The sequence below is a fragment of the Bidens hawaiensis genome, unplaced genomic scaffold, assembly GCF_021521415.1.
Source record: "Bidens hawaiensis isolate Kalapana, Puna unplaced genomic scaffold, B.hawaiensis_p1.1 tig00014720_1, whole genome shotgun sequence".
Lineage (NCBI taxonomy): Eukaryota > Viridiplantae > Streptophyta > Magnoliopsida > Asterales > Asteraceae > Bidens > Bidens hawaiensis.
Genome location: NW_027492291.1, coordinates 16 through 72,104, shown reverse-complemented (window position 1 = coordinate 72,104; position 72,089 = coordinate 16). Strand labels below are relative to the sequence as shown.

Below are 72,089 nucleotides of genomic sequence, written 5' to 3'. Positions count from 1 at the left end.
TGTCCTTTCACATTACATAAACATCAAATAAATAGACTTTCTAATACGAAGTGGGCCCAAGAAAGGCCATGGGCCAAACACAAACCCAAAAATAAAAATGTAAAAAATGACGAAAAAACATAAAAATACCCATAACTTTATTTAGAAGTCGTTTTTGGGCTTCAGACAGGGGATAAACCGCCGTAGGCATTTGCCACAACATGCTCCTCGCCTTAAGCTTCGATTTGACTGGTCGTGGGCTCGAAACGGAGCTTCGTAGGCCAAGTTATGTCCGTTTTCATGGGCCACCTTTGGAAGCACGATCATGGGCCTCCAAATATAACATGACACACTCTTCAATACTTGGGCCTACATCACGCGGGCAGTCGTGCAGAGCCCAAAACATTTGAGGTTCAATTTATTTTCCTTGTTTATATATATATAAATAATATACAAACTCAAATTAAAGTCTACGCGGTGATATAATTGTAAATATGAAACAAGTACATCAGTTACAAATTGCTAATTCAGGTAAAAAGGTAAAAATGAGGAGAAGATGCATATTTCACATGTAAAAGCATTATGTAACCTTTTTTTTTCTTTTTTTTTTTATCATAATTCATATGTATTAGAATAATAATTGCAAAACTCTTGTTGCACTTTTCTCACGTTTTCGGTTCCATTTCCATTTGTCATTTTCTCCTCTCTCTTTTTATTTTTCTGCCACACTTTATTCTTCAGTTACAACTTTTAATAATCTCTTTAGCTTAAATTCACATCATTTTACCAAAAAAAAATGGTATCAAATGTGATTGAGATGATGGAGAGAATGCCGCTATGGATCGTCATCCTTGGTGTATTTCTTATGGGTTTGGCATCGGTTGATGCAAATGTAAAGTCGGTTTTCGTGTTTGGAGACTCCCAGTTTGACCCGGGTAACAATCAATACGTAAAGAACTGCCCCCTTCGAGCCAACTTTATTCCTTATGGTTCGAGTTTCTTTCACCATCCCACGGGAAGGTTCACCAATGGTCGAACCGTGGCAGACTTTATTTGTAAGTCGATCTTTTTCTCTTAGGGTGTAAACAAGTCGAGGCGTTCTTGAACACAAAAGGATTAGTTAGTTTAAAGAGACCTTGTGAACGCTGATCGCTTGACTTGATTCGAGCTCTATGTCCAAAACTCGAGCTCAGCTCGCTAAAAAGTTTCAAGATCTAGTACCGAATTCGTCTTGAGTTTAACTAGTTTAATATTTCTTACATATTTGACTATTTTATAATTAAAATCATACACAATAGTTAATTTTTTAGAAATTCATATTAAATAATATCTATTAAGTAAATATTATTTAAAATAAAATTGATGTACATATAAAAATAGTAGGTTCTCGAGCCTAATCACAATAACTCCAACTCATTTAAGCTCAGCTTGATTCAAACTTTAAACTATTTATACATCATCTTCCACTATACCATGGACTCACACTCAAAAACATGTATCTATCATTTTCTTATAAACAAAACAAATAAATATGTTATACAACATAATACATTGCGTTTGTTTTCGACTACTCACCGTATATATTATGTCTTGCAGCACAATTTTTAGGAATTAAATTCCAAAAACCGTATCAAGAGGTATACCGGCTTTTAGCAAAGGACCGCCGGATGAGTTTCCCCTCCAACGGACTCAACTTTGCTAGCGCGGGAAGTGGACTTTTACCGGATACAAATAGAGATTCAGTAAGATAGCCAACCCTCCTAGTTTACAAGCATTTTTAAATGATGATTTAATACAAATTTTGTATAAGGGGTTCATTTAATACAAATTTTGAAAAATACCAAGACAATTAAAGTTTGGATCATATTTGAACTCAATTTTTGGATATTAAGATCACTAGACATGTGAAAACATGAAAAGGTCTCTAAATCAAATAAATATGGACATGTGAAAAACAAATAAATAAATAAAATTCCTATTGATTATTTATTTAATAACTTTAGGGGTAAGAAGACATTATTTTAAATGATTTTCATAAGTACGTATATTCAAGATAAATATAGAGAATTTAATTTAGTAAACCTTTGTTGGAAGACTTTTTCGTATTTTATTTTATATGTTTAGAGACATTAATATGTAAATCTGTGTTCAATAACTTTTGGAAAAAAAAGGAAAAAAAAAACAAACAAACAAAAACAAAAATAAAAGAAAAACGCGTGTTGGTTTTTTATAATACTAACCCGCGAATCATTTATACTTGTTATTAACGGTATGACAACACTTTTTGTGAGTAAAGGATGAAACCAAAGACTTGAAAATATATATATATATATATATATATATATATATATATATATGTGTGTGTGTATAGATGAGATCAATACCCTATCGATATCGAACCGATAGTAAAAATACCAATACCAAACTTTGAAAAAAGTTGGTTCTGAATACCATACGAGTTCTATCGATAGTGTAACAATACTCGGTACGAAATGCTCATCCAACATTATACAAACATAATATTTCAAGTATACAATAATCAATAAAATATAAGGATTTTACATGTCATTTATGGAACTCAAAGGTGCAAGATTGTACATTACTTAGCTGTTGTTTTTAATTTTATTGCTTCATTTTGTTTGCAAAATGTTGGATGGCAGGCTGTGACTTCAATCCAAGTCCAACTACAACAATTTCAATCCCTAATTGGAAAAACTCCATTAACAAGAAATTCAAGTCATAAACATTTACATATACAACAAATTCAAAAATCTATATTTTTCCTCGTATCCGGTGGCAACGACGTGTTTGCATATTTCCTACAACACGGGGCGTCGAAGATGCCATCAAAAAGCTATGTAGATTCCATGTTGAAAGAAGTGGTCCGCTTCACAAGCAAAATCTACAGGTCTGGTGGTCGTAGGATTGTTCTTTTCTCATTAGGCCCAGTATCGTGTATACCTGGAAGAGTCCTCATACCTGGTGCACCTACTAACCGATGCATTGACAAGATGCGTGTTATGGCGAGCCATTTTAATGATGGTTTAAAACGTATTGTGAAAAATATACCCAAAATGTATCCTGGTGTAATCGGTGTTTATGCAGCTGTATATGACACTACAAAGAAGTATCTTGATAATCCAAAACGCTATGGTACTTCTTCTTTCACATACTCTCTTATTAAACATAGTTCATCAAGTATAAATTCTAAAGGTTGAAAAAGGTGAGTTAGACGGGTTGAATAACGTGCTAAAACAAATTACTATTTAGGGGGTGTTTGGGATTCCTTATTTCCACCAACTTATAGCTTATAAACTTTTTGAAAAGTTAATAATATGTAAAAGATGTTTGGCAAACCATAAGGACTTATGGTTTTTAACTTATGGCCAAAGCAAAATAAGAGGGTTTTGAAAAGTTATGATTCTCTAACTTATTAACTTAAAGGGTATAATATTCCCAAACACTCTTTAAAAAACAACTTATTAACATAAGTTAATCCAAACACTTTTATACAAACTCCTTTTCAAAAAGTCATAAGTTTATAATTCCTTTTCACTTAAAGTCCTTTTGGACTTAAATAGGGAATCCCAAACACACGCTTAGTATTAGTGAAGTTAGGCTGTCAGTTGACTTGCAAACACTTTTTTACTATTTTTTTTTCTTAAAAGTACAACCAACAAACGTCTTCATGCATTTCGACGAGTTTTACAAAACTTTGACCCGTTTGACTTCTTCCACTTTAGCCCGTTTGACTCGTACACCTATACGAGTATACTCGTGTATTCCTATAATAACAATTTTTCATCTTTTCTTTTCAAATTGTAACAGGCTTTGCAAATATAACTCATGCATGTTGTGGGGGTGGGCCTTTAAATGGAGCATTACAATGTGGGCTAATGGATTACAAGCTGTGTTTGAAGCCCAATGAGTACTTTTTTTGGGATTATTTTCATCCCACAGAGCATACTTATGGGCTCATCTCCAAGGCCTTTTGGGCCGGAGGCAAAGAAGAAATATGGCCTGTTAATTTAAAGGCTTTGGCGAGTCACAGATATAATATAACCTTCCCTTGAAGCCATTTTATTTTTAAATTATGTGATGGGTCTTGTAAAGAGGCCATGGTTAAATAAAGGAGTTATTATGTGATATTTAGATTTATATTGTCAGAATTGTGTTATCAAAGTAAAACAACTATAAACAACCTGGCATTTCTGTTGAGTTTAATATATAGTTTTTTTATGATGGGAGTAACTATGTTAATTTCGTTACCATACCTGTCTTCGAGATTTTGAATGCTTAAGATGAGTACGGAAAAATGGGCCTTATATAATATATTTTTTCCCAAAACGAGTGTCCCTAGGCTCATGTGCCTCTTTAATTCCCTATTACGATCGTGGATGTTACAAATGGCTTGATCCAGATCATTTGTCACTAAATTGTTAGAACTTCAAATGCTCAAATCCATAAATCCATTATTTTGTTTAGTACTAGACTTTTGGATAATTTTTAGGCTAATTATACAAACACATGCCCTTAGATAAAAATACAAAAAATTACAAAACCTCACAGGAAACGGGTCTGAGACTGCGGTCAAGACCTATGTGAGGTCCGGGTCGGGCCTTTATGTTACTCGGGCGAGTTATATCTTTATGTTAGCGAATCTATTTTTGCCTATTGTTTATAACCAAAAAGAAATTCTCTGATCACCGGTTCTTAATATGTATCCCTATTTTTTTTAATGATATTAGTTTTTAATACTCTCAAATTTCACTCATTGGCTATAACACTTCTAACCTTCGATTTGTTATCCACAACTCCAAAGTTTCACCCTAATTGTTTTGGTCACTCCCTACTAACGGGCGACTAATGTTGCTAGTGGAATCCCGTCAGAAATCATACCAGATTGTTGTATGCACTTCATAACCATCGGAAAGCCCTCGCATCTTATCAAATTGGTCCTCTCTTTGAGTAAATCAGACATTGGAGTTGTCCTAGCTGCCTTCGGTAGATGTCCGAACCATCCTGAATAAGAGATCGTCGTCGGTTATGGCAGGACCCTAACTGTGTAGCCTCCGCCTTCTCTGTTTCTGATCGCCTGCTTTGTCGGAAAATCAAGATTCGCCGAAAACACTAGTCTCGCTTCCCCCCTCTTCTCTATTTATGATCGTCTGCTTCGCTGGAAAATCGAGGTTCGCCGAAAAATCGGGATTCCACTAACGACGTGATTCGTTTGTTAGTGAGTGAGTGAGTGATAAAAACAAATATGGCGAAACTTGAGATTTGGGTTAACAAATCGAAAGTTAGAAATTTTATCAGCCAACAAATGAAAGTTAAAAGCACTAAAAACCAATATCCCTATTTTATGACAACCTAAATTATTGTCACATATATAAATAAAGAAAAATATATAAAACAACTATATTATGTACTTGGTTAAAAAGTTGTTATTTGACAACACTATGGTCCATGGATACCTTATGAGTAATATGCTAAACATGTAAGTCTAAAGCTATAAAAAAAAACCTCAATAATACAATTAATCCGAAGGCAATCATACAACTTTGTTTTGGTGATAAATAATACAGTCATGAGTCACCAAACAAGTCCGTGACCGAAAGGTGAAAAGCACATGAGGAAATCTAGTTCATGAAAATATACACTCAACTCAACCACATATCACACCGTGTTGTGATAAGAGTATTATCATGTTCATACAATGATACAAACAAAATAATATATGTATATATATATACTAGCTTTTGAACCCATGTATTACACGGGATTTGTCCAATAATAAAAATAAAAAAATCCATTATTTTAAAGAAATGAACAAAATTAAAGGTAAAAATAAAATATATAGTACAAACAATAAGAAGTCTAAAATCTCAAATTTACAAAATCGATTTTTTATATACAATATTTACATAAATTGTTTTAACCAATTACCCGTGGATAACTATGATGAATGAGGTGAAAAATTAGAAAATTAGAATGAAAACTATAACCCATTTCTCAAAATTATTTTGTACCATGACCTATGGATTGTTAGAATAAATAAGATAAGAAATTAGATAATTAGAAATGAAATTATAACCCATTTGCCAAAATTATCTTGAACCATGACCCATAGATTGTTAGGTAGAATTAAATGAGAGATTAGAAAGTTAGAAAGGAAATTATAACCCATTTATCAATATGATTTTGCTCCATAACCCATGAATAAGTCAAATGAATGAGAAGAGAGATTAGGCCAAGAATGAATGTAGAATTACCACATCATCTTCATTATTTTCTTTTATTACTATAGTTAGATTAGATTATCTTTTTGTCATACTTGATTTAGTGGAGTGGACGTCATGTGTTAGGATATGTGAATTTTTGTACATGACACCAAGGCATAAGTTTGTTATAAAAATTATAGGGTTAAAACTATTAACGAAAAAGGTTAAAACACCCGTAAATGTTTATAGTCAGTTGTTACTTCAATTTTTATTTTTTTTAAAGATAAACTTCATTCACAAAAAACAAATCACATGCAAGTCCTCAAATCAAGAACTGCATGCAAAACCAAATATTACATCAAAATATAAGGGGTATCGTACCAGTCCTTCCATTCTATACATGTGAATTTAGATCTATTTCTAATCCAAAAAAACAAGCTAGCTTTAATTTTCGCGATAACATCCATCACTTTATAGTTCTTCCTTTGAAAAAGCATCTCATTTCTAGCAATCCAAGTACACCATAAAGTCGTTAACACAATCCCGTGAACCGTCCTCGTCTCATGTTTCCGCAACTTCAAACCTTTTGCTAAAGAGAGTAAATCCCTAACCTCAAACGCATATACAAGAGGTAACCTACACCATCTCGCAACCCGATCCCACACCTCCAAAGCAAAAAAAACAAGCAGTAAATAAATGGGCTGATTATTCCGTAAAATTGCCACACAACGGACAATTTATATCTTGTAAAATAGCACCTCTCTTCGTCAATTCCACCCTAGTTGGGAGTCAATTTTTATTAGTTATCTAAAAACATTTATTATCTTTATCCTTATATTTCGAATCCTTACATTTTCACATCCTCAGCACTACCTTTTTATATTTATTTTTAATTCGTTTGTTAAAATATATCATTTTTTATTCTGTATTGTTAAAAAATGTAATTCAAAACAATATAGTATAATAATAAATAAATAAAATTTGATAATTAAATACTAACGTATATTTTACAAATGGAAGAAATTGATTAATTAAACTTACATATTTAAAGATTAAAGAAAACATAAATATAACTAGTGTCTATTGGACAAGAGAAACAACCACTAAACTGTTTTAGAGTGCTTACTACGTAAACTATCTTATCCATTAAATGTCACATGATCTTCGTACTCCATAATCATATTATGTAGTATAATGCAGGCACAGATTATATACTTGGTACACTAACTAAGAAAATATTCACTATTATAATATAATATTGTTTAATTTACTCGGTATTATTGCGTTGTGATCAAATATACAACGTACGTAGTTGTTAAGTTGTCATCGTAAGAAAAAAACAAGGACCTTTGTAGTTATAAATAAAATGTTGGTCTCGTATAAAAATATAAAATTATGACCTGGACATTTATCCTTGACTATGAGTATTTAATTGCATTTTTTTGGAAATTAAAACATGGAAAGAAAAAACAATTTATACGTTCAAAATGAATTAATATATACATTTTACATTTATATCCAGCAAGTGATTGTAAAATTCTGTGGAAGAAACATGTATAGAAAATTGGTCGACGGCAAAAGTGACAAGTTGTTTGTCGTCAACTATCTAATAATTTGGACTTTTTAGTGGACTTTGACTTTTAGACTAAATGGTGTGGACCAATATCAATGTTTTAGGTTAAGTAATGGTTATGAAACCACACAATAGAGTTAATATTTGGTTATGAATTAAAATTGCATTAATCAAATACCGATGCAAATTAGATGTATGGTTCAGTTTAAATACGAATGTAATTAACGTGTTAAATGTGGAAATCAAGTAGAATAATTATATATACACGTAGAGTAATTATGTAATTACACGATGATAATTACTCTATGATGTAATTACATAATTACTCTACTTGATTCTCACGTTTAGCACATTAATTTCATTTATACGTTAACTTTTCTTATTATAAGTATATAATTCTACACAAATACTAAATATACACCTTTAATAATTTTTTTAACTGAAAATATTTTATTTACTAGAATATAAAGAGCCTAAGAGGTACTATGAAGTATGTACATGAATTTTCATGTACGGAAAATCTCTAAAATGGTCATTTGAACTAACAATGTGTACAATATATAGCTTTTAAAGATAATCAAATTCAAGTTACCAAATCACAACTTCACACTTAAGCTCTTTCGATAGAGAATACTCTATCCTAGCCAACACAACACATGACCAACTTCTTACACGCGAACTAACTCAACTATAGGAGAGCCAACAAGTTTGTAATCCGGTCACAGGGGACTAGAGGAGTCGGGTCTTTTACGCAGGCCCGGCTTCAAGAACGGTTAAAAAATTTTGGACCGAAGGCGAATTTTTTTTTTGCCTTAATAAAAAGGGGTATCTTCATCATCATCATCATCATCATCGTACTCAGTATATCCCACCAATAGCAATGCTATGGTAGGGTCTGAGGAGGGTAAGATGTAGACAGCCTTACCTCTATCCCATAGGGATATAGAGACTGCTTCCGGTGAGACCCCCGGCTCGATAGTAGTTTTGCATCAAGCCTTGGACATAAGGCACATAGCACTCAATCATCGGGACACCGGCTGATTGGTGCATGTGCCCTTGTCTTTCGGCTATCAACGCCACCACATGATGCCTGATTAACCTTCCGCCACTTTTAACGTTATTTTCATGAGATTAGTAAAATAATGTCAAAATTAGTGCAATTTTACTTTTGTCCACCTGAGGGTTCACGCATATATACATTATATGCGCGCACCGCAAGCAGGGCGTAATAAAAAGGGGTATCTTGTTGGGTTTAAACAATTTAATTTTTAAATAAGCCTTAAATTTTTGGGTCTTATGATTTGGTTGTGTAAATTTTTTTTCTTTTGTAAAAATAAGATTAAAATCTCTCAAGTGCGGTTAAAATCCACAACCTTTTGGTTGAATGTGAAATCACTTTGCCACTAAATCAAGCTAGTGGTTGTGTAATTAAGTTTGATCATTATATACATATTATTTTTAATATAAATATATATATAAAAAATTAAAAAAAATCAGGGCCTATTCGGGTGTCGGGTCGGGGTCCGTCGACCATCCGGCCCTCCCTTATAGCCGGCCCTGCTTATACGTAGCTGACAAGTTGGTAATCCGGATATTAAGAGAAAAAAAATAACAAATAAATAAAAACAACTTCAAGGTCCTCAATAAAGATCCGTCAACCATTTAACTTATACTTTGATTATAACTTTAGCTTTTGACGAAACCCATAATAATCCGACCCATTTTCACTCAATTCATTACGACAGTGACCAATTTTGGAATACACTAACAAAAGAAAAGGCATGAATCCATCTACGATCATCCACGATTAGTTATCCACAGCAAAAGGTGACTCGTAATCTTGTTAACAAAGTTTTCACATGCATCAAAATGAATATAACAAACATTCTTACTTAATATATATATATATATATATATATTTCGTAACATCCTTTTTCAGTTCAAATAAAACCAATGGCGAAGGATAGTTGGGGCCAGGGGTGGCCCCGACCCCCCTCTGATTTTTCACGCGGTAATGTAAATTTACTCGTTTTCGTCCGACACTTTTTATATGTAGTGTAAATTTACCCGTTTCCAACAAAAAATTTGATCCTAGCGCACTCCATTTACTGATTTTTTAATATGTATTTTCGTCCGGCCTCCTCAGGATCTTCATCCAAACTTCACCACCGAATAAAACATATTCAAATATTTAATGCACCATAAACTTTTATTAGGCATGACCAATAAATGTGTCATCAGTATTTAAAACTTTTAGTTCCAACTCAGTCTTAACTAGTTTTAAGTTTTTAACACGGTTTGGATTTGGACCGTTGAACCTGAAGTTAACAGCAAGGTTTGATTATCACAAATTATCATATATAATAATTTACAAGTTTGGTGTCGCACAGCCTCTAATGGGTCACTCTGCGGCACCCTGTTGGCATTTTTTTTTGTTTTGTTTTTTTTTTTTAAATTTTTGGCACGTAATGAACATAATGAAAACCTTTTGAATGTGAATTTTGCTTTTGTTCTTTTTTCATTATTTTGTTTTAGTTACGGTTTCGTGTCGAAATGACGGAAACCGACCAAATTCGCGTAGACTCACCACATTTTGTTTTAGTTCTAGTACCATTACAAAAACCGACCGGATCCTGATTTTTGTTTTTTTAATTCCGGTTCCGTAACGAACATGATGAAAATCGACTGAATTCGCGTAGACTCAACCGCCTCATCGCCCGGGATCGATAACAGTCGGGTTTTACCAACGATCGAGTTTTTTCAACCGACCGACCGACGCCACGCCACGTCATTAGTCCACCCCAGGTTTTATATAATTTTTTGTTGTATTTTGTCTTAGTTTCAATACAATAACGCACGTAATCGAATCCGCTTCGACTTACCATCGCTTGAATTTACTAACCTGTCCGGCGCCGACGGGGTAAAATACTAATTCATAAATAATTAATATTTTTATATACATTTTTTTTGTTTTATAAAATAAACTATAAATTAGCCCCACACGTACACCATCACTGACAACTCTGACAAAAAATCCCAACGCACATTTTATCCACTTCCGTGGAATATAAATACACACTTGATGGGTTACTTGCTCATACCAAACAAACAAATAAGAGGTTTAATCCTATTTCTGCCGATGAGGATTTGGAGGGTGGAAAGTGTTTATGTAATGTTTCCAATGAGACGAGTGAATTCGGTTGTGACAATGGGAGATATGGCGGTATTTTTGTTGGCGGGAAAGAATGCGACGAAGCGGATTTCGTGTCTCCGGAAATGGTGACGGTGGAGCAGCTGAGGTTGGTGGATTGGTTTCCCGGTCGAAGAAGCCGGTCCTGGATACAATTAACGAAGAGCCGGTGCGTTCTAAGTTGTTATCATTGGTTAAAGTGTAAACATATACATAAATTATTATCTCGATTTATTGGTTGAATAGGTCATAGTTAGAACTATTAAAATTTAACTTTTCATTTAGTGTTTATTAAGGGTAGAATAGTCATATTGTAGATATACGATTAAATGATTAATTTTTTTAAGTGATAAACTGACTATGTTGGAGATTAGTGGTAACACGTTATTAATGAACCAATGAGGTGGTGGTTAATTGACAAAGACAAATTAAGTCTTTAAAGATCCAGATTTGAATGGAGAAAGTATTGGGTTCAGGTCGTATAGACAACAAAGATTAAAAGAAATTAAACGACTCAAAATAACAACACCACATCAATGAATAGTATAGCCATTAATATTTTTTTTTTAATGAACAACTAATTTATATAATTTAGAAAAATATAATAATAATAATAATAATTTTTATGTAAACATGTCATACTTTATTTACTTCTACAATCATCATATTCATGGTTCTTTTAGCATGTCTATTTTAATTTATAAATCAACATGATAACGTGTTAAGTCTCTGAAAGAACATCTTGGTGGTAATGTTGTAACTCTTCAAACAAATGGCTACATGTTCAAATTCAATAAAGTACAGGTCAGGTGTTAGTGATTTTAAGAGTGAAATAAGTATAGAGGGTATGTTCATCAGTAAAAAAAATATACTGTAACATTCTAAAATCATTGGAATCTTTAATTCGTGAGATATAGAATTATTATTTTTTTTAAATATACTACTTTAGTGATAATTATGGTGAGGGCGTACACATAGCGGGTACATGAAAAGAAAATTCTTCTTTGAATTGTCATTTTGAAATGCTACGTTCATTAAAAGTGGACGTGAACATATAGTCCATACACGAAACAATTTCACGTTGCATCGTCGTTTTTTAGATGATACATTATGCCATATATAAAGACAAACCTGACGTTACAGGAACCTTAGGCTTAGTGTAGTGGGGCGACGATTTGGGCGAAAATGAGCGATTTTTGTGGTGCACACCGCCCCCTGGGCGAATTTGGGGCGAAAAGGGGCGGTGGCGAGGTGAATTTGTCGCCTGGCATCACATTGATTTTATTATTATTATTATTATTATTATTATTATTATTATATTAATGTGTGTGTTATATATATACACACATATATATATATATATATATATATATTATATTATTATTGTAGCCCCTACATCATTACACCCCAAAAACAAAAACCCACCATTTGCTGACTGGGCGTCACATGGCGAAAAACGCCCCAATTTGTAGCTCCTCCACTACACATAGCCTTAGTGGAAGTTCAATAAGTGGCTGTCATGTGACAGCCATTAGACCATGAGTAGTCATAAAGCTCCACCTCCAGGCGTTATGCGCCACATGGCGCCCAGTCAGAGTTATGGTTTTTACAAAAAAAGGTTGTAGTCATAAGACCACCCGTAGTGGGTGAGTTTTGTGTAGCGTTTAGGACCAAAACGCGGGGGGTACACCGCCCCCCCCCCCCTGCGTTATAAGAATTTTTTTGTTTTTGCTACGTTGTGTACAAAACGCGGGTGATGGCACAAAAATCAAAAAATGGACCGTTGAATGTTACCGTTGGTGATTAAATAAAAAAAAATTAATTTCTTTATATATTAAACCAACTAATTCTCAATCAAAACTTATCAAATTTATAAAAATTCTCTTTCAACTCTACAGCTCTATAATTCTTTTACACCAAATTCACTATATATGGATCCTCCATCTATATATAAACAGTTTTTCGGGCCCGACCAAGAAGCCCAGGACGTGGAGGAGGAACAGGCGGTTACGAGTGCGATTATGCTCGCGACACAGTATATGAGTTCCGTTACGGGTGCGATTAGCTCTCCACCCCCCGTTTCAACAAGAGCATATATCGGACGAGATCGTGCCGAAACAAACAACCGGTTGATGGCGGATTACTTCTGCGACACGCCGAGATACAAGAACCCGAAGACCTTTAGGCGTCGTTTTCGGATGTCTAAAAATTTATTTATGCGCATCACCAATGATTTGGAGTGTGAGTTTGATTACTTTAAGCAAAAGCCTGACGCTCGAGGGACGCTAGGATTCACAGCTATTCAGAAGGTTACGTCAGCCGTGCGCGTGCTCGCCTACGGAAACACGACCGATATCAACGACGAGTATTTAAAGATGGCCGAAAAAACAACTCGGGGCACCTTGGAGTATTTTTGTTACGGTACGTTTTGTTTTTTTTTAAATAGTTTATCACTTGTTTACTGTGATCATTTATTTTATAAAAAATTTGTAAAATATAGGAATATTTAAACTATATGGACCTCATTATCTGAGAGAGCCCAACGTTAACGATCTACGTCTTTACGAGGCACATACAAGGATGCATGGTTTCCCCGGCATGATAGGAAGTGTAGATTGCATGCATTGGGAATGGGCTAATTGTCCAACTGCATGGCGAGGTCAATTCACACGAGGTGACCAAAAGGGACCAACGGTCAGCCTTCAAGCGATCGCTTCATACGACCTTTGGATTTGGTCGGCATTCTTTGGTGTTCCCGGTTCCAACAATGACATAACCGTCTTAGAGCAGTCTCCTGTGATGGAGAGTTACATATCTGGGACCGTTCCCGTCGCTTCGTTTTGGGCTAACGATAACTTCTACGATCATGGGTACTATCTGGGTGATGGAATATATCCAGAGTTCGCGATAATTGTTAAAACATTCAGAGACCCGATGGATGAAAAAAGACAGTATTTTAAGAAAGTGCAAGAGTCTGCGAGAAAGGATATCGAGAGGTGTTTTGGTGTTCTTCAACAACGATGGCATTATGTTAAAAATCCTTGTCGTCTGTGGTCTTTAGAAAGAATGAGATGTGCTATGTATGTGTGTATCATAATGCATAACATGATCATCGAGGACGAGGGAAGAGCAATATGTCCAACTTTCATACCGGACCCGGATCCACCACGGATTTCGGCAAGTATGGAGCAACGACTCGAAAACTCGGATTCCGTGTGGTCAAGAGAGATACATAACGCACTAAAGGAGGATTTGGTCCAACATCTTTGGATGTATCGGCCTCTGCCTGGTGAAAACGATGATCAAAACGAGGGCAACAATGAAGACGATGATGAAGACAACGACGACGATGGCGAAGACGATGAGGACGATGAGGAGGACGAGGACGACGACGAAGAGGGCGAAGACGACGACGACAACAACGACGAATAGTTTTTTTTTTATTTTCTTGTAATATTTATTTAATAAAATATTATTGTTATTTGATTATTCTTATTAAAAATTAAATAAAAAAAACAAAAAAGTGTAAAAGTGACTGGGCGCCACGTGGCGCATAACCCCTGGATGTGAAGAGTTATGACTACAGCCTGTTTTTGTACAAAACCATAACTCTGACTGGGCGTCACATGGCTCATAACCCCTGATAGTAGAGCTTTATGACTACACATGATCTAATGCATCACCTATGGGCGTTATGTGGCATGTGACGCCCAGTCACATTTACACTTTTTTGCACCAACCACTGGATCCAATTGTTCCGGCCACCATAAAACCCACTACCGGATCTAATTATTCCAGCCACCATAAAACCCACCGGATCCAATTTTTCCGACCACCGGCACCAACCTGTGGAAACTCAAATTAATAATAATACGAATATTATAATAATAATAATACAGTCAACATGCCACCACCAACCCTGCAAGTTGCACCCTAAAACCCTACCATAAATACCAACTCAAACCCACCTCTTTCATCACAGCCTCCATCTTCATTTCATTTCATATCTATCTTCTTCTTTCTTCTTTCAGTTTATCATAAAACCCACCGGATTCAATTATTCCGGCCACCATAAAACCCACCGGATCCGTTTTTCCGGCCATCAAGAAATCTACCGGCCACCATGAAAACCACCGGATATTGACTGCATAAAGAAGAATTTTGTTTTTTATTAATTTTTGTGCCTTCATCCGCGTTATATATAAAACGCAGAAAAAAAAACCCAAAACGCCGGCGGGGGCGGTGTGCCCCCGGCGTTATCCTCCACAACGCTTCCATAGTCTTAGGGTTCTTTTATTTTTTTTAATATTTCAAAAATCTTTTTTAATATTTATTATTTGAAAATAACAAAGGTTTCCAAAATGGAAAGCTGCTTGGGTGGTTTTGTTTTTCTATTACAGCATGTAGGTCGCGAGTTCAAGCCCTTTTTTAGCTGGTTCTTTTTGTGTTTTTTTGTTTTTTGTTTTTTTTTTTTTTGGGGGGGGGGGGTGTTTAAAAAAATAGAAATAGATTTTTGTATTATATTTCATACTAAATCAAGTAATAAAAAAGTAAGGTTGTATGATGGTAAAGTTATTATAATATACTATGTTTTATGTGTGTGTAAATCATCTAACCGGCGCAACGCACATAGAGCAACTCTAGTTGACTTAAAGTGCAATGCGCACACGAAGTGTATCGTCCATTAGTTGATGTGAGCCATTGGGAAGGTTGATGACAATAGTGAAGATAAATAAGATTGAGAGAGAACATATTTTTATGCGGACGACATTTCATATTTCTCATGTGTGGGGCTAGAATTTTGTAATTATCAAGTGTTTTATTTGGTGTGTTCTGTTGGGGCTACTGAGATTTATTTATGAACCTGTCGTATTGTGGCGGTACAATAATGTAGATTTGGTTGGTATAATGGTATGGCTTAAGTTATTTAAAATATCAACACTAAATTAAAAAAATTAATCTGTCAACACATGTTAAAAAGATTGTAACGGTAACAACGGTTAGTAGAACCCGAGCGTTGCAGCGGCAAGTCAACCCGAATTCAGCTAATATTGGCTACGTTTGTTACTGTACCAGAATTAAACCTAAAAAATAAATTTGTCAACTTAACATATCTAAAATAAAAAAAAATAAAAAAAAGTAGTCGCACTCGTATAACGTTTTTAAAAAATTAACATATTTAAAATAATGTTCATTCGATCGGTAAAACCCGGCGTTGTAAAACCCGAGCGTTGCAGCAGTGAGTCGATGCATATTTGGACGTCAGTTATGGTTATATTCGTAACAGATCCATAATTAAACTAAAAAGTAAATTCGCCGAATAAACATTTAAAAAAATAAAATATTTAAAATGATGTTTATTCGATCGGTAAAACCGAGTGTTGTCGGTCTCAAGCGTTACAACGGTAAATCGACATGAACTCGATCTGCTTCAATTATATTGGTTTTGATAGCAAAACTTTAAAAAAGAAACATAAATTTGATATGGCCCGATAGTGGTCCATCATTTAGCCTAATTAGAGATTTACAACACCAAGATTCTATTTACATAATTGGAGGCTTATGAAAAAGTATGCTAAGGAAAGAAAGTCGTATATTTTAGGTATAGAACTAAAATATAGTGACATTGCACAAAAATTTTTAATACAAAAAATTAGTTTTTCCTCATATACATCATATTCTGCTGTATGGTGGAAGCTATAACATGTGACGGAGAGTGAAAGAAAGAAACCATAAATCTGTTTTTAATAAAAAATATTAGAAAACATGCAACAAGAGTGAAAGAAATAAACCATAAATCTGTTTTGAATAAAAAAATATTAGAAAACATTCAACAAGAGAGAATTGAACCAATGTATCTTCAATTACAAAGTAACGTCTTAACCACTAGAGCATTTGTCCAATTTGTTTATGGGCTCACTCTGTATTTTATATATGGGTTCACTCTATTCTTTTTATATAGACGTTCTATGAAAAATCCGAAACTCAATGGATTCTCGTGAACCCGGTGAACCCACATTAGATCCGCCCCTGCATATATGTGTTTTTTTAAGAAAGTGATTTAAATAACTTGCATGGCATGCATAAGTTGAGTATCTTGCCTAAAAAGGCTAAAAACTAGGTTGGAATCTTCTAGATAGTAAGGATAAAAAGGTCCAATTTGGGATGAAAACACAATTAAGTTGAGTAAAAAAAAAATAATATCATGAACACAGTTTATTTAACTATCTAAACATGTCAAATAAATTAATAAATTTCTAGATAATATTCAAATATAACACGTTAAAAACAAGCCAACATGTTAAAAATGTAACACAATGTCGAATAAAATATAACATAATATTAAGAAAAAAAGACACAATCAATAATAAAAAAAACACACTAATAAATAAAAAAACACAATAATATTTTTTCGTCAACATTTTTTTTAGAACGATGAAGGTGGGGGAAATATTTTTGTTTTGTTTTTTACCTTTTTTATTTTGGATTATTTTATTAATTTTTTTAGGGTTTTTTTACAACAAATCTTTCTCATTTTGCCCCCCTTATAGAATAGTTTGACCCTTAAATAAAAGAAAAATTGGATTTTAATAATCTCAACTTAATCCAGTTGACCGATAATAATTTCAACTTAAAAAATAGTTGTCATCGGCCCCAACTTTCACACAAATTTGTTTTTATTGGACCCCTGTTAAAAAAAACTTAACAACGTTAAGTTTTTTTTAAATTTTAAATTGATGTTTTAGGGTTTTCGATCGGAATAAGGATACAAATCAATTGAAATAAAACTTACCTCGAAACGAATTGAGGTAAGTTTTACATCAACCGACTCGTATTCACATTCCCAAAGAAAGCTTTAAAACATTAAATTGAAAGTTGGAAAAAACATAACGCCGTTAAGTTTTTTAACATGAGTCAAATGAAAACAAACAGTTTGAAAGTTAGAATGTGACAGCTATTTTATAAGTTGAGACTATTATCGATCAACTGCGTTAAGTTGGAATTATAAATCCAATTCGCCTAAATAAAAAAAAACCGACCAATTTTAAAACGGATAAAATATGACAACCCAAACCTTATTATATAATAATTTGCCTAAATAATTAGCCTAAATTAAGGTATTTTTGTTCTGTATATAAATTATTGGTCTTTTAATAATAACATTAAAGTTTCCATTCTGAATTATTAATTTATTATTGCTAAAATAATAAATAATAATAATAATAATAATAATATCACACCATATATATATATATATATATAGAAGCTACAGTCCACAACAAAACCCTTAACGTAACTAATGACGTCAATCTTCACACCATCAAGATTCTATAAATATACTAATACTAATTCTCATATAATTCACCATCATCAAAACTATTAATATAAATTTCAAATCAATTCATTCACCAATTAAATCAATATGTTCCATGGTGGTGGTGGTGGTGGTGGTGGTGGTGGTGGTTGGTGGTGGTGGTATGCATGGATTAAGAGGTGAAAGAACCCCACTGCTTAACAGAAATGTAAGTATTATTAAAAAAATATAAAAAAATTCAATTTTTATATATTTTTTACTGATTTTAACTGAATTTATAATGATTTTGGTGAAATTGGTTTCAGGGTTTGATGAGAAATGATCCATTGGCTAATGGTGAGCAAGGAGATCTTGAACTGGGAGACGCAGTGCCGGTAATTCGGAATCTTGTTTCGGGTTTATGTTTGTGCATATAAGGTGTTTGATGAAATGGCTGAGTGAGAATTTATGTGAATTTTTTTAACTTTGGGTTTGGAATGTTGTAGGCTGCTAATGTGAGTTATGTTAGAGTGCTTGCTTTGGTAAGTGGATGTGATTTTTTTGGTTTATGATTGTGTTGTGTTTTTCGGTTTGATTTAGATGGTTGTTGATTGTTTAACAGGCGAAACCTGAGGCGGGGAGATTGATTATTGGTACTATCGCGTTGTTGATTGCTTCCACTTCAAGTATATTGATTGTATGTGTACATATTTTTCTCTTTTAAATTAAAAAATGTGCATATAAATCACTGATTTTAGTGTCATCAAGTCATTTTGGTTACTCGGGATTTATTTAAGATTAAAGTGAATTTAATAACAGTGATTAGCTCGATTAAGACTATTCTGACTTATGGTACTTAGGATGCTTAGGGGTTCCAAGTGGGCCATAGCAACTTGTGCACTAGTGGCAAGTTAGGTGATCAACAGTAACTCGACCGAGTTACTGCTGACACGCAAGTTATAGGTAGTAACTTAGCTACTTTGCTGATGTAACTGAATAACTGTCAGTAGACTTGTAAACGAACCAAACATTCAGTGAACTGTTCGTTAACCATTTGGTGGGAAGTTCAATCATGTTCGTTTATTTAATAAATGAACGAACATGAACGCATGTCTCGCTCGTTCATATATGTTCGTAAACATGCTCATTTTCCTAATAAACGAAAACGGACTCTTTACCCCATCCATTTAGTTGTTCGTGTTCGATTTTTTGTTTGGTTAAAGTTAAACGAATGAACACGAACATGCCATTTTCTTATTCGTTCAGTTTGTTATAAGCGCTAACAATTTTTGTATTCTAGAGTTGCAACGTTTCCACAAAACACTCTGAATATTCCTCACTAATAAAAGGAGGTCTTTGTTGTTTTTGACGTAACGTTTTTGCATACGAATTCTAGTATGGTTTTCTTATAAAAAAACAATATCATTCCTGTGTTTTCTTCGAGTTATCCGGTTTTCATAGATTTTGGAATTTGGGGTACTGTCAAAATACTTTAATTTGAAAGTGATTCATACATAATTCAAAGATATTATCCAAATATCTAAGGATTTGCAAACTATGAAACCTACATGCCAAAATACACTAATTCCAAGATATAATTATATATATGGTTAAGCATTATGATTTTATTATTTGCATTGCAGCCAAGGTTTGGTGGAACCATAATTGATATCGTTTCGGGTGATCTCCGAACGCCTGAACAGAAAAGTGAAGCTGTAAGCGAAGTCAACAGAACCATTCTTGGAATCTTTCTGATTGTTATAATCGGGTATGGAATTTTTTAGCTTAGTACTTCAATTTCTTTAATAATTTGTCACGACAATTTTGACCCGTTTGCTGTGTTCAGTTCCATCTGCACCGCACTTAGAGCATGGTTATTTTCTTCTGCAAGTGAAAGAATTGTTGCTGCATTGAGAAAGAACCTGTTCACACACCTCATTAATCAAGTAAAGATCACTTTCTGTTTACAAAAAAAAAAAAAATCATTTTGGTTTGATTTTTTTAATATTATTGCAGGAAATAGCTTTCTTTGATGTCACACGAACAGGGGAGCTTCTTAGCAGGCTTTCTGAGGATACCCAAATCATTAAAAACGCTGCAACTTCAAATGTTTCCGAGATTCTCAGGAATCTTTCTACTGCGTTTATTGGTCTCGGGTTCATGTTTGCTACATCATGGAAGCTAACACGTAATGCAACCGTTTCGGTTAAAAATTAAACTTTGATTTTCATTTTGGCAGTTTCAATATGTTTCTTATAATTTTTTTTATTATTGTTTTTATTAGTGTTGGCTTTGGTTGTTGTTCCGGGTATTTCAATTGCTGTACGCCAAGTTGGACGTTATCTTCGTGAAGTTTCTCACAAGACTCAAGCTGCTGCAGCTGTTGCTTCTTCAATTGCCGAGGTTTGTTTGTTCATCCGTTTTATTTCAAAATTGAAATGTATTGAAGGTTTATGATTTTTGTAACTATAACATTAAAATGACACAAGTTTGTTGTCAAGATTTTCTTGAAAAAGAAAGACCATTTTTTGTAACTATCTTCAAGCTCCATATATCTCAATTTAGAGGTGTGAATGGGTCAGTTTTGGGCTCAAACCGAACCAAAAACTGAAAATTCGGTTTTTGGATTTTTGAAAAGCATTTAGTTTTACCATTTGGCCTTGAAAATTTCGGGCCGAAAAAGAAATGTTCCAATATAATGAATTTGGGGCCTAAATGCCTAATATTGTTTTTGTTAATTAATGATTAGTTGATTATTACACATTTGGACCTAAATTTTTGCACTACACCATTTATTAGTTTCTTGTCAATTACTTAAATTCGGTTTTTTTCGGTTTGGTTTCTGTCAGTTTTTGGTTGATAGCAAAACCAAAATCAAACTGAAGAATCGGATTTTTAGGAAACAAACAACCAAACTGTCAGTTTCATTGATTCGATTATTTTAGTTTTCATGCCCACCTCTACGTGTCATTAAATTGCAATATTTAACTAGACCAGTAGTTCATGATAATTTGTGGCAGCTCTCACCAAATGGAAGAAATATTAGTTCTCAAAATTTACTTTGCCATATGAAAATTTTCTTGCTTTGTAGGAATCTTTTGGTGCGGTGCGCACTGTGAGATCTTTTGCTCAAGAGAGCTATGAGATTTCAAGGTACTCTGAGAAAGTCGACGAAACGTTAAAACTTGGACTTCAGTATGCTGTGAGTACTTTTTCAACTCTCCTATTGTTCTTTTCAACACATTTTTTTATCACAAAAATAAATTCCTTATTTTCTCAACACATGTTTTATCGTATAAACATATTCTTTTCACACATATTTTAACATAAAACATAATCTTTCTTTTTTAACACATTTTTATCATAAAAACATAATTTTTAAACACATTTTTGTTTATCATAAAAACATAATCTTTTGTTCTTTGAACACATTTTTTTTTTATTTGCAGAAAGTAGTAGGTTTATTCTTTGGAGGACTGAATGCAGCATCAACGCTATCAGTTATCGTAGTAGTGATATACGGCGCTAACCTAACAATAGCAGGCTCCATGAGTGCGGGAAATCTTACTTCCTTTATTCTTTATAGTCTCACCGGTATTTAAATCATAAACCATTGTTTTATTTTTTTATTTCCATAAGATGAATAAATTTGAATAACCAAGTATTATTATTATTAATTTTTTTTTGTTTGCAGTTGGAACCTCTGTTTCTGGGCTGTCTAGCATTTACACCGTGGCAATGAAAGCTGCAGGAGCAAGTAGGAGAGTTTTCCAGCTTCTTGACCGTGTTTCTTCGATGCCAGAATCAGGAAAGAAGTGTCCCATGGGGTTAGTTTAGTAATTTCACCCTCTCAGTATCTTGTCTTTGCTAATGATACACATTGTTATAAATTATAACTTTAAATTATATGTATGTTTTTTTATTAAAGGGATGGAGATGCTGAAGTGGAGCTGGACGATGTCTGGTTTGCATATCCTTCGCGTCCTCGTCACATGGTGCTCGAGGTAATTATACTTATTAAAATATAACATACACGATTAAATAAAAAGACAGTTTTGAGTTTTGACATGTTTTTATTATTATTCCAGGGTATAAATTTGAAACTATCTCCTGGTTCAAAAGTTGCACTTGTTGGTCCTAGTGGTGGTGGAAAGGTACAACTAAAATTATTAATAAGTGATTATAAAAAAATTATTTTTACAATAATAAACTAAATATTTGAATAATGATTTTCTTCTTTTTGCAGACCACGATAGCGAATCTGATTGAAAGATTTTATGATCCGGTTAAAGGAAGAATCTTGATAAATGGAGTTCCTTTAGTAGACATATCACATGAACATCTACACAAAAAGGTAAATAATTAAAAATCAAAACTTGATTTTTTTTTTCAAGATTGACCGTAATAGCTGACGTGTCAACAAAATGCCAGATCAGCATAGTGAGTCAAGAACCTGTACTTTTCAACTGTTCAATTGAAGAGAACATTGCTTATGGACTTAATGGAAAAGCAAGTGAAGAAGAGATTGAAAAAGCAGCTGTAAGTGCTTGTTCAAACTTCAAACCGCACATGTTTGACTATGTTTGACCGTGACTCATAACCGTTGATCTGTACAGAAAATGGCGAATGCGCATGATTTTATATCGAAGTTTCCTGAAAAGTATAAGACGTTTGTTGGAGAACGTGGAGTGCGGCTTTCGGGAGGTCAAAAGCAGAGAGTTGCAATTGCAAGAGCTTTATTGATGAACCCGAAGATTCTTCTTTTAGATGAAGCTACGAGCGCATTGGATGCCGAAAGCGAGTACTTGGTTCAGGTCAGTTAAATTTGCATGCTTTCTTCAATATTCAATACTAATAATATCAAAATTTTCGGTAGTGAAATTGGGCTCAGTTGATCCGAAACATTGACTTTTCTATAAATTTTTGGTGTCAAATATTATTTTTAAGGTTTTTGAAGGGGTGGTTTGACCTGAAACATTTTTTGTCTATAAAAAATCTAGTTTTTGATATGATAACTGAAATTTGTAGTATTTTAATTATGACAACTTTTAAATAAAATGATTTAAGAGGTTTTTTTTTAAAACTCTATATAGATTATTTGTGTGTAAAACATGATTAAAAAGTAAAATGATATATGGTTATTGTGTATGTTCAATAACCAACACTTGTATATTTAAATAACAATATAACCTTTTAAGTCATTTAAGGTTTTATGCACTACAACTTGTATATTTCAATAATAATAATATAACTTGTATCTATACTGCTTTGTTTCATAACATATATAATTGACTGGTGTAAATGTGTTTTGATTTAGGATGCTATGGAATCTTTAATGAAGGGAAGAACGGTTTTGGTGATCGCACATAGGCTTTCAACGGTAAAAAGTGCAAATACGGTGGCAGTTGTATCGGATGGAAAGATAGTTGAACAGGGGACCCACGACGATCTCCTAAGTAACGATGGTATATATACCGCGTTAGTGAAGAGGCAGATAGAAGGGGCTAAAACCGAACTTTAGTTAAATCAGCTAAACTAAATAAGATATGCTTGATGGATATCGAGTTTTTTATTCAAATTGCGCGTTTGATGTATGGGTTACACTCCTGTTTAATCAAGCAACTGTAATGGACAATGACCCCTTTTACAAGTGTTTTATAGATATGGTTTTTGTAGGGATTGATGAGATTTTGTGTGTTGGTTATGGGCACCAAAATAACAGTATGTTCATAGGGGTGTTCTTCGGGTTCGTCTTTCGGGTTTTGGGTTTTTCGGGTCAGGTTCTTCGGGTTTCAAGGTTTTAAATTTTGACCCGAAACCCGACCCAAACCTCTCACGGGTTTTTCGAGTTCGGGTTATTTTGGGTTGGGTTAATCGGGTTTTGAGTATCCTATAAAAAAATCAAATTTTTTAAAAAACTAAAATATTAAAATTAAAACAATATATTCTTATTTGCTCATAATGCAAGTAACCAAATAATAAACCAACATGACTCGATAGAACCATTCAAAAAAAGAGTAAGACTAATTCGAACCATGATCGTCTTCAACCGGAGTGATTTGGTTGTTCGATTACGGTTGTTATTAGTAATAAACGGAAAACATAAATTAACCATAAACACTCGATCCATAATAACTACTAAGACATAGTCTATTACTCTATTATACCTAAAAAATATATTTAATTAAAAACTAAAAGTTTATCGGGTTTTTTCGGGTTGACCCGAAACTTATAAATCAAACCCAAGAACCAACCCTAATTACTTCGGTTCGGGTTCGGGTTAATCTTTTCTCGGGTTCGGGTTTTTCGGGTTGGGTCAGTTCGGGTATGGGTTTTCTCAGGTTGGGTTTCGGGTTTCGGGTAAAAGTGACAGCCTGTGTGCATAGGATTTTGTGGAGAATTGCATTTCAAGATACAATATAGCAACATATATAGAATCTCTATTCTCTTATCAACAATTCAACACTACGCTTTGTAGTAATATGTTGGTTAAATTTCAAGTAACTAAAGCATAATGTTCGGTTTCTAACACGATTAGTAGTTTTCTCATGATGTTACACCAACGAAGTACTGTGACACCCGGTAAAATCCCAATCCCTTAAACCAAGTAAATTACCTAAATATTAGGTAATTATGTTATATGCGCCCTGCGCGAGCGCGCCATGTTAGTCAGCGCGTACATTTGTTATGTGCGCCCTGCGCGAGCGCGCCATGTTAGTCAGCGCGTGCATTTGTTATGTGCGCCCTGCGCGATCGCGCCATGTTAGTCAGCGCGTGCATTTGTTATTTGCGCCATGCGCGAGCGCACCATGTTAAGAACCAGCGTGGGCATATGTTATATGCGCCATGCGCGAATGTTTTGGCTTTATGTTTTCATGTACCTTAACGTTATGATGTCTAATGGGTTGACCGTCACGCATGATGCTAAGGCGGGTGCACCCTAAATCGTTTATGCGCGTGCGGAAGGGAACTAACCTCCCCGCATGGCGGGAACATTGAGAGCTAGTTTGTCTGAAGCTCCAGGATGGAATTGACTTCAACATAACTGATCACTATGTTGAAATACCAAGACCACCTGGAGAATCTACAAATGAAACTCAATGTCCCTGACTGCGAGAAGGTTACGTACCTACCCGCAGCAAAGAAACATTCTACACGCAGAATCCTACACGCATAAGGCTGTACGCGCAAGGTTGCACGCACAAAACACAGTATTCTTCAGAATAAAGGGGATTATTCCCGCCCAAAAGAAAACAGTAACGTGTTTCAGAAAATTTCTACTTTTTACTGTGCACTGGCAAAAGCACACTGTGGCATGAACAGTCAACTATCAGCCACCCTACTCTCACCAACCACAGACCTGCATGTCCTGCGAAAATCAGAATCTTTTACCCACTCCTCCACTTTTGAATAAATAATAATACTTTCCATACTTTATCATCATCACACCTAGATATGAAAAGATTACAATCCCCTAAATCAAGGGATTGTGTTCCATTGAGTTTGCCTATAAATATGTAACCTAAAATTATCACTCAACACACTTCAAACTTCTCTCTTAAAACTGCAAATCTGCTCTGAATCATCTCCCAAGCATCTATTTGATTTTCAATTCCGTTCCTGTTAATAGGTAAGCCGAGATTATAACCTTGAGATCTACTTTCCAACCCTTATATCTTGATCTTAATATAGATTTCTTGTTATTTAATCGTATTCTAGACCTTCGATTCCGAGGCCAACACCAAGAAAACCCGAATCTCGATTAATCCCTTAACAAGAACCACAGGTGAGTCTCACAGCCCCTATTTTCACTGTTTTCACTGTTTTTAAACTGCTTTCGGGGCGAGGGACACGTACTTAAATAATGTTTTATCATGGTATACTTACAAGCTATGCAAGCGATTATGTGTTTAAGTTATGTTTCACGATGAGCAATGCAAACGGTTATCTAAGGTTTTCAATGTATGTGCGCTAGAACTCGAGTAAGTGATCACTTTACCATTGGAACTCTAAGGGTAGGGACTGCTGGTTTGATCCACCCACTCGTAGGGGTCGCACCTCTTTGCATGGACGAGTGCCTAGTATGGTCATGGGGCAGTACTATGGGTTTGAGCCCGCTCGTAGGGGTCGCGCCTCTTTGCATGGACGAGCGCCTTGTTTTCCGGCACAACGTCCGCGCGTAACCCGCGGGACGGTAATACGATATTTTAGCTCGTAGTGGCAGCGCCACTTTGCATAGACGAGCACAGTTTTCTGAAATGTCCACGCGTAAACCGCGGGACGATAATACATTATTTTAGCTCGTAGTGGCAGCGCCACTTTGCATGGACGAGCACATGTTCCTGAAACGTCCGCGCGTAAACCGCGGGACGGTATTACTTATTTTAGCTCGTAGTGGCAGCGCCACTTTGCATGGACGAGCACAGTTCCCAGAAATGTTCGCGCGTAACCCGCGGAACGATTTTATCAGAATGTGTTGATAGAACTATGTTTTTACCAAGCATGTGTTTAATAATGCTATCAGAATTATGTTTCAGAATGATTTGTATCAAGATTATGATGCAATACGATTTATCAAGTTACTAAAACTTGTGAACTCACTCAGTTTATACTGATTTAAATGTTTTTACGTGTCTTTCAGGAGATAATTAGGTAGCGCATGGAGTCACACTTAGAGCACCTCACGCTGAACATCTAAAACTAGCTTTTTAGAAGATTTTAGTTCTATCCCTTCGATGCGCGTGGTTGTACCCGCCGCGCAAGGGGATATGGCGTGGAAATCTTCAACAGTTTTATACTTGGATGTTTTTATGTAATTTTTAAACAATGTAATGTATTGTATTAAACATTTCACGCGCAATGAAAATCTTTGAATGTTTGCAATGGCCCGTGCTTAATTATCAATCCCCACTCGCGCGCGCCCGGCTGTTTCCGCCGCTCAGGGCCGGGTGTGACAGATTGGTATCAGAGCACTGGTTATAGCGAACTAGGAAAAGAAGTTTTAACCTAGACTATAACCGTTGGGGAATCACATGAAATACTTTTCAAAGAAAATATTTTCAAAAGAAACTATACACACACTTAGGAACACGGGTCACACAGTGTCTAGTGAATAATGATAACATTATGTGCTCAGAGTACATGCGCTAAGTTTGATATATTTCCACTCTTTTAAAGCGAGAATGCCTCCATCTAAAGCCAAAGGAATTACCATGACACCCGAGGAACTCGCGGAAATAATCGCGCAGGCGATTGCGACACATGAGGCCAGCAAGGCCGAATCAAGTCAGGGTCGTCAGAACGAGACCCCAGAACCCGAATCAGGAGCCTTGGACAAATGATGCTCCTACAAGACATTCATGGCCTGTAAGCCTTGGCCATTCAAGGGAACTGAAGGAGCCATTGGGCTCTACAACTGGATTGACAAGATGGAGACAGTTCTCTCCATTAGCAGATGTAGTGAGAACCAGAAGGTCCTTTATGCGACCTGCATGTTCCAAGAGGCAGCTTCGTCTTGGTGGAAGCTTCAAACGAAAACTTTGGGGCGAGAAGTTGCTCTCCACAAGACCTGGGAGGAACTGAAGGAAATGTTGATGAGAAAGTTCTGCTCACGCGCAGAGATTCAGAGTCTGCAACAAGAATTCTGGAACCACACCATGGTAGGAACGGATATCGACGCCTACAACAACCGGTTCAACGAGCTTTGTCAGTTGGTGCCAGATATGGCAAACACAGAGGAAAAGAAGGTCGAGAGGTATATCTTTGGGTTGCCTCCTGTTGTTAGGGTTCCGCTCAACGCCGCAGCGCCTCCAACCTTCGATGAGGCGGTTGCGCGGGCCATCACCCTTACAAGGGATACGGTCCGTGCGGGTATGTTGACTACGCGCGGAAGCGAGCAGCGAACCTCTGACTCCAAAAGGAAATGGAACTCTCACCACCGAGGGTCCGACTCCAAGCAGCCACCGTTCAAGAAGCAGGAGAGCGTAAGGACTTACGCGATCCAAGCCGCGGAGTCGTCAAGGAAAGGATACAGCGGGCCTCGCCCATGGTGCAACAAATGCAAGTACCACCACGAGGGTGAATGCGCAAGAATCGAATGTGCCAAATGTGGCAGACCAGGGCACAAGACGATGAATTGCCGTATCAGAGAAGCTGGAGCAAGCGACAACTGCTACGCATGCGGGAAGCCAGGGCATTTTAGTCGGGATTGCCCGCAAAAGGGGAACCAAGCTCGTGGGAGAGCTTTTGTGATCGGCGCAGGCGAAGCAAAAGAAGAGCCGAATGTGGTAACCGGTACGTTTTTACTTAACGGCCATTTTGCATCTGTCTTATTTGATACTGGCGCTGATCTAAGTTTTATATCCACTGAGTTTAAAAACTCCTTAGGTCTAGCAACCAGTAGGCTAGACATACCTTATACTATAGAACTGGCCAATGGTAGGCAGTTGTGCGCGAGCGAAAGGGCTGAGCAATGTGTTTTATTCATGGGAGGTCACGAGTTCAATATTAACTTGTTGCCTATAGATTTGGGAAGTTTTGACATTGTGGTAGGTATGGATTGGTTAGTCGAGAATCTCGCAGAGGTTATTTGTCATGAGAAGCAGGTCCGGATTCCACTGTTGAACGGAGAAACTTTGATGATTCAAGGGGAAAGAAAGGGAGTTGCGACGAAACTGATTTCGTGCCTAAAGGCGCGTAAGTGCCTAAGGAAAGGGTGCTACGCCTTCCTGGCGCATGTAGTAGAGAAGAGAGATGAGCGAAGAATTGAAGACTTACCAGTAGTGCGCGAATTTCCAGAAGTTTTTCCTGAAGATCTGCCCGGATTACCGCCGCCGCGACAAGTCGAATTTCGCATTGATTTGGTCCCAGGAGCTGCGCCAGTAGCACGAGCGCCTTATCGATTAGCTCCATCTGAGATGCAAGAACTATCCAATCAGTTACAGGAACTATTGGATAAGGGTTTCATTCGCCCAAGTTTCTCACCTTGGGGAGCTCCAGTACTGTTTGTAAAGAAGAAGGATGGTTCCTTCCGGATGTGTATTGACTACAGGGAGCTGAACAAGCTGACAGTCAAAAATCGGTACCCTTTACCGAGGATTGACGACTTATTTGACCAGTTGCAGGGATCCAGTTATTATTCGAAGATAGATCTACGGTCAGGATACCACCAACTTAGGGTCCATGAGGAAGATGCGCCAAAGACAGCCTTCCGAACTAGATATGGCCATTATGAGTTCTTAGTGATGCCTTTCGGGCTAACTAATGCGCCGGCTATATTCATGGATCTGATGAACCGCGTGTGCAAACCATACTTGGATAAGTTTGTGATTGTGTTTATAGATGATATTCTGATTTACTCTCGGACCAAGGCCGAACATAAGCAACACCTGAGATCGATTTTGGAATTGTTGAGGAAAGAAAAGTTGTATGCGAAGTTTTCCAAGTGCGAGTTTTGGCTTAGAGAAGTTCACTTCCTCGGTCACGTTGTAAACGAGAAAGGAATTCACGTTGATCCTTCCAAAGTCAAGGCCATCGAAAACTGGGAAGCGCCAAAAACCCCAACTGAGGTGAGGCAATTCCTAGGACTAGCTGGCTACTATCGACGCTTCATTGAGAACTTCTCCAAGATAGCTCTACCTCTGACCGCGCTAACTCAGAAAGACAGGATGTTTGTTTGGGGCGAAAACCAGGAAGCAGCGTTTCAAATGTTGAAGCAGAAGTTATGTAGTGCGCCAATTCTATCTCTGCCCGAGGGGACAGATGACATCGTCGTTTACTGCGACGCTTCACATCAAGGACTCGGATGTGTCCTTATGCAGCGAGACAAAGTCATAGCGTATGCCTCGCGCCAACTTAAGACCAATGAAAAGAACTACTCAACGCATGATCTGGAACTTGGAGCGGTTGTCTTCGCGCTAAAGATTTGGCGCCATTACCTCTATGGTACAAAGTGTATAATCTTTACGGATCACAAGAGCCTTCAACATATATTTGATCAAAAGGATTTAAACATGAGGCAACGAAGATGGGTTGAATTGTTGAACGATTATGATTGTGAAATAAAGTACCACCCTGGAAAGGCGAATGTGGTAGCAGACGCGCTAAGTAGGAAGGAGCGAATAAAAACGCTACGAGTCAAGGCTCTAAGGTTGACCATTCACGCAGATCTCTCTACCCGCATCCGAGACGCTCAGCAAGAAGCCTTGAAACCAGAGTTTGTTAAAAACGAATGCCTTGGGGGTATGGTTAAGAATTTGGAACTTAAAGAGAACGGCAATCTATATTTCGCTAACCGCATATGGGTCCCTCTCAAGGGAGGATTGCGCGAACAGATCTTGAACGAAGCTCACAAGACGCGGTATTCCGTACATCCTGGCGCAGACAAGATGTACCAAGATGTTAAAACGCAGTATTGGTGGCCCAATCTTAAAGGCGCCATCGCGACGTATGTCAGTAAGTGCCTAACGTGTTCGAAGGTGAAGGCTGAATACCAGAAACCATCAGGGTTGCTTCAGCAGCCAGAAATTCCCATGTGGAAGTGGGAACAAATCTCTATGGATTTCATCACCAAACTGCCAAGGACACCTGGGGGTTACGACACGATCTGGGTTATTGTAGATCGGCTAACTAAGTCAGCGCACTTCCTGCCGATCAAGGAAACCGATAAGATGGAAAAGTTAGCCCGATTGTATATTCGAGAAGTAGTTTCAAAACATGGAGTCCCAGTGTCCATCATCTCTGATAGAGATAGTCGGTTCACATCAAGGTTTTGGAGATCGTTACAAGGAGCTCTAGGTACTCGCCTTGATATGAGTACAGCTTATCATCCTCAAACGGATGGGCAAAGCGAGCGAACAATCCAGACATTGGAAGATATGCTACGCGCTGTGCGCAATCGATTTCGAAGGTAGCTGGGATACTCATCTCCCATTGGTTGAATTTTCTTACAACAATAGCTATCACACAAGCATTAAGGCTGCGCCGTTCGAAGCTTTGTATGGGCGCAAGTGTAGATCCCCACTGTGCTGGGCTGAAGTGGGTGACAAGCAAATGACTGGTCCAGAATTGATCCAAGAAACAACAGACAAAATTTTTCAGATAAGGGATCGCCTTAAGACAGCGCGCGACAGACAGAAGAGCTACGCAGATGTGCGAAGGAAACCATTGGAGTTTCAAGTAGGGGATAGAGTACTGTTGAAAGTCTCTCCATGGAAAGGAGTTCCCCGTTTCGGCAAGCGAGGAAAGTTGAATCCGCGCTACATTGGACCATTTGAGATCCTGGAAAGGATCGGTCCGGTTGCTTATAAACTTCGTTTACCCGCCGAACTCAGTGGAGTTCATGATACGTTTCATGTGTCCAACCTCAAAAAGTGTTTATCTGACGAAACGTTGATTTTGCCGATGGAAGAGATTCACATCGACAAACAGCTGCACTTCATAGAAGAACCCATAGCAGTAACCGATTGGAAAGAACAAAAGTTACGCAGGAGCAAAATCAAGTTAGTAAAGGTTCAATGGAACTCGAGGCGTGGGCCTGAATTCACTTGGGAAAGAGAAGATCAGATGCGCATGAAATACCCACACCTCTTTCAGAACATGGCTTCTGCCAGCAACGTCTCCTAAATTTCGGGACGAAATTCGTTTAACGAGGGGAGAATGTGACACCCGGTAAAATCCCAATCCCTTAAACCAAGTAAATTACCTAAATATTAGGTAATTATGTTATATGCGCCCTGCGCGAGCGCGCCATGTTAGTCAGCGCGTACATTTGTTATGTGCGCCCTGCGCGAGCGCGCCATGTTAGTCAGCGCGTGCATTTGTTATGTGCGCCCTGCGCGATCGCGCCATGTTAGTCAGCGCGTGCATTTGTTATTTGCGCCATGCGCGAGCGCACCATGTTAAGAACCAGCGTGGGCATATGTTATATGCGCCATGCGCGAATGTTTTGGCTTTATGTTTTCATGTACCTTAACGTTATGATGTCTAATGGGTTGACCGTCACGCATGATGCTAAGGCGGGTGCACCCTAAATCGTTTATGCGCGTGCGGAAGGGAACTAACCTCCCCGCATGGCGGGAACATTGAGAGCTAGTTTGTCTGAAGCTCCAGGATGGAATTGACTTCAACATAACTGATCACTATGTTGAAATACCAAGACCACCTGGAGAATCTACAAATGAAACTCAATGTCCCTGACTGCGAGAAGGTTACGTACCTACCCGCAGCAAAGAAACATTCTACACGCAGAATCCTACACGCATAAGGCTGTACGCGCAAGGTTGCACGCACAAAACACAGTATTCTTCAGAATAAAGGGGATTATTCCCGCCCAAAAGAAAACAGTAACGTGTTTCAGAAAATTTCTACTTTTTACTGTGCACTGGCAAAAGCACACTGTGGCATGAACAGTCAACTATCAGCCACCCTACTCTCACCAACCACAGACCTGCATGTCCTGCGAAAATCAGAATCTTTTACCCACTCCTCCACTTTTGAATAAATAATAATACTTTCCATACTTTATCATCATCACACCTAGATATGAAAAGATTACAATCCCCTAAATCAAGGGATTGTGTTCCATTGAGTTTGCCTATAAATATGTAACCTAAAATTATCACTCAACACACTTCAAACTTCTCTCTTAAAACTGCAAATCTGCTCTGAATCATCTCCCAAGCATCTATTTGATTTTCAATTCCGTTCCTGTTAATAGGTAAGCCGAGATTATAACCTTGAGATCTACTTTCCAACCCTTATATCTTGATCTTAATATAGATTTCTTGTTATTTAATCGTATTCTAGACCTTCGATTCCGAGGCCAACACCAAGAAAACCCGAATCTCGATTAATCCCTTAACAAGAACCACAGGTGAGTCTCACAGCCCCTATTTTCACTGTTTTCACTGTTTTTAAACTGCTTTCGGGGCGAGGGACACGTACTTAAATAATGTTTTATCATGGTATACTTACAAGCTATGCAAGCGATTATGTGTTTAAGTTATGTTTCACGATGAGCAATGCAAACGGTTATCTAAGGTTTTCAATGTATGTGCGCTAGAACTCGAGTAAGTGATCACTTTACCATTGGAACTCTAAGGGTAGGGACTGCTGGTTTGATCCACCCACTCGTAGGGGTCGCACCTCTTTGCATGGACGAGTGCCTAGTATGGTCATGGGGCAGTACTATGGGTTTGAGCCCGCTCGTAGGGGTCGCGCCTCTTTGCATGGACGAGCGCCTTGTTTTCCGGCACAACGTCCGCGCGTAACCCGCGGGACGGTAATACGATATTTTAGCTCGTAGTGGCAGCGCCACTTTGCATAGACGAGCACAGTTTTCTGAAATGTCCACGCGTAAACCGCGGGACGATAATACATTATTTTAGCTCGTAGTGGCAGCGCCACTTTGCATGGACGAGCACATGTTCCTGAAACGTCCGCGCGTAAACCGCGGGACGGTATTACTTATTTTAGCTCGTAGTGGCAGCGCCACTTTGCATGGACGAGCACAGTTCCCAGAAATGTTCGCGCGTAACCCGCGGAACGATTTTATCAGAATGTGTTGATAGAACTATGTTTTTACCAAGCATGTGTTTAATAATGCTATCAGAATTATGTTTCAGAATGATTTGTATCAAGATTATGATGCAATACGATTTATCAAGTTACTAAAACTTGTGAACTCACTCAGTTTATACTGATTTAAATGTTTTTACGTGTCTTTCAGGAGATAATTAGGTAGCGCATGGAGTCACACTTAGAGCACCTCACGCTGAACATCTAAAACTAGCTTTTTAGAAGATTTTAGTTCTATCCCTTCGATGCGCGTGGTTGTACCCGCCGCGCAAGGGGATATGGCGTGGAAATCTTCAACAGTTTTATACTTGGATGTTTTTATGTAATTTTTAAACAATGTAATGTATTGTATTAAACATTTCACGCGCAATGAAAATCTTTGAATGTTTGCAATGGCCCGTGCTTAATTATCAATCCCCACTCGCGCGCGCCCGGCTGTTTCCGCCGCTCAGGGCCGGGTGTGACAAGTACATAACCAAGCATATGTTTCTTTGAGAGATCGATTAGTGGTGCACATAACCAAACGTAGTGTGAATATCAGTAGGAGGCAGTGTTGTTGATGGTCCTGCTCTATCGGTTTTGACAAAAGTTCTAGCTAGGCAAATCGTAACTAGTCGGGTTGATCGGTCAGCTATTTTTAGGAACATTTTTTAAAGGGACATTTTTTTTTATCATAAATACATATACATACATTTATTTGGGGTTGGGGTTGGGGGGGGGGGGGGGTAAATAGGATTTTGGTATCATTTTGTTATTTTTGAATATACCCAACAATTTTTTGTGCATGTACGATGTATTAAACGTGTAACGAAATTCGTTTGGTTATATCACGTTAATAGAACTTCATTGCTAAAACGAACATGAAAACGTATGTACAAAGCCACTAGACGGCAACACCATTTTCACAAGTACAAACGAACAAGAACAGAAACGAGGAATATCATAAGTGAGCCTAAGAGAAAGACAACACCAATCGAACCACCAACTAAACCCACGACCTCCAAGGTTCGAGTCATCATGGCTACATGACCATTCTTGTCTTGAGTTTCATAGTTGGTATATTGCATTGAGTTATTATTCTGGTTCCACCCAATATGTTCCAACTTCTCATTCTTCATCACTTGTTCTATTCTTGCTCTCAACACACCAAGGTTTGCATCCACTATGTTGGATGAACTTCCTATAACCAAAAAATATATAACCATTACTATATTAAAAAATTAATGCAAAGTTTATATATATATAATCAAGTGCAACTTTTTAGAGTTGAATAACCTACTTAAAATTTAGAAATGTTTTCTAGTAACCTAATTACACATATTAAAAGCTTCAATATTATTATATCACAATATTAATGTATCACATAATCTATAAGTCTTTCGTAAGTAGTGGTTATGAATGCAATACCAACATAATTATAAAAAGTAAAAACAAAAAAAGGCACGCTTAATTTATCATTATTTTTTGTTAAAGTCCCGAACTTGTTTATACAACACATACTTGTAATAGAAAAAAAATTGACTCGTTACCCGTTAAACCGGTCAAATTTTGATTAGTTGATGTTGCAAGCGTCCAAAAATGTTACATAGATAAGAACATGTTGATGATATAACATGATGTGAAGTTTTACCAAAGCGGTTAAAAGTTGATGAAGTAACATTTTATGTCAAACAAACTATCAAGTATCAACCATGCCCAAAACTACCAGCTTTCGTAAACAACAAACAGAAATGATGAAGTGAATGTCTTTATCGAGGTACCATTATTTTTGCACGCTTGAACCCGTTTGGATCACATCTAGACAAATAAAAGCATGCGTATGACATCCATGTCAACAAAAATTTGGTACATGACATCCACATGTGATGATAGAAAATATACAATTGATTTATAACAAACTTGAGAGACTATTTTTTTTATGTAAAATTAGAAAATATGTTGATTTTGTATTCTTTGTAGTCACCTTAATTATTTATATTTGCTCAAGGTACTTAAATAGTTAAATCTAGGACAAAACTTAATAAATACAAAGTTAAATTCCAAATCTATGAGAGTATATACACACATATATACATATAAATAACATACACACCCACATACCCATATACATGTATATACATACATATGCATGTTTGTAGCAAAAATTACTAATACTTCAACAAAGACTATTAAAAGCCGATTATTTTGGGCATGCGAAAACCTTCGCTTTCTAGTAACCTTACTAAATGTTTCTAATGTATACGAAGCGAATCACATATATTTTATAAAAAACATGAAGATTCAAAATAGATTATACATTGCATCATGTCAAACATATGATTCTTTTCAAAAGGTATTTAAATATGTCTATAGTGTACCTTCATCTTTAAAGCTTTGGGATCTTATTTGAAAAAACCTTTGTATTTTTGGCTTAGAAATGGAATAACAAGGAAGAGAGATAACTGAGGCTACACCTTTCATTGTAACTTATTATGTTGTTGATTAGCAAAATAACTTGACCTTATTTATAGAGATAACATGTGTTATTAATGAGTAATCATTAAAACTTATTTGATAACTATTATTCCCCACCTAATCAATACTAAATTACTAATATATGCTACTTATGGTTTTTAGTTGTATTATTTATTAAATTTTGCTTGACACATATTTACTAAGTGGGCCAATTAAATTTTAACACTTTTCTTCCCTTCAACCTTTTGTTTGTCACTTTTGTACTTTTTATCCATCTTTGATCAAACTTTGTTACAATTATAAGTGTCCAAAGAAAATCAAGCTTTTATACATTTTCATACAAGTATTATGCTCATGAGTTTATAAACTAATTGTAAATGATATAATAGGTGAGACTAAACGTAACCCTTATATGTTGAGCGCACATCCTCGTGAATGAAAGTAAAGAGATCATGTGACGAATTTAGCAGCAGGAAAGGTACATTTAGTAAAAAACCATAAGAGGAAGTAAGTGTAGCACAAGCTAATAATAATAATAATAATAATAATATAATAATAATAATAATAATAATAATAATAATAATAATAATAAGTTTACATTTAAAAGCATAAAAAGTATAATTTTTTAAATATAACTATGAATGTTTTTTTTCATATGAAGATTTAATCACTTCATTCACATTTGTTACTTCTTTCACGTACAAATTCATAAGTTTCATAAACCGTTTTAAATATGTCAATTCACCAATTATAACGGACTCACAAAGTTGTAGTACGATTCATCATAGAGTTTTCTTCTCATCCGGCTATAATTCAGAGTTGTAGCTTACATTTTCAAAACTACTCACTTTTTATAATAAAAATCCGAACGAATTTCATAGTCAGGGATGCAATATCCGGGTTCATCTCACGTTTTCTATAAATAAAATTCCAATGAATTTCAATAACAAAATTAGCAGACATCCTAGAAAAAAAAAGATGAATAAAAAGCACGCAAGTTGTCAAAATACGTAGCGTTTGTGATCACGCCAAAATTGACAATAAAGTTGTTATTATGTATATAGTATTAAAAGAAACAATTAGTTGAAGTGAAAGTACACATTCCGTGATTAAGATGTATTATTATTGTACACTAATAAATTATTAGTATTGCCATATGTGTTGCTAACAATGTATTAGTGTGCTAATGGTTAAGTTGATTAGGCAGAAAGCAATGGGACTAATTTCACTTTTAACCCAAAAAAAATAATTTGTTCAATGTCATAATCTAAGTTTAAACTCTTGTAGTTGGTTGGGCGTCTATCAATCTTTTGACCAAATTCCTCCACACTAAAAAAAACTGATTTAACTCATCGAACACCGAATTAATCGAAAAAGCACAGCAAAATAACAGACCCAAACTAATAACCGATTGCTCAGATAGTTTTATTATTTATAACAAAAGGTCTCGGTTTGTTTTGTTTAAATTCATTCTAAAACCGAACCAGACCGCGCCAACTTGTTTGACTATTTTATAATTTGATTTGTGGTCCGAATTTATTAATAAATGATTTTGTAAAATATTTAGGCCCAAGTTCAATATTTTGGGCTAAAACTTCTCAATGATAAAATAGTACAAGTCCAAATGTAAAATAAAACTGGCCCACAACCGAACCGAACTCGATCAGCTTCCTAATACCGAAAAACCAATTTTTGGTTTTTGGTCCGTTTAAACCCAAAGCCGACCCATACACACGTGCGCCCTACTCAACCCCGTAATTAGAAGCCTCATGTTCTAAAAAAAGTATTATAAAATCATCACAAAAGTGATTATTACTAAACGAAAAACAAGCTTAGGAGCAGTGCTCCAACGGTATCACAATGACTTTCTCTAAGGAAGATCATCAGTTTGAGTCTCGTTCTTGTCAAAATGGTCATGCGCGAGCCAAGGGTTTTACCAGCGTCGACCTTCGAATTGTGGGTTGTTCGGTTCCCCTAGAATTGGTGATGGGTCAGGTCATGCGATCACAGGCGTAAGTGGCCATTCGCTAATAGGTGTATCCAGGTGACCAGACTTTATTGGTTTAAAATAATAAACTAAACAAAAAACAACCACAAAACTGCATAAGTGGACATTGTAATAGTTCACAACTTAAATTGTTTTTGACACCCTAAAAAGGCTTTTTAACTGGTTTATAACTTCAAAATCCTCTACAGGTTGTAGAACATGTTAAGCCCTCATCGATCAGAGCACTCACCATCTACTTTCATTGTTTAACTCTTGAACCGACAGATCCGTTTGCAACTCCTTTGATATATTACCCAAATGATAGTCTACAATCATTCTACGCTTCACGTACTTTGCATGTTCAGTCGTAAAATGACAATAATTTGAATTTGAAGAGTTTAGTTTTAGGCAATGTTGCAAAAATCCCGACTAGATACTAATTAATCCCCGATTAATCGCTAGTCCCCACTTTACTGATTAATTTTGGGCTAGTCGGCCAATTAATCGATCAATGGTCAAATCCGGCCAAAATCACCGGTAGCTTGCGAGATTCCGTCCAAAATTAGCACGCCCGACGATATTCCGACCAAAATCAGTGGTTTCTTGTGATGTTCCAGCAAAAACCAGCGGTTTCCGGTGAGATTCCAGTCAATTTCCGGCCAAAATATGTTTGTGTATGTATAAAACTGAAAATTACATACAGAAAATTGTGTGTGTATATAAAACTGGAAGTCTGATCCAATTAATCCCGATTAATCGCGAGTCCACGCCCCACCGCCCGACTAGCGACTTTTACAACATTGGTTTTAGGTGTACCAAACCAGACATACTTATGCTCTTATTTCTTAAGCAATACAGATCCGGAAGAGGGCTTAGTCGTGGAGCTGGATCGGCTGGGGTCCAGCAGAGACGGGTCAATCTAGAGCTACTTCTGCCATCGGTCTTAAAAACCGATCTATTTATTTTAAAACGATAAAGTAGACATTGGGTCTAGGATCGTGTGTGCCGCACATACACAAGATATTCAACTACGATACCAAAATATAAAAACGAAACTCTTAACTAAGTTGTACTTGAAGAAAATACAAATAATAAAAATAACAATGCCACTAGCCTGGAGGCAGCAAGTTAACCACACAAAAGTGGATGCAACAACAACATACCGCGCGCTAAAGCAAGCTTATAATAATACTAACTACTAAGCAACCAAGTCTTTTATCCGAAACTAGTTAACCACTGCACACGATTGTTAGGGCTACCGATTTGTACACTGCCAAGATTTATATTCATCCTAGACCAATATTAACATGGTATGTACCAACGTTTTTCCACATCACATGTCCATCTCGTCAAATATTTCGCCATCGTCCTCGTAGTAGATTCCGTCAGTAGGAAAACCATCCATCACCAGATTGCTGCAACAAATATGTATTTACTGACTTGCTTAGATGAATGGTTTTGGGTTGAAGGTTGACTTTCAAACACATTTTTATATTCTAGTTTTAAGTGGGTTGACGAGTCGACGTTTTTAATTAAACAAGTTAAACATGTCAACCCAAACATGGCCCGTTTAACTTAACGGTAGGGGTGTTCATCAATCGTGTGGGCCAGTTTTGGGCTCAAACCAAAATTTTGGTTTTGGTTTTCGGTTTACAGTTTTAGCGTTTGGGCTTGAAAACTTTTGGACCAAAAAAATTGGCACATAATAACAAATTTGGGCCTAAATCTTTTTGTTAATCAATGATTGATTAATTATTACGCACCGGACTAAAATATTTGTTTACACCATTCATTAAGTTTTTATAAATTACTATAAATTTGGTTCAGTCTTTTCGGTTTTAATTACATGCACAACGAAACCGAACCGGCATTCAGATACGAAAACATAAAACTAAACCGTCAATTTTCGTGTGGGTGATTATTTAGGATTCGTATACGGATTTGTATTTTCGGTTTCATGCATACCCCTACTAAATGGGTATACAAGTCAAACCGAACAAGACCTGTTTTCTAAACGAGTTAGATTAAACGGCCCAAAACATAGATTATTTTATAGCCATGTCAAGACTTGCCACCTTTATAAGTATTAATGCTTTCTTTTCTTATAAAGTTTACAAAAATACCAATTTTAGACACCGGTTTTGACGTATTACCTTAAACAGCTGAAACGTAAGCTCACAACACGCTTGAGTTTTCGATTGTAGAAGAAGAAATTGTATGACCACCTGCAAGAACAAACAGTTGACATATCCGGATAATCTAGAAACGGATAAAAAAAAGTTTAAAAAGTCGAAGAATATTCTTACAGAGCTCCTTTTTCTATGAACGGATCCGCATCAGAATTGGGGTCATAACTATAGATTTCACATTCTGCTAAGTTGATAACCTGAAATATCACAACCAGATCCAATCAACATCAAACCGCATGCACTTAAGATTGAGAATGATGGATGGTTCTAGAATGTTCTAGAATATATTACCTCATCTAAAGCTTTGTATAAGGTTTCTAGTAAGGAACCATCTTCATCAGACTCATTCCATACCTGAAATCGCAAGTTAGATCATGTGGAAACAAGCAAAAAATGCACCTTGGAAGCTTCTACAATGTTATGCATAATACATTAATACCTTGGATGCATCAGACATGTAGCTGTCAAATAGTTGCTTAAAACCTTGCCATGTTTCCACTGTGAAAAACTGGTGGGCTTTCACTGCACTAATAACGGGAAACAATATTTTGATAATATTATGGATTACCAAACAAATAATATCATAGACTCCATGACCACTATTATCTGTATGGGTCGACCCAAAGGCCAAAATACTCTTTAGCCTAAAATATTTAGATAAATAACTACAATGTTACCCTCAAATATGATAAAATGTTAAATTATCTGAATAATAATCCATAACTTTTAAGAAAATAATTTAGAAGTATCATCAATTGAAAATACACCACAAACGACGATTGACCCGTTTCCTTTTAAGCTACTATTTTTGTTATGCCTGTTTAACCAGTTAGAAGTTTAACCCAACTCAAATTAGGAGTGTGCATGGGTCGGTTTTGGCCCAATACCGTAACCATAACCGAACTATCAGTTAACCGCAGAATGATAATCGATCGGTTATGGTTATATGGTTTTACAAGTTAATTTAGTTAGGTTATGGGTCAATTAACCGTGAACTAGAACTGGTAATGAAATGTATGGTCACTAAAATAAAGAAAGAAAACAATGTAATTGGGCCTGAAAGTTTGGGCTTGAAATTTTTTAATCACTCATAAAATTATTATCGAGGGATTAGTTAAACGTATCGTAGCTTACTAAATCATGGGTGTGCATTAGTTCGGTCGGTTATGCAAATAAGAATAACCATAACCGACCTGCTTACTTCGGTTTGACACCCCTAACTCAGATTGACCCATTAAAAAGTAAAGGGGTCAAAATTGCAACATTTATTCAGTCTGACAGTCTCTGTGTCCACTATGTTCAACAAAATCAAATGATCAGTATGTCATTTTTAAAGACAAGTTCATAATCTTATTTCCTTTTGTCTTTTAGTAATAATTTAAGGATTTAGTGGCATTTTGTAAGAAGCTGTACAAATTAGCATAATTGCAGATGATACAGCTTCAATACAGAAACCGAGTTTTGGGAAATGGAGAGAATTGAACTCTCAGCTCCACTCAGAGCAACAGTTCAAAACTGTCTGTCAAAACCATTTGACAACACTCCCAGTGCCATTAAAGAAGGGTTATTAGCGGGTTGCCATGTCGCCAATAAAGCTGACAATGTCATTACCCATAACCCTCTTTATTTTATATAAAACAGTTAAAAAGTTACCTGAAATCATAGTCTGGGTACATATGATATAATGTGAGAATCAGATAGATCAATATCTTTCGGCTGGAATAAAGATAAAAGCAACCTATGTTAGACAATTTAGAGTTGATGTCACTAGACTTACCAACACTTAAGCCAATCCACGTGCAATCATTACCTAGATCTACTAGATAGATAGTTAACAGGTGAAGATGAGTCAACATCAGGAGAGTTCCCGAGATAGTTAAGAATCTAAATTTGTAACAGAAACCAGATTATTCGATGTTTGTTATTGTAGTATTTGTACTAGAATAGAAAAAGTATGACTAATTTAGAAGCGGGGCCTCGTTTTCCAAGCTGAGAGATAGCCTCTTATCTGACACAGTATGCTTGCCTAATAAAGTGGAAAAGAAATTTTAAATTTAAGTTATTAAGTAAGAACTTGGTGATTGTTACATAAGATAACTTCTACTCACAGGAGTAAGCTTCGATGCATCCATTAATGGTTTGTTCTCCAAGATTTAGGTGATCGAGAAAAGCATTTATTCTGTTGAAGAAGCAAGATTATACTAAATTAATTAAACTCCATCATTCAATGGATATACAAAAGGATTAGAAATTTGAAAAAAATCCCATCATTGTTGAGAATTCTAAAGAACAAAATACCGGTCGAACGGGGTGTATTCCAAGTACTTCATGATGGTAAATGATACTTATACGACAGACGGTAATGTGCATGCACGTTTGAAAAGGTTTGACTCTGGAACTGTCTGTTACAATTTACAACGGTCATTTATATATACAACAGTAGTACTTCCAAAAAGTAAGAAACAACATGACCATAAAAATGCTATACATAAATATTCATTATGAATCATGTATCAAAAAATGGCAGAACAGAATTAAAACTATCAGATCTTTCGATTCGGTGGCCTGAAAATGAAATGGAGATTTCATAGTTCAGAGAACAGAGATTGCAGGTTTAAAGTGTGACTTTAACAGCATAACCCTGTTTTAAGTTATAACTATAAAGTATAAACAAATCAAAACTTGACAAAAAGCTTTCTGCAGGTCCAATATTCACTAAAATACTAATTTAGATCGTCATTATGTCAGATTTACTCAATAATCTATGTTTTTGCGTTAGATCTAAGCAACTTCGCCACCTGAACACTTATACATCAAACTTAATCCCGGTTCATCGAACAGAAATTGCATGTCTACATTTTATCAAACAAAACTAGGCATTTAATTACACAAATAACCTATGTTTTTGCGTTAGATCTAAGGCATTTACGTCCTGAACACCTATAAATCAAACTTAATCGCAGTTTACCTAACAGAACTAGTAGATCTACTGTCTACATAAAATCAAACGAATTCTGATTATTACAGAACAATCATATACACCATCACATCATGCGTACCAAAATTCAGAAACTACGCATTCAATTACACAGATTACACTAATTAACAAATCAAAATTTGAATAAAAACTATCAATATGTCAGATTAACACTATAATCAATGTTTTTGCATTAGATCCAAGGAACTTTAACTTTTCCTCCTGAACACCTATATATCCAAGGGCGAAGCTTCATTGAGGCCCGGGGTGCCCCCCCCCCTGTTTTTGTGCGCAGTAGTGTAAATTTATCCGTTTTCGGCCGAAAATTTTTATACGTAGTGTAAGTTTAGCCTTTTCCAGCCAAAAATTTGAGCCCGGCCCCCCCTCGTTTGTGAAAATTTGTTTACATTTTGAGCTCGGCCCCCCCGGTGCCTCAGTCCAAGCTTCGCCACTGTATCAAACTTACTCACAGTTTACCAAACTAAGCTAGTAGATCTACGTAAAATCAAACGAACTCCGATAATTACAGAACAATCATATATAGCATCGCATCAGATGTACTGAAAGTCTGAAACTATGCATTCATTTACATAGATTACACTAATTAACAAATAAAATTCAGATAATAACTATCATTATGTTAGTTATACACAGTAATCAATATTTTTGCGTTAGATCTAACTTAATAATAGATCTACATAACAGAGGATCATAATTCACATATAGCATTCAATTACACATATTATAGCAACTAACTTGCCTTAGATCTAATTAACGTTACCTCCTAAACATCTATATATCAAATTAAATCACAGTAAACCTAAACGGAACTACTAGATCTAACGTAAAATCAAACGAATTCTAATTATTACACATCAATCGTATATATTATATAACATCACACTGTGTGTACTGAAGGTCTGAAACTACGTATTCAATTGAATATAATTACATCAATTAAAATCGAATATTCGCTTACATGATAACAGTTTGGATTAGTTTGCAGATAAATTGAAGATCTGAAAATGAAGAAATTGAGATGAAGATGTAATTTGTGTGGATAAGAACAACAATGAACTAAAAAATTGGGAGGACACGTGGCAGGTGGTCAACGGTGGCGGGTGGATCGGACGGTGGAGGATCTCCGGGAGTTTAGATATTTTGAAATTTGAAAATTCGTTGTCTGGAGAGAAGTTGTTCCAGAGAATGTATGCTTTAGAAGCTTGTACGTTGTAATTTGTTGTGGTTTAGTTTGGTATAGCTCTAGTCCTCTGGAGACTTGGAGAGAGGTTATAGGTTACCAAGATGCGAAATAGGGTGTAAACGAGCCGAACTGTTCGTGAGTTACTCGAAATTGATTCGTTAAAAAGCTCGAACAAGCCGAGCTTAATCGAGCCCGAGCCCGAACCCGAGCTTCACTTATCGAGCTCGAGCCGGCTCGCGAGCCTAAACGAGCCTGCCATTTATATAATATTCTAAAATATATATTTTAATAATTATTAATATATATATATATATATATATATATATATATCATGTTATAATAAATAAATAATATATACTATTTTATACAGAAAATTATAATAGAAAAAATATATAAAAATAATTATATTATTTAAAAAAATAACTTATAAATGGTAAACGATCCGAGCCGAGCTCGAGCTTGAAAATCTACTCACGAGTCGAGCTCGAGCTTTGGAAATAGAGCTCGAGCTCTATGTAAGTTAAACGAGCCGAGCTCGAGCCTGGTCGAGCTCGGGCTCGGCTTTGCACACCTAATGGGAAATTTGACTATTGTTTTGTTAAATTGATATATCGATATTATTAATCATAGTTATTATCTTTTTTTATCGTTGTCGATTCCAGTTAACTAATTGAATAATAACGATATTATATTTTATTATATTTGTTGTCAACGGTCAACGACTACAAAATTCTAATGACGTTAGCTGTAAGTCGTTGCAAAACAAACATTTTTCGGTAAACTCAATATTTTCGTCTCAGTGATTTTTGTAACTTTAGATCGAACCTTTAGGAACATTTTTCCTAAAACAATCCCCCGATTGTTGAGGTCATCGGAACCCTATAACCATTGTTGGAATCCGTTTATGGTGTTCAAGTGGTGGTGGTTGTTCGGTGGTGATGATAGTGTTCAGGTTGAGTTTTCGAGCAAAATATGTCACTTTTTCAGCCAAAATCGTCTTTTCATGTTACTTGCATGTAACAGTGTTAAGATTCTATTAGTCTCGGACCGTTGGAAGCAAATACAATAAAAACTTAAAAGATAAGACTGTCAACAGTCAATTAATTAGTTAGGGTCAGCACCGACCAAAATATAATAGTTGAAATTAATGAAAACCAATACACCTTTTAAATTTTAACTTGTTTAATTATTTGCTATTTTTTTACATGCTTTGTTGCAACGGTGAATTAACGTATGTTCGATTGTTTTGGGTTAAGTTTTTAAGATATTAACAATAAATTAAAACAAATAATTTGTTAACGTAAAAAACAACGGACACTAGTATAATTTATAATAAAAAAATATGTTAAAAATTTAATAATAGTCTATACATATCTTGACCTCTACTTATAAGGTTTTATTTTTGTTCTTTTTATCATAATTCAATATCCAAATGTACACGTATGATGAAGAATAATACTTTTCATATGATGAAGAATGTTTTGCAACCAAGAAAATATTTTACATGTATCACATGAATCATGATCACACATAATGTCACTATCATAGGTATCCAAACATAATACGCTATAATAAGGTGGTTCAACCAATATTGTGAAAGTGACCAATACGTCATCAGCCAATCAGGATGAAATCATACGAAATTGTGAATTAGTTGGATGACAAAGGCCAGCCATGAAAATTAAAAAAAAAACAAAAAAACTATAAAATTGATCAATGTTTATTAGGTGACTAGTTATCACTGGTGTTTAAACAAGTTGTATTTTATCAGTTGACAAATAAAAGCAACAAATTATGTCATGAACCTGAATACGACTCGTTTATAACCAGACGACATACACACAAACTCTTTTGATCCAGAATTTTTTATAGGGTTTCTCAATTTTTTGTTACTAGAACCTTAAGGGCGCGTTCGCTTTACGGACTTTTTTTTAAAGGAATTGGAATTGGAATGGAATGGAATGGAATGTTTGAGAATTCCTATCATGTGTTTGGTTGGTTAATATGTATTGGAATTGGAATCTTCTTCATTGTTTTTTTTTAAATAACGAGGGCAAAGGCGGAAACGTTTTAGTTTTTTTTACATTTTTCGTTTTTGATTTATATTTTGAGTTATGATTTTTTTATTAATTTTTTTGAATTTATTTTGGAGTGGTTTTTATTGTTAATAAGAAAATCCTTAACAATCCTTTCAACTAGGTGGGATTTTAAATCCCATGAAATGTGGGATTTGATGGGATTTAGTTTCCATTCCCATTCTTTCATTTAATGAAACGAACATATCAATTCATGGGATTTAAAATCCCATTTTTTAGAATTCCTTACAAATTTTTGAAACGAACATGCCTAAGAGTTATAAAGTTACACAAAGTTAAATACAATTTTCTATAAAACAATTGTGTTTCAATACAAGATTTGACACTTGTATATCTTTTAACTTTTTAGATAATTACATTAAATATCTCGTTATTTTAAATATTAACCCAATACTAACCCGCTAATTTGATGTATTGGACTAACCTGCTAAGTCCTGATTCTTCAGTTTTATCATTTATGTAAGTTTTTATTACTAAGTTTATACGGAGTAAATCACACACACACATATCTATAATATATATAAACGAAAACAATAAAATCTTATGTGTCACGATATGGTCGCTCCCCCGTTTTTTGGAGTCACCAGATTTTCTTGATTTTTAAATGGAGGTTTCTCATGCATTTGACCCAAATTCATGGGTATGGGTCTAATCAAACCCATATATTTCTTAAACGGGTTATAACGTCTCATTAAATTAAAAACTAATCCCACCAAATATTTGATATAAAAATCCTATAAAGTAGGGATATACTAAAAATTAATATATGATTTATTAAAAAAAAGATATATATATTATTTATAATTAATAAAACAATTTTATAGTAAAAAAAAATAAACGGGTCTGGGGTTTCATCAAACCATATAGCTTTTAAACCGAGTTATAACATCTCATTTATTTGTGAAACAATTTATCATTAAACCATAAGTATATTATTAACTTTCATACAATAAAAAAAATAAAAAATTAAAACATAAATAAATATTAGAAACAAATAATATAAAACAACCCCCGTAAATAAACGAAACATTTAAAAGCTTTATGATTGTATCTTACATTTACTCAAGCCACCATATTTTTTTATTTATAAATGAAGACTTCAAGTGCATTTGATCCGAATTCACGGTTTGAGTCTCATCATACCTAAATAACCTTAAACGAGTTATAACATCTCACTGTTTTAAAAATAAACATCACCAAGTATTTGATATGTAAATCTTATAAAGTATAGATATACTAAATATTAATATCCAAATTTTTAAGAAAAATATATTATTTATAATAAGAAACAATTTTATACTAAAAAAAAATAAGTGGGTCATGGGTCTTACCAAACCCATAGCTTTTAAACGGGTTATAACATGTCATTTATTTGTGAAACTATTTTATCATTAAACCCTAAGTATATTATTAACTTTTTTTATAATACATAATAAAAAATGCAAAAAAAAAATATTAATATTAGACACGAAAAAGAAACACAACCCCCGTAATACGGGGGATAAAAACCAGTATATATATATATATATATAAAGTTTTTTATTTGTTAATAACATAATGTGGAATATAAACTCAAAAAAAGCTAAATTAAATGTTGCAAGCAAAACCATTCAACAAAGTCTAATAAATTATTACCAACATCAGTAATGAGAAGATCACCAACCAAACCAACAATAGAGTGAGAGTCATGATCTCTATTTTATTCCAAACTTCACCTACTCCTTTAACATTTTTTTTTTCACTAATTATCAAATACAAACTTAAGTTCTATAGGTGAGAGTGGCCACAAATAAATAACATTCAAGCTTAAATCTTTTACCAATAAAAACTTATATTTTCTAAACAAATATTATGAAATTTGTTAATTGATATATGCATATTTTGTTACTTAACCTTGTAAACATAGATACCGGTCACAAAAATTTACCAGCTATAATATTTATACTATCTTAACGAGTTTACTAGATCTAGAATTATATGATAGCTAAATATGACATTAAAATTTTCTATTTGCTCAAGGTACTTAAATACAGGAACACATAAATTTCGAAAAAAAGGTGATTAACTCAAAAAATAAATATGTTTTAGTTTAATCATACAAGTAATCAATAGAAACTGGGATGAAATAAGATGATTGCAAATGAACCAAACAATCACGAACACGAACAAGACATTGTCATGTTCGTTTGTTAAATAAATAATGTGTTCACAAACACTTACGAAACGAGATTTTATGTTTGTGTTCGATCATTAAGGACATGAATGTGTTTACGAACATAAATAAAATTAGCGGAGCCTAAAGATTAAGATTGATGTACTCAACAATATGAATAATAAGAAATGAAATGGAACACAAACAATACAAAAACAATGTGAGAATATTGATGCATATTTTATGCTAGAGGTAATTAGTTAAAGAATATAAAATATTTGAATAAAATAATAAATACACAAAAAAACTTTCGTAAACAACATATACAAACGAAATTTTTTGTTTATGATCACTTATTTATTAAACAAACTGAACATAAACAAACTTTCCGTCGAACGGTTCACGAACGGTTTGCTGAACGTATGGTTCGTTTACAGCTCTAACCATGGGTCTGCTAGCTTAATGATAGCCCGATTGTTTCTTTTAAAACATATTATCGTTTCAAGCCTCGACGCCTACGACAAATTGGGGGGGGGGGAGGGGTGTTTTCACATGCTTGTTAGGGTTTTCCATGCAAAGGTTTTCGAGTTAGACATGATACGTCAGATTAAATCTGGTAAGATTTAAACTTAATTAATTAAAAAAAGTCAATAATTTAAAAAAAGTACAAAATGATAATACCATATACATAAAGACACATGGCACGCAATAGAAGCAAGGGTAATCCAGTCAGCAGTCACGTATGTAAATAATAATAATATAACAATATTATTACAAAATGAAATAAATAATATAATAATATAATAAAAAAATAAAACTGTTTTATTGGATTAGTATAAAATGGGCAAAACCCATGTTCATCAAGAGAGAGAATAATAATAATAATACGAATTTGAATAACTGAGATTGATCTTCACATATTAGCTTTCAGCATATTCGATTGCGTTATTGTAAGTTAATTAATTAATTAATTAATTCATCTTTTGATTTGTATATTCGGGTTTTTATTTTTGATTTGGTTTCGTTTAATTTGAAGTTATTTCATTTCTCCAGCTTCAATTGATTAATATTTTGATTTACTTTTTTCTCAAATTAGGATTTTTGTTAATCCGGTTAAAAAAACGGACGGTTTGGTTTTATGTTTTTTTAAAGAACCGAACTTACGGTTCGGTTTTGGTGTTTGTATAAGTAAAAACTAAAAAACTGAAAAGACTGAACTGAACCGAAAGTAAATTTTTTCATTTTTTATTTTGTATTTTTTATTTCTAAGTAATTTATAAGAATTTAATGAAAAACCTAATAACGACATTTTGGTTATGACTTACGGTTCGGTTCTGGTTATGCATGTAATAAAAACCGGAAAAAAACAAACTGAATTTATAGATTTTCATTTTATAGTTTAAGTAGTTTATAAGCATTTAGTAAATATATAATTTATAATAATTAATTAGTTATTGATCTACAAAATGATTTAGGCCCAAATTTATTATTTTGGGTCAATTTTTTTTTTTGTGGAAAAAAATTTTCAAGCTCAAATGGCAAAACTGTTAAAACCAAGCCGAAATTGATAAAACCGAGGGATTGGTTTTATGTTTTTGAAAAAACCGAACTTACGGTTCGGTTTTGGTTTTGCATGTAATCAGCAAAATGATTACAGTCTTTTTTTCGGGCCTAAATTTTCAAGCTCAAATGTCAAAACAAAAACGAAATAAAACCAAAACCGAAAAGACCGAAATTGAATGGTTTAAAAAATTCAAAAACCAAAGTTTCGGTTTTTGGTTCAGTTTTAGCCCAAAAACTGACCCATACAGAGCCGTGACTGCAGACACCTGATTAAACTTATGTTTATGTGTTCAGGATTAATGGGAGATCATTTCGTATTTCTGGTTGATCGGTTACTTACCGAGTCCACTTTAGAGGCTGCAATCGAAAGCACGAAGCCTTCATATCCTGCAAATGACGCAGTGATCGACTGTTCTTCGGTTACGAATGCTGAAGCTGTTTATGGTCATGGAAAGTTGTTTGAATGTAGGATATGTCAGGATGAAGATTATGATTCGAATATGGAGACTCCTTGTTCTTGTTCCGGTAGCTTAAAGGTAAGTTTACCATAATTAGAAAATATGCTTCGACTCGACTAGTTTTTTATTATTTTTTTATTTTTATTTTATTATTATTTTTTTTATATTGTCGACCATGTCATTTTATCATGATATATAGTTGATTAATAATACATAACTGTTTATTTATAGTTGATTAATAATATATAACCGGTTGCAACTTTAGAAGTATGCTCGTAAATTTAAAACATGCCTAGATATTTTATAACACATTTTAAGGTTATTGGATTAAAAAATAGAAAATAATTATCTTATTTGTATTTTAATTAGGTTTACTTTGTAAATATAAGTTATTTTATCACAATATATATATATATATAGTTGATTAATAATACAAAAATGATTTTACTTTTTGTAGTATGCGCACCGTCGATGTGTCCAAAGATGGTGTAATGAGAAGGGTGACATAATATGTGAAATATGCCACCAGGTAAGATTTAATCTATTATTTTTGGTAATTTAATATCATGTGTAAAGTTTATATAATCTTGTTTTGGATATAAATTAATTACAGCAATTCAAGCCAGGGTATACTGCACCACCACCTGTATTCCGATTAGGACAAATTCCAACAAGTTTTAGGTAAGTATAAAAGCTTTTGACTTTTAAGGTCAAAGTCAAAATTTTATATCTATTTGACTTTAAAAGTCAAACTGTACACTTTTCGTTTTGTTGTTATTCAGGGGACATTGGCAAATTTCCAGGAGAGATATGAACAATAATCAACAACTAATAACGGTCGTTTCTTCTGATCATAGTTTTCTTGATCAAGAATATGACGAGTATGCAGAGTCCACTGCTAGAAGCATTTTGTGTTTCCGTTCGGTTGCTGTCATTGTAATCTTTCTTCCTCTGAACAAACATACATTTTATAATATTGTAACGTTTTATGAGTTGTGACGTTTCTTAGTTTTTATATGCAGTTTATGATTCTCTTGATCTTGCGTCACACGCTACCCGTGTTTGTTAATGAAGCGGGCAATTACTCTTTACCCGTGATATTGGTGATTACTTATTGTTTTTTAATATTTCTAATAATATTTCATATGTTACAAGAAAAAAGATACAGTTTTTAATTGTATTTCATATTGTGACAGTTATTGTTGATAAGAACTTCAGGAATCATTGTACCGATCTACATTATCGTAAGAGCCTTCACAGCTATACTCCATCGGCGACACCAGCTTGTGAGCATACTAATCTACAATTCTTTTTGTTGGATAATGGGTCAAAACGGGTCGGGTCGGTCATGTTGGTCCGACATCATTTGTTCATCTTTTTTGAATAGTGTATTTATAATAATAAAACCTATTGCATTAAAAAAAGATTTTGTTTTTTTGAATAAATTGATTTAGTATGGTGAAGTATCCCGTTTCGATTTTGGGAATTATGTCAAAATATTATATAATTTCTAATCTTTTTTAGATTAATTTTAATATAAATAGGTCAAAATGGCCACCTTTACCGTCTAGGCAAATAAGCCGTAGGACTATACGATATGGAGAAAAATGTATATACGAGCCCGTATAAGGTGTTATACAAGCAGTTATACAGACCTGTATAACTTATTGAAACCAATTGATGTGACAGTGGTGTGTTGTGTCAATAGTTATACATGTATGATGTGAAACTTTGCTTACTTTATGCGGGCCATATGATATGAAAAGTTTTGACAGGTATGTGGTCTGCAAAAGTTATACGGGCCGTATAATTTCATATGGCTCGTATGTTGTTCAGATTTAAAAGATCTGTGGTCTGCAAAAGTTATAATGGTCGTACAATCTTATACGACCTGTATGATGTGACATGTTTGAAAGGTTTGTAGTCTGCAAAAGTTATTATACGGCCCGTATGATGTGACAGACATGTTGTTGTGCATACTAAGGATGTTGTATCTATAGCATCACCCTTTACTAATTTTGTTTTGTGTTAAACTTTTGCTAGGCTTTAAATTCATCGACATCATCTTTATCTTCTTCTGATGAGGAAGCTGGTGCTACACAAGTGTAGCCTTACCTGCACACAATTTGGAGTCGTGCTAATTACTCGTGTTTATCTCGATTTGTACCGTTAATCAAGTTTCCTTGAAGGTGGTGCTCAGATTAGAACACGTGCAGCTCGTTGTTAATTGAGTTTTTAAATATGCACCCATCAAGGTTAGATTTTGTGTTTAATCGTGTACTTTTGTTGCAATATATGCCTATGCATAAGGGTATCTTTGAAATGTTTTATATAGCGGTTTTCTGTAATCTTCATGTACAGGTTGTTTATTCAGTTTTCTATATATGTAAATGTTGCATCTTTAAATCTACAATGGGACTTATATGAGCATGAAATGATGAAATGACAAGTTTTTTTTTTTTTTTTTTTTTTTTTTAACTGTAAACATGTTCGTCTCGAATGTGATTTGATCCATGATGCTACTAGGCGAGCTGACATTTGTTTAAGCCATGTTTTAGATTGTTATTATATGTTCGGTTTGAACAGTCGATTTGTCCATGTTTTAGATGGTTATTGTGTTGGTGATTTCATCTATGTTCACGATTTTAAGAAAATTATCTATTTTCGGTTTTATGTATGGGATCGGTCCAGTTATAAGTGGATTTCTGGTTTTACATTCGGGTTTCAACTTTCAAATGTTTCGAGCGAAAAAATTGGTCCAAAATAGAAATTCGGTCAAAATATTTGTTGCTCACTTATTAATAAATTGACCGTCCAAGATGTTTACATAGTAAAAAGCTAGAACTTGGGACTCTTCAGATACCTTTTAGGTGCTTTAGCACCAGACCATTTTGTGATTCGTTGAATTATTGTTTAGATACGTTGGTGACTGTTGTTGCCATAAGTATATTTTTAATGGTAAACTCGACATTAATATTGAAGAAACACTAATGACCCCGGGCAGATTACGGATAATCTGGGGGTTAAATAGATGTTTCCCACGAGGGGTTAGGTCCGGCAAAGATGGTTCTTCTGATGACCTGCAAAACAGACACCGTGAGCTCGTCACTGAGAAGGGGGGGGGGGTACCTCCTTGTGACCACCCTCCGGCGTGAGAATCAGACTAGATTGCTCTGAATATAAGTGTATATATTGAGAGATTGCTAGAGAAGATAAGATGTGATAAGATAAGATAATGTGTCCATACCATTCCAAGGTGTTGGAGTATTTATAGCCGAAGGTAGGTTTCCAAGAAGGTACAGCCAGCTGAATAGTATTCCTGTTCTGCCAACTGTGGGCTACGCACATGCCATGCTGGTGGTATCAACAACATTGTTTATAAAGAAATTCATAAACTAATTTACATCATATTACATGGGTTGGTTCTAAGTTTACAAACTAGATGAGAATCACATAACCGGTTTACGAGCTTTTATTTAATATTATGTATCTGCGTCTATTCACAGCTATTCAACTCTTCTTTTAACACCAAGCACGTAAGCAAATCATTCCACTTTTGCTTTACCTGAAAAGCATGTTAAAACGGGTCAACTACGTCTAGTTGGTGAGTTTCAAGTTTCACGAGTGTCAATGAAATCAGTACACGAGTTCGTAAAGTTTACAGTGTGTATGTATATATGTATGTGTATGATGTATTATACTAAGCCACGAGTGAAACCGAAACGAGCTAAAACACATGGCCTCCACTGCCCATGCACTCCCGTTGGCATTTAACAGCCACTTTGCCCCAAGTATGTACTATGTCTAACACCACATAGCAGTATGTAAAAATATAATGACAATGTGCAACTGGGTTTACATATGTTCCGGCATACCCCTCCGGCTCTGTCAGTTGGGTTTGTCAAACCGATAGTACTATCCACACGTCACCGGCACGAAGTTAATCACTTGTGTTTGTGGGGACTTGTCAAGTGTTAGTACTTAGATAATCCACATCATCACACGTTTTCAAGTATATCAGTATATGTAAACATGCTTTTCACCCAAAAAGTTCGTAAAACAGTTTAGAAAGTGGGGGTCGTGAAACTCACCTTATCGTAGTTCGCACGGAAATTACGTATCAATAAGTCAGATGCCTCGTTTATAGCCTGATTCCTATAAACGGTATCGTATTGTTATTACTAGTACAGTGTTCAAGCTAAGTCGGGCTGTATAGATAATCTGGGTATAGCTGTTAGGCCCAGAACATGACCATAGTCTTAGATTGTGACGTTGTATACTATGAAATGTTTAAAACTGGATTTGGCTCAGTTTCACCGTTTCCCGAGCCTAGCCCAGTTGATTGTTTATACGCTTCGGGATTAGGTAAGATCACATAAACTTAAGTAAATATATTGATTGATAAAATGATTTGATTTATGAAAGAATTTTAAGGTTTCGGTGTCTGGTTTGATCGCAGGGTTCGTTTCCATTTTCACACGGGTTTGATTATACAAAACGCGCACAATCCACCCGATTTGTCCGGAATTTTCGTAAAAAGTTCGTTTTTATCAATATTATTCAAAAATATATGATATTTGACCACTTTTGACATTTTGACATACCAGTCAGTCCGTTAAATACAAAACTGCCGGTTTCGTTAAAACAATTATAATTTAAATATTTGATTAATCATAACTAAATATGTACTTATATATAAATTATGTAAATTTTTGTAAAAATACATTAAGACATGGAGAATTTTATAAAAATATTTTCAGAAATTTTATAATTAATTATTCATTTATAAAAATTCATTTAATAGGTTATAATCGTGTAATAAATGGCCCGTTTATATCAAACGACCTCCGAAAAATTCGATAATTTTTAAAAATGGCCTCAATGTTATTACATAGCCCCTGCAAAATTTCCAGAACCTAACTCTTTTGACAAAATGCCTTTTTGTGCGTTTTTCGGCTGTTGAAATTCGGTTAAACCATGATTGCACAAACCATACTTAGGCATTTCCAATGATTCCCAAACTTTACCAGTGATCTTACCATCACATATTAAACTCCAAAACCAAGTTTCATAATTTTTCAATATGTTTAGCTATTTTTCCCAAATAAACGCTCATAAACGGAAATAAATTCACCAAATATTCTCCGTTTATCGAAAAATTACCAAATTTGAACAGGGACTCATTTATATGATCCCTAATGTTCCTGCAAGTTTTCACAACCTAACAACAAGCACGTCACAACCTAATACTAAACAGCCCCTAAACGAGTGTTACGGGTTTACCTTGTCGGTTTTCGATGAGTTTTGCTAGCTTAAACGACTCTCCGGGTCTCGGGTTGCAAACTCAGTATATCTACATATCATATAACATCAAACCAAGCATAAATCATCCATGTAACAGCCTTGATAATTAGGGTTTTTGTTTTGGGTTCAAACCGAACTTTCTAACCGTAAAAACGTTGTATTCATGTTCTAATCCGCGTTTTTGACCAAAAAGGTATATGTTCCTGGTTTGTAAACATGTTTAACATCAAAACATGGTTTTACTTGATTTTTAGGGTTTTTGGATGGTTAAACATCCTTAATACTAACTAAAACATGTTTATATGTTAATTATATGAACCAAACTTGGTTAAATTTTCATAAAACTTGATCTTACCTTAGGGTTTTGGATGAAAAGAGATGAAGAACAGCAGGAGCAGAACTTAGGTAAAGTTTGTGGTGTGAAATGAATATAGAAATTTCAAAAAAAGTGGCTAAAATATCTAATGTGGGGGTTTCCCAACTTGGCGGCCGCAAGTTTCTAGGGGCCCATTGGGCCTCTTTTTGGCCCAATGGTGCCTCGGTTTTCGTGCCACATGTAAAAGTCGGTCCAAAATTTAGTTCGGGTTCGGTTTTTCGCAAGAAAACTAGTTCGAGTGCGAAAACCAGCGCGAAAACGAGTGTTTTTCAGCTTATTTTTGTAAAATAAGAAAAACGTACTGACTCGTTGTAAAATTCCAAAATATTTTCACGGATTGCTTAGAACATGTCATATAAGTGTTTTATAAATCTTTTTCGGCTTAACGGATGCTACAATGCTCGTTTTGATATTAACGATTGCGTTTAAGCTTATAGCGTATCGATAAACGAAACCTTTTTCGTTTAAAGAGTTTTAAACGTACTGGGGCCTAAATATCAATATGTTAGCCTCTATAACATATATATAACTCGTATATGACCCCTCAGTATGTATACGGGTCATAATTAGTATCGGTCGGTTACTCGTTTAAGTACTACGAATTAACCGATTTATCGTTTACTTGTTACGTAATGAATATAGTGTACCTCGTTTTGTCGCGAATGTCACAGTACCTCCTTGTGACCACCCTCCGGCGTGAGAATCAGACTAGATTGCTCTGAATATAAGTGTATATATTGAGAGATTGCTAGAGAAGATAAGATGTGATAAGATAAGATAATGTGTCCATACCATTCCAAGGTGTTGGAGTATTTATAGCCGAAGGTAGGTTTCCAAGAAGGTACAGCCGGCTGAATAGTATTCCTGTTCTGCCAACTGTGGGCTACGCACATGCCATGCTGGTGGTTGGTGGGTAGGCAGCGGCTGATAGTGACCAGGCCGGCTGTGTACTATTCCTTTTCCACCAACTGCAGGCTATGCACGTGCTACGACAGGTTGGTGAGTAGGCAGCGGCTGATAGTGACATTAAGTAATAGAGCATGTTGCTCGTTGTACTGTTGTCAGTGAGCTGTCGCAGCCTTGGTCAGATCTTTTGTCCATACCTCGTCAGGTACAGTACAAAAGATCCTCCAGTATCGTGCGGACTGGCTCATTTGGGCGGGAGTATTCCCGGCTTTGGGCGGGAGTGTTCCCGGCTTGCTCATTCCCTCTTCAGGTGACTACTGAATTATTTGAGAGTTAAGTGCCTTGTGCGTGTAGCCTTGCTGCGCGGGTAGCCTTCCCTGATGGCTAGTATCAGTAGTTGCGGGAACAGGCGGAGTACGTCACCATTGGGAGGCTTTTCCTGCGGGAACAGCTTGCGTACTGCGCGTAAGGACGTCACGTCTCTGAGCATGGTTGGTCCTGCGGATCCAGTTGGTCTTTGCGCAGACGTCCCTCTAAGGTAAGTCTTGCGAGTTCAACTGCGCAGACGTCTCTCTTCGAGGTGAGTCTTGCGGGTCCAACCGCGCAGACGTCCCTGTTTAAGGTGAGTCTTGCGGGTCCAACCGCGCAGACGTCCCTGTTCAAGGTGAGTCTTGCGGGTCCAACTGGGCTCTGCTGGGACCTACCTCTTCAAATATCTATGAATCGACGTCGTGCGTGTTTCGAACACAAGTAAAGTCTTTGTTTGAGACTTTTCAATATTTAATGTATTGAATTTGTTTCAAAATATCATATATAGATTATAAAAAAGTATTTTTTGAAATACAAATTTACAATAATTTTTAAATTAAATTCTTATCAATAAAGGGGTGTTTGGGATTTCTTACTTGAACTCCTTATAGCTTATAACATATGTGTTATAAGGTGTTTGGAAAAGTTAGATTTTATGAGTGTATAACATATAAGTTACAACTTTGTAACTTATAATTGACGCCTTAAATAAGTTATAAGGAAGTAAAATAAGAAATCTCAAACACTCTAGTTTTCCGATATTTTATAAAATATATAATAAATCATGTCTTTACGTAGTAAATTAGACTATACCATCAATACCGGATGTAACTATCTTTCTGTTATGCACGATGTCCGAAACATGTTTATGGAGGTCAGAGATGTCTTGAACTTAAAAGGTAAAAAATGAAAGGAATGACACACCATAAACTAATGTAAACTAATGTTTTGCCAAACGATCGAAACGACATAGCATGAAGTAAACACGTGATCTACAAACTCACCCAAACTCATACAACTACTTAATATACCCGGCCCGGATAGGATGTTCCTTTATATCAAATTGTCGGTCATTGACAACCAGATCAGAACCCGCCAAGCTAAAGCATTCACCTTTAAAATTCAATCATTATTTTAAAAAATAAAAGAAAACTATTTTATTTCTAAATTATATTAATTTGAGCCACATAATCTAGAAAGAGTAAATAGGGCAAAAGATAAAATGATTTGATTTTTCTATATTATTGACATTTAACGAAGATATTTTAAACATAAATAAATGCACTATAACGACAAGTTCCCTACGTTAATAACATAGGACCCATGATGACATTGATGCTTCATTTTACAACGTTGATCACGAACATACACGTTATTCTTTCAAAGTCAACCTAAGAAGATTTGGCACAACCATAGGAAAACACACAATTGAATATTCATCATCTTTCTTGCTTCTTTACATTAACTACTTGAAGAAGCAATTACACAATCACACCTACACGCTACATATAGGGTTGTTCATGAACCAAGCGAGACGAACTTGGCACATATTATAACCTGAGTTGAAAAATGAAGCTCGAGCTCAGCTTGGTTCTTAATTGTTCGAGCTCGGTGATTAGAATGTTAGAACATAAAAATAAAGAATTTGTTTTTGGTGTGAAGTGGATTTAACTTAACATGTATTGATCTTTTTTGTTACCATGTTAATTTAAGCTAGTCGACAAGCGAGCAGATCTTGAGTTGAACTTGTCTCGTTTATAAGCGAGCACAATTTTAAGCGACATTTATTTTAGTTTTCCAAACTAGTGGCGGAAGCTATTTAAATAGTTTGCTAATAAATTTCGTCATTATACTTTTCTATGACTAACTGTGTGGATGGTGCCCTTGCCACCTCACGACCAATTTTTTCCAAACGTTATCCGCTAAGCCACAACACCGTCATCACCACAGGGCGTTAGCTGGTTACAAACATGCATACAAACACATTGTCTACTTGACAACAATATGACATAACATTACGTACTTTTTAGTTAAACCACAACGGCTAGTCTAAAACTTTTGACCTCACTATTTATTAAATACATATACTATATTCATCAATAAAAATAATCATATGTGGAATACAAATAATCATGTATGGCATGCACCCTTTAAACCTAATGTGCTACCAAAAATACAAATCTTTTAACAGTATACAACCAATACAAAAACAAAACTACTATATTACTTTCACTTCATCAACTTCCTAGACTTGCCGGAATTTTTTCCGGCAAGAACCGGAATACTCTGTTCATTCCTAAAAAAATTATCCGGATCAACCGCGGTCTTTACCTTCACCAACCTATCAAAATTCCCAATAAAATACTTCTCCCCATAAACCTTACCTTCATTATAACTATTCTCCCCATTAACCGCGGTCATTACGCCGATATCAAGATCGCGGTAATTCAAAAACGCGCCTCTCGGGTTCTTCGACACAAACAGTGTCATAAAATCATACATTACCCGGCTTTGGTTCAAGTAATCCGCCTCAAGTTGCGGGCTTGGGTCGTTCCAGTTAACCGATTATTGAATTTTAAATTGGTTTCCCGCGCGGTGGGGGAATGGCGTTGCGTCCGAGGGAATCTCGTACATTCTCCCACCGTACGGGTTGAAAACAAACCCAACCCGACCCAACTCAACCTATTTGTTGAAAATTGATGTAATATCCGATTCGGATATTGGGGTTTGGACATAATCGGACTTTCTTTTACCGAAATTAACATTGTCCGAGTGTCGGTCCAAGAGAATCTCGGGCGCGGTCGTGTTTACGTCGAAATTCGCCCAGTAAAGCACGGATTGAATCCAACTTACTTCAATACAATCTTCCTTTTTTAAACCTATAACACAAAAAATGTAATTAGTAAATGTAAAACCCTAATTACAATTATCAATACAATACCACAATTAAGAGTTTAACTATACCTAATTCCGGAAATTCTTTTTCCATTAAAGCCACCAACCGATCCGAATCGCCCAAAAAATGCGCGATAAACGACGCCCGCCCGGTCCTCGTGCGGTTCACCGTCACGGGTTGTAACAAAACCCGAATAAACAAATCACTATCAATATTCGGCATAACCATCTGTCACTTATAAACCAAAGCCGACGCGTTCTCCGCTTGCGTCTTCATTACCCTAAACACGGTATTAACCCTCGGCACGGAAACCAACTTCACGGTATACGATAAAATAACCCCGAAACTACCCCCGCCCCCACCACAAATCGCCCAAAACAAATCCTCCCCCATCGCCTTCCGATCCAAAACCCGCCCATTCACATCAACAATCCTCGCATCCGTCACATGATCAACCGCTAACCCGTACTTTCGTAACATGGTCCCATACCCACCCCCACTTAAATGCCCACCAACACCAACTGTTGGACACACGCCTGCAGGGAACCCGTGAGCCCCACTCTTTTCATAAATTCTATAATAAAGCTCCCCCAATTGCGCGCCCGCGTCAACAACTGCCACCTCATCATCTAAATTAACATCAATATTCCGAAAATTAAACATGTCTAGTACAACAAAATCCGACTCATTCGACACGTACGATATTCCTTCGTAGTCATGTCCGCCGCTCCGGATTTTAATTTGAACCCTGATTTTTTTCGCGCAAAGTACCGCGGCTTGTACTTGTGATTCGGTTATAGGAGTAATAATAACTAATGGTTTAGGACTCGAACTTGAGTTGAACCGGTAGTTTTTAATGTAAGTTTGAAGTACATTTGTGTACGAGGATGAGTTGGCAGTTGAGCTATAGATAACGGAGGTTGAGTTTAACGGGAGGCATTGGATGAAAGATTGGTCAACGGAGTCAGGATCCATAACGGCGTTAGTGGATGAGAATAATAATATGAGAGTAGTGAGTATGAGGGTAACATGTATATGTAATGGATTCATGGTTAAGTGTTTATTATTATTATGATGTTGGGAAGTGTTAAGGTATTTATAGTTTAGAACTTTAGATATGTGTTTGCGCATTAGAAGACTTTTTTGTCGGGTACTATGTACCATGTGTCCATGTGGTGTTTTTAAGGTCGTCGGTAATGGTGGAAGATTCTTTTTTTGAAGCTTGAAAAATCTTTAAAAAAAATAATAAAAAATTAAAAGTGTTCCATATGGATATCCATACAATATGTGGTCTTAAATTATTATCTAGTACTACTAGATTTTTTTTATAATTATTATTAGTTTTAAATAATATATACAACTTTAAGATGCATGAACCAATATTAAAAAAAATGGATGGTAATGTCGGTTAAACCGGATGTTTTACTGGTGGCTGATACGTTTTAGTCCGGTAAATTGAATGAATGTTTTGTAATTTGAATTGTCGATACTATTGGTGATACCCGCTTATATTGTCGTGCTGGTTTAAGCCAGTTTAAATTTAATGTTAGAATTTAGACCTAAGACTAAAATTTAACTGTTCATATTTACGTTCGATGAAAAGTTTTAGCTTAACGCATTTTCCTATAGCATCGAATCAATAAATTTTAACTTAGTGGCCTTTTTCTATACCTTTGAATTATGTATTAGTTTTTGAGTCAAAGTTATAATTTTAAGAAATTATAACTAGTTAACCCGTTTAAACCGTCATGTATCATTTATGACTTATGAGCCTACACCAGTAAAGTTAAAAAGTGGTTTTAAAAACAATGGCCTGAACTTTAAAATGAAGCATCGGTTCAATTGGTTTTCATTTTTTACTATCATTATATTTCGTTTTTGCTTTAATTTATTTTAGTACGGGCGGGTTTTAAATATATTTCGTTTTTCTCTTTCGACTTCGTAGATATAAAAAAAGTTTGTGCGACTTTTTTCGATATAATTTTTAACATCAAAAAACATACATGTTTCGAATAATTTTCGATATGCGACTTTTTTAATCGATTAGTTTTTAATTCATCATCCCCTCTAGAATGCTTTAAGTTGATCAAGCGTAAGTTTGATTTGTCATAACAAAATACAAAATGTTTTTGACTTATCAACTTGTGTAATAGTGATTGTCATTATCATATAGATAAGCCAATAAATGAAACATAGATTTTTCATAAGGGTATATGGAGTCTACAAAGAAAAGTTTTAAAGTACGGCTGTGGTTAATACTTAATACCAAAACACCATATTGGACTATTTCAACATGCATCATTTATCTTACTCAGGGCCGGCTTGTTAGTTTATGGAGCCCAAGCCCAAGCTTGAGGCCTCCACTATATTTAGGCCCCCATTTTTCAAAAAAAAAAAATTAATTATATATTACTTAATGTATATTTGTTTTGAACGCATGTATGCACCTTTTATTAAATAATTAATTATATTAGTTTATCTTAAATTCAGGAACGAACAGACAGATCGCATCTTTCGAACATCGAACGTTCCAATCAAATGGGGCTTCAATATATTATGGTTCTTCAATCGTTGGCTTGTTGCTCGCTACTTCATCTCGCTTCAATCGCTGGCCGTTCTTCTATTCGATTGGTCGCTCTTCATATCGCCTTTTCTATTCAAGTATTTGGTCACAATTCAATCACTGGTCGTTCTTCAATCAATTACCAACCTACCAGGTTAGTAACTTAGTACTCTGCTTCATCTTTGATTGCTTTAATTGTTTTGTGGATTGAATTATATTTTAGTCTTTAGGTAATAAGTAGTGGTTACTTGTATTATATTCTTCATTTGATTGATAATTGATTTAGGATTAATCATTTTAAGTTTTAACAATGTCAAATCGAATTCGAAAGTATGAATTTGGTAGTTCAGTTTTAACAATTTAGGATTCCCGTAACTATTGCTTCAGCCGAACGTAGCTTTTCGAAGTTAAAAATCCATAAGAATTACTTAAGATCTACGATGTCGCAAGATTAAATGGTTTAGCTATTTTGTCAATTGAGAATGATTTTTTTAAGAACTTGATTATGAATATTTGATTAAACAATTTGCATCAAGTAAAGCAAGAAAAGTAAGTTTTGTGTAAGTTTATTTATACACAAAATAAATAATAAGAATAATAATTAATAAAACCAAATTTTTTTTTAACTCCGTCAACTATAAGCTTTTTAGTTTATTATTGCCGGTCCCAAGCCCGGGTGAAGGAGGAGGGTTTATATTAAATCATTTTGAAAAAGGCCCCAACAATTTGGTAAGCTTTAGGTCTCTAAAACCGTTGAGCCGACTCTACGCACACCCTCCGAACCGCCCCTGTGTTTGATTAAACAACATTGATGGGTCAACTTGTTTGAACAAATCGATTTAATGAAATCAATCCAAACACAATTTGTATTTTAAACGGTTAGATATGTTAATACAAAACCAAACTATTTTTAACATTCGGAATACATCGAATTAGAAATTGCCCATGTTATGTAATGTTTAACATTCAAATATTTAGGCATCTCAAGATAGTCAACGGGTTCAAACGCGACCACACGGCTTAAACCAACTGAGCTACGATAGCAAGTATTATGTGGCAAACTTACAACCACGTAACCACGAGCCAATGTCATAGAGTTCACCAAGTAAAAGTTGGTCCATTGTTTCTGACTTTTCTTTCTTGTTTTCTTTATTTATTTTAATTATTTTAACTATCTTTTCTTAAGATGTAATGGACATGGCGCGTCTTCAAAAATTTAAAGTAGATATAAAAAGACCCGTATGCCTAAACGTGTAACAAAATATATAAGTTAATTTTTTTACTTTTTAAACAATGATTAACGTTGTTTTCTTAGTTAAACTTTGGTATGAACCCACTAATTTAAATGAATTATGGATAAAAAGAAGTTTAGTCTCATAGTTTAGATGTTAAGCTCCATAGCTATATTATAATTTTTTCAAAAAAAATATATAAAAAAGATGTGGATATACAAAAAAAATTGACCCCAAAAAATTATGTGTATTGACCAACCGTCGGGCTCGCACTATCCAAGGGCTGATCATGGCAGTGGATGATGTCATTCTCTAATAATCTCTATCCACTTTAGTTCATTCATTATTAACCAGATGCTTTGAACTTACGAAGGCACGTGACGAAAACTTGGTCAATATCAATTTATCTCGTTATGATATTGGTTTATACTTTATACTATACCATATTAAAGACTTGTAAGTTGTTTGTGTAACTTAATACAACTTGAGGGCTCCCATATTCATTAGTTTGGGTAGGGGTGTTCGAATTTTGAAATAAAATCTTGGGGGTTAATTGGGTAACAAAAAAAGAGATGAAATGCTATTTTGAAATAATCATTTTTTGTTTTTGACTTTTTTAACTCTTTTTATTTTTTCTAAGCGTTCATAACCTTTTGAAATAACAATTTCCCCCCAACGGACCAGAGTACGGATGAAGAATCCAAACATTGGGAAGTGATTCGAACAACAACCCCGTAAGTATTAAACGACAAAAATTTCAAGAGTTTGCAAATCCACTTTGTCGCCTCATGCAAAGTGGATAGATGTTTTACCCACCGGATAAGAATTGACTCGATGGACAACTATGTGTCTTTCAACTTTCCGCATTAGCGTTTTAGACTTATGATGGGAAACATTATGTTCGTCAAATTAAGTGGAATAAGGGTTGGTGTTGGAATTCAACATTTTTCACTAGGTTCAAAATTGTTCAATTTTTAAATGTGATCATGAAAGAGTTTTTATTTGGTTGATCACCTGAATTTGAAGTTTAAACCTAACTCATCGAGTCATGACACCTCAACTTTGAAGTTAACACCTAACTCATTGAGTTGAGATAACTCAAATATGAAGTTAACCCTAACTCATTGAGTCAGGACACATCAAATTTGAAGTTAAAACCTAACTCACTGAATCGGGATACCTCAAATCTGAAGTTAATCCTAATTCATTTCATTCTTTTTTATACATAATCAGTTTCGCTTATACTACACAAGGGTTAAAGGGTACATTATTGCGGAGACTCGAATATTGGAGAAAAGTAAGATTATTAATCGAGTGACTATAACTTCTACTAAACTTAATTTCATATTTCACACCAAAATTTTTTAATCTTCAAGATTCTTAAAACATATACGTATCATTGTGTTAAACGATGTCCCTCTACTTGAGGTTGATTGTTTAAACCTTATAACAAGCAGTACATAATACATGGTCTAGATTTAGGAGTAGAATTCAGAGCTAGTGTGGTGTTATTAAAAAATTAAGCTATCAAAATCAAATAATAATTTAAGCTCTAACAAAATAACATATACATTAACGATACAAGAAGAAAGCAAAAAAAAATAATAATAATAAATAAATAAATAAAATCAAATAAATAAATAAAATTAAATGTTGGGATAAAGCAACATTAAAATTTAAATGTTGCAATTGGAAATTTGGAATTGGGTTTTATGATTTCGAAATACCCAAATGAATATTTTGATGAAATATGAATTGCGTTGGCCCATTTGTTCACTGTTGACACATTTGTGTTTAGTGAATCTTAACCTCATTTGATCAACCAAATCTTTCGATCACGACTATTTATTCTTTGATTCTACTTAGTAACCATTGAATTATTAAGATATATGTCACATTTGCCACTTACCTCTACTTTGGAGTTGCTATCATATGTAATATGAGTTATATGACCACTATCATATTGTTTGTATTCTATGTATACTTTTTTTTATTACCTGTCATGTGTTAGTGCATCCACTATCTACGATGAGAATGTATGAAGACCCGATATACAGACTTACAGTTGAAGATTTTTTTTTGTTTTTTGTTTTAAAATTTCATATATTAAATAAAAGGATCCAATTACAATAGAGAGGTGGATAAGCGGGCAACAAGTTGCGCCGTCACCCCGTTTTGAATAACAAACCCGCTCCTACTGAAAACAAAGTTATGCTTCTTTAACGTCGGGCTCCCGCAAAGACTATTAAAAAAGATTAAACATAGAAAAATAATGTATATATTGTGATTTCTATGTGTTTTTTGTTATCAATTTAATTTTTACACCACCTTCATCACTATTTTCTAAGGAATTTATGCACATTTTAATATGAGTGATATATATTTTTGCAACATGAGAAATATCTAATCCTACTACCATAAGTAACATTTACCAAATACTAGCCTAACATAAGTAAATTGCAATGAGGTTCATACATTATCCAATCAAGTTTACCAGACACCAACAGAATTACTTATAACCTACTTATATATATACTAGATCATTATATTACCTCTTACAACATAAAACATCAATCATGTCTTCAATTATATCTTTTTCATTATTGTTGTTCATTTGTATTCATTGTTCCTTCTCAAAACCCGGGCCCCCTCCTGCGGGCCCTAAACCCGGACCCCCTCCCGCGGGCCAGAAGAAGCCCGTAACCTCTTCTGACCCTAACTCCGTCTACAAATCCTTCCTCGAATGCCTCCCGACACAATCCCCTCAACCCGACCCCTCATTCCCGTCGATAGTTTATAGCCCCACCGCCAACGCTTCGACCTACACTCAAACACTAAAAGACCGCCTTAGAAACCTCCGTTACGATGCACCATTCGCGGCCAAACCCGCCATAATCGCCACCCCGACCAAAGAAACCCACGTGCAAGCCATCGTCCTATGCGCCAAAAAACTCGGTGTCCAAATCAAAATCCGCAGCGGCGGACACAATTACGAGGCGATGTCATACGTCTCATCTGAAAAAAGTTTCATGATACTCGACATGTTTAATCTGTGTTCGGTCGAGGTTAATATCCCGACCGAAACCGCAGTGGTCCAAGCCGGGGCCCACCTTGGGGACCTCTATTACCGCATTTGGGAAAAGAGTAAAGTGCACGGGTACCCGGCTGGAGTGTGCCCAACTATCGGTGTAGGTGGGCACATAAGTGGGGCCGGGTACGGCACCATGATTAGAAAATTCGGCCTTTCGATTCAATCACGTGATCGACGCGAAAATAGTCAACGCCGCCGGAAAGATCATCGACCGAAAATCAATGGACGAGGATCTTTTCTAGGCCCTTCATGGCGGCGGCGGCAGTAGTTTCGGCGTGATATTATCGTTCACGCTGAAACTAGTCGTCGTGCCCAAAGTTACCACCGTGTTTCGGCTAGATAAATTTCTCGAACCTAACACGGCCGATATTATTATGAAATGGCAATCGATTATGCCCACGATGGACAACGATTTGTACCTTCGAGTCGTGTTAAATTCGGTCACGGTAGATAACAAAAAAACAGTAAAGGTAACATTTGTGTCGCACTTCTTAGGTGACTCCACTAGACTATTAACATTAATGAGTAAATCATTTCCTGAACTTGGGTTAAAAAAAACAGATTGTATTGAAGTTAGTTTGTAACATCCTAAAATTTATAATGTTGAATAAAGAAAGTTACGTTTTGTGATTTCGCGTTATTAATTAATTAATATCGAGTAAAGAACAGATCATGGACTTAGATTAATTGAGATGAGTTAAATGAGAATGGGCCTTAGGTCCATGGGCTTTAAGGGATATAAATATCCCCTAAACCCTAAACCATCATTCATTTCCATCTTATTCTCTAACACACTCCAAAACACACACGACCCGAACCAAGATCCAAACACGAGGACCCGAGCTTGTTGGTGCTAGATCGTCGTGACGAACCAAAGCAGCAAGACCAGCTCGTGTTCGTAGTTTGACTCATTTACGGTACGTTTATATCGAGAACTTGTTCGTTTAGGTTTGGATTAGTTTAGAAATGATAGATCGGTGTTTGTATGGTAAAAACGAATCCAACAAAGCTAAACTTACTGAAAATGGTTATGATTTGATGGGTTAATCGATTGATAAAAGAATCCGTAACCTATATGCCTAAATCGCACCCTTTAAACATCGATGTTAGGTCGATTTGATGGTTGGGGTTTGTAGGCGCCGGTCAGACAATTCCGTGGATACCTAAATCGAGTTATTTGGTTAAGAAACGAAGATGATTAAGTGATTTAAGAACGAACAGTACCGCAGCTGGACAACTTCGCCTGCAAGCTAAGTTCGCCTGATGAACTTCGCCTGCAAAGCTAAGTTCGCCTGATGACAACTTCGCCTAAAGCTAAGTTCGCCTAAGGTTAACTTCGCCTAAAGCTAAGTTCGCCTGATGACAACTTCGCCTAAAGCTAAGTTCGCATAAGGTTAACTTCGCCTAAAGCTAAGTTCGCCTGATGACAACTTCGCCTAAAGCTAAGTTCGCCTAAGGTTAACTTCGCCTAAAGCTAAGTTCGCCTGATGACAACTTCGCCTAAAGCTTAGTTCGCCTAAGGTTTAACTTCGCCTAAAGTCAAGTTCGATTAGAAAATAAATTAAAAACCTAATGAAAAATGTGTTAAGACAGTTAATGTAAATAAAATTTTTCCAAGCTGACCTGGCAGCTTGACCCCAGCCAGGGGCTCTGCCCCTTGGACCCTGCTAGGGGCTGCCGCCCATTAGACCCCGCTGCCAGGGGCGCTGCCCCCGGACCCCCGTTCGTTGTGGGTAGTAATTAAGACTAGAAAGATGATATGAGTAGTGATAGTTAATTGATATGTATACTTGTTATACAGTCAGCCGTGCACAACTGAAGAAAGGGATTACGATTAACGGTGAACGTAACCGTGTTCAGGTGAGTTTCTAGCCCCAATTATGTGTTATGTTTTCGAAGCTGTGTGCATACTCGATATGTTTGTTAATACGCTTATCCTAAGAGATAAGTGTATGCCTTATGTGAATGATGTGATATGTATGAATGATGGCTTGACGGTACGTGAACGATCTTCGGATATTGCATGTACTGTCAGGTTGTAACGCTAAGTATAAGGTAGGTATGATATGTATGCTTATGTGTATGAATGTGATAAAGTTAACAAAAGAAGGAAAGGGTGGTTGTATGGTAACGAAGAGGGAATCGAACCCTACTAATATTCGAGAACTAGGGAACCGAACCCTACTAATATTCGAGGAAAGAGGGTATCGAGCCCTAATAATACTCGAGGAAGGAGGGTACCGAGCCCTAATAATACTCGAGGAAGGAGGGTACCGAGCCCTAATAATACTCGAGGAAGAGGGTACCGAGCCCTAATAATACTCGAGGAAGGTAGGGCGTAATGCTCTTTATAACGTAAGATATGAAAGTAAGTTAATACAAAAGAAAGTATGAAAGTATGAATGAAAGAAAATAAGTTTTTGTGTATTGTATAGTGTATGATTAACTAGAACTCACTCAGCGTAGCTGACTTTTAGTATGCACGCAGGTGAGTAAGATGAGGCAGCTCGCTTGAGGAGACACATGGCACTGAATAAGAGGCTGGCATCGGAAGACTCAAGACGTTTAAGTTTAATGTTTCGTTTATTTTGAAAGACAAAATGATGTTTTAAGACAAGACGTGTTTTGTTATGAAATGTTTTATGAAAGCTTTTATATTCCGCGAATGTTTTAATTAACTCTGATATTTAGAACTGCGTTTATGAGTAAATCCAACACGAAAGTAGGGCTACCGGTAACGGGGCCTTACAAGTTGGTTTCAATCTTTACTATATTGGGCTAACTTTGATCTTAACACAACAAAGCCCGAAAAATTTCTAGACCGAAGTTCGAGTTTAAGTCATTTTAAGCGAAAATCCGATTTCGTGCAAACGCCTATACCAAAACCCGGGTGGACCGCGATATTAAGCAAGGTAGCGGAATTTGGTGGTGGGGTTTGGGTCGGGTTCAACCCGTACGGGGGAAGATGAGTGAGGTACCGTCAAATGCAACCGCAATGCCTCACCGTGCGGGGAATTTGTTTAAGGTTCAGTACTCGGCGGATTGGAAGGAAGCGGGCCCGAAAGCGAGTGAGGATAATATGAAGAAGGGGAGGGTGATGTATGAGTTTATGACGGGTTATGTGTCGAAGAACCCGAGAGGGGCGTATACGAATTATAGAGATTTTGACATCGGTGTGAACTCGGGGGACGGGTTTAACTCGGGTAAGGTTTATGGAGAGAAGTATTGGAAGGGGAATTTTGAGAGGTTGGTGAAGGTGAAAACCGCGGTTGACCCGGATAACTTTTTTAGGAATGAACAAAATATTCCTACTAGTAAGAAGTAAAGAACACCAAAGGCTTAAAGAGATCATAAATTTGTTATCAAACTAGTGTTGCATAATTGTGTAATGTTCCAAAATATAGTTTTATGGATTGAAGTTTATATTAATGTTAATTATTTAATAATTACATGAATTAATTTATATATGATGAAGAGGTAAACTAGAATGCATAAACAATGGAGTTTAAATGAAAAATAGGAATATCGGATGTGATGAATATTGAATTAGAGGTGCACAAAAAACCTGAACCCGGAATCGGACCCGAAAAAAAAACCCGGAACCGGTTTTTTCTAAAACCCGTGTTTTTAATACCCAAACCCGAACCCGACCGTACCCGTAGGGTACGGATAGGGTATGACTTTCAATGTTGAAACCCGAACCCGAACCCGAACCCGTACCCGATCTAAACCCAATAATACCCGAAACCCGGTTCTAGGTATACCCGAAACCTGAAACCCGGTTTAAACTATACACGAAACCCGGTTCTAGTTATACCCGAAACCCGGGTTTTTTGCATATCCGAACCGGATATTTTGCATGCTGGGATATTAGTATTTGTGCACATGTTTTTGTGTGGCTGTCCACAGATCTATAGTCGTTCTCCAACGGATCTTTTTTGGAGCACGTATATGATATAAATACTTGTTTAGAGCAACACCTTTTGATATACCAAACAACAACTTAAAACACATAAAATATATGTTTTTTGTATCATTGTTTAGTTGTTTATGTATGTTTGAATAAACTTTAAAGTTTGTATGCAAACAAATGGAGTTAAAATAAAAAATGAAGCATACCCGTTAATAGAAGAAAACTGTAGAAAATGAGTTTTTTTTAATACCCGGAAAATAGGGTATTCAAAACACATAAAACGGGTTTTTTCAATACCCGTAAATAGGGTCTTCAAATACCCGGGTATTGAAGACCCGGTTCAATACCCTACCCGAACCCGGTACACATGGTATGGTTTTTCAAGCCAATACCCGACCCGAACCTGACCCGATTATTGTTAATACCCGATTTTTCAATACCCAATCATACCTGAACCCGGTTCCATACCCAAACCCGATTTTTCTTAATACCTGATTTATGCACCTCTATATTGAATAGTGTCAATAAAAGAGGTAACCTGGCTCAAGTAGGCCCTAAGCCCATTTATAACCAATCCGTAAGACAT

The 72,089-nt window shown here is 35.6% G+C and overlaps 3 protein-coding genes and 3 pseudogenes across 5 annotated transcripts; 4 read left to right on the top strand and 2 right to left on the bottom strand.

The window, feature by feature from the left end:
* Positions 1-591: 591 nt before the first annotated feature.
* Positions 592-4,211, top strand: LOC143547448 (GDSL esterase/lipase 6-like). Its single transcript, XM_077038871.1, has 4 exons — positions 592-1,034; positions 1,576-1,721; positions 2,640-3,132; positions 3,808-4,211. Exons 1-4 carry the CDS (start codon positions 776-778, stop codon positions 4,050-4,052), a joined length of 1,143 nt encoding a protein of 380 aa, XP_076894986.1. The 5' UTR covers positions 592-775; the 3' UTR covers positions 4,053-4,211.
* A 14,175-nt stretch (positions 4,212-18,386) lies between these two features.
* Positions 18,387-23,947, top strand: LOC143547447 (ABC transporter B family member 25-like; annotated as a pseudogene).
* Positions 23,948-39,347: 15,400 nt separating this feature from the next.
* On the bottom strand, positions 39,348-42,913 carry LOC143547446 (uncharacterized). The gene is made up of 10 exons (XM_077038869.1): positions 42,762-42,913; positions 42,572-42,642; positions 42,440-42,489; positions 42,274-42,347; positions 42,117-42,179; positions 40,903-40,990; positions 40,755-40,817; positions 40,581-40,660; positions 40,428-40,499; positions 39,348-39,689 (listed from the first exon to the last, which is right to left on the bottom strand). The coding sequence occupies exons 1-10, from the start codon at positions 42,791-42,793 to the stop codon at positions 39,608-39,610; spliced, it is 675 nt and encodes a 224-aa protein (XP_076894984.1). The 5' UTR covers positions 42,794-42,913; the 3' UTR covers positions 39,348-39,607.
* A 6,803-nt stretch (positions 42,914-49,716) lies between these two features.
* LOC143547426 (uncharacterized) lies at positions 49,717-53,349 on the top strand. 2 transcript variants are annotated; one of them, XM_077038856.1, is made up of 8 exons: positions 49,717-49,842; positions 50,750-50,991; positions 51,371-51,442; positions 51,527-51,594; positions 51,696-51,849; positions 51,936-52,016; positions 52,110-52,199; positions 52,957-53,349. In XM_077038856.1, the coding sequence occupies exons 2-8, from the start codon at positions 50,755-50,757 to the stop codon at positions 53,020-53,022; spliced, it is 768 nt and encodes a 255-aa protein (XP_076894971.1). In that variant the 5' UTR covers positions 49,717-49,842; positions 50,750-50,754; the 3' UTR covers positions 53,023-53,349. The 2 variants fall into 2 exon arrangements, with proteins under 2 accessions (XP_076894971.1, XP_076894970.1); XM_077038855.1 differs by lacking the exon at positions 52,957-53,349 and having other exon boundaries at positions 52,110-52,676.
* Positions 53,350-59,853: 6,504 nt separating this feature from the next.
* LOC143547445 (berberine bridge enzyme-like 21) lies at positions 59,854-61,803 on the bottom strand (annotated as a pseudogene). The gene is made up of 2 exons (XR_013137769.1): positions 60,773-61,803; positions 59,854-60,687 (listed from the first exon to the last, which is right to left on the bottom strand). The product of XR_013137769.1 is annotated as a berberine bridge enzyme-like 21 (transcript).
* A 5,062-nt stretch (positions 61,804-66,865) lies between these two features.
* On the top strand, positions 66,866-71,046 carry LOC143547425 (berberine bridge enzyme-like 21; annotated as a pseudogene).
* The last annotated feature ends 1,043 nt before the right edge of the window (positions 71,047-72,089 follow it).

What these genes read in the sequence shown, in the direction of transcription:
- LOC143547448 (XM_077038871.1), top strand. Translation starts at nt 776, where the DNA reads ATGGTATCAAATGTGATTGAGATGATGGAGAGAATGCCGCTATGGATC. An exon ending in AACCGTGGCAGACTTTATTT is followed by an intron (nt 1,035 to 1,575) that starts GTAAGTCGATCT and finishes TATGTCTTGCAG; the next exon opens with CACAATTTTTAGGAATTAAA. An exon ending in TGATAATCCAAAACGCTATG is followed by an intron (nt 3,133 to 3,807) that starts GTACTTCTTCTT and finishes AAATTGTAACAG; the next exon opens with GCTTTGCAAATATAACTCAT.
- LOC143547426 (XM_077038855.1), top strand. Translation starts at nt 50,755, where the DNA reads ATGGGAGATCATTTCGTATTTCTGGTTGATCGGTTACTTACCGAGTCC. An exon ending in TATGTGAAATATGCCACCAG is followed by an intron (nt 51,443 to 51,526) that starts GTAAGATTTAAT and finishes AATTAATTACAG; the next exon opens with CAATTCAAGCCAGGGTATAC. An exon ending in CAAATTCCAACAAGTTTTAG is followed by an intron (nt 51,595 to 51,695) that starts GTAAGTATAAAA and finishes GTTGTTATTCAG; the next exon opens with GGGACATTGGCAAATTTCCA.
- LOC143547446 (XM_077038869.1), bottom strand. Translation starts at nt 42,793, where the DNA reads ATGAAGTACTTGGAATACACCCCGTTCGACCG. An exon ending in ATGCATCGAAGCTTACTCCT is followed by an intron (nt 42,490 to 42,571) that starts GTGAGTAGAAGT and finishes CCACTTTATTAG; the next exon opens with GCAAGCATACTGTGTCAGAT. An exon ending in TTCATAGAAAAAGGAGCTCT is followed by an intron (nt 40,500 to 40,580) that starts GTAAGAATATTC and finishes TTGTTCTTGCAG; the next exon opens with GTGGTCATACAATTTCTTCT.